This window comes from Aythya fuligula, chromosome 1 (genome assembly GCF_009819795.1).
Source record: "Aythya fuligula isolate bAytFul2 chromosome 1, bAytFul2.pri, whole genome shotgun sequence".
Taxonomy (NCBI): domain Eukaryota; kingdom Metazoa; phylum Chordata; class Aves; order Anseriformes; family Anatidae; genus Aythya; species Aythya fuligula.
Window position 1 is genome coordinate 78201405 of NC_045559.1, and position 64722 is coordinate 78266126.

Below are 64722 nucleotides of genomic sequence, written 5' to 3' on the forward strand. Positions count from 1 at the left end.
TAAGAGCATTTATATAAAAAAGCAACATTATCTTCTATCACCAGGTAAGAAATCATCAAAAGGGTTTCATGTTTCTCAATAGGACATATCGCTGCAGAAATGAATGAATGCTTTTCCTGTTATATTCGTCATCTTATTTGAGTGCATATTTATTGTGTTATCATCTCATCGGTGGGATGCCAATACTATATATTAGTTCATATCTCCAAAATTAGTATTATACTAGGTCTCAGATTGGATTTCTTATAAGTCTAGTGAATTCTGCCACTCCCGTAGCTCAGAAGGCATTTCCAGAGTAAGGTTATTAATACAGACTCAGATGACACCAGAAAGTGTCCTCCAAGAACACCCTGCTTCTAGGTGCCTCAGTGCACCCTCAGACATGGTTGTTGAGCTCCCTTATGGAGGGTCCATATGCAGCCCTTTGGGAGAGAGCCACATCTAGTTCCTTGCAGCCACTGGTGGTCTGACTTTCTGAGACCCTCAGGTCATGTCCCTGCTAACAGAAGAGCGTTGCTAGTTCGGCTCGCTTGCACAGAGACATTGCTACCTGATGTCCCAGCACAAGGTGGCCCTACCTGGGCTGCTGCCTCATACTGAACAGTGGGTGAGCACAGTTCTGCCAGCCATATGCTAAGGATGCTGCTCCTCTTCCCCACATCCTGTGGAGCAGCAGCATCCCTTTCACCACTATGGGTCATGATTTGAGCTGGCTTTATCTGTGTGGCCATTCAGAGCATAGGCTCAGGGTGAGCCAGGTCCAGCTCTGAAGGAATTCCCTTACTAAGAGAGACAGAAAACCCTGGTCTCTCCTCAGACTAGAACAGGGGCAACATATATTAGCAATATGTATTTTCATAAAGTTTGTACTCAAGTCCTGACCTGACCTGATAAGACCAAGGGAACCTGAAATATTACTCCAGTACTAATAACAAGTTATAGTAATGATAATGATGAAGTGACCTGATAGGCCTGAGAGGTATGTCCTGGGTTTTATGTATCAATTGCTCCAACTTTTCTTTTCAAGCTGCAGGTGCATGGGTGAGAAAATCACTGTAAATGTAACAGGTAGACTTCTATATAGATTTTTAATCTTCATAGCCAGCAGGAGGTATGAATCATACAAGATTACCATAGCCAATTTTAATATTATATGAGTTGGAGAATGGCTTATTGAGATACCTGGCTTGGAAAGAGGAACACGTCAGCACATGAATAAAATTGCAAGTGAAGTGAAGAATTAATTAAATTCTTTAAGAAACTGTGAAGACATATTTGATCAATGCCTAAAAGCATTGATCTGCATATTCAGAAGATGATAATGAATTTAATGAAAGAGTTACATTTTTGGGTTTCTTATTGTAGGTAATGTAACCAATTTTGAGTTTAAAGCTATTAGTGCTCCAATAAATTAAGTACTGGGCACCCTGAACAACATGTTACTTAAAAAATAAAATAAAATCAGGAAATCTCAAAAATGTTTGAACAGTCCCCAGACAGGTTCAACCCCTTTGAAGATAATGAACGTTACCAATTTATTAATGAACAAAATATTCTTTTTGTTTTGTTTTGTTTTTGTTTTTTGGAGCTACATCATTTTAGAATATAAATTGTTTTCTGATGCACTTCCTTTCTTGTACATATAGTGATGGTCATTCAAATGGACTTTTTTAAACACTTGCTTACATGCCTCTCAGTTTAATTTCTGAAAGTGAGTTAGGCTTTTTGGAGCTTGGATCCACTGGATGTTGTAAAGTAATCTGAAAGAGAAAAATATGGGTTTAGAAGTTTTGCTTATAAATTTCATAGAATCATAGAATCATAGAATATCCTGAGTTGGAAGGGACCCTTAAGGATCATCAAGTCCAACTCTTGACACCGCACAGGTCTACCCAAAAGTTCAGACCATGTGCCTAAGTTCACAGTCCAATCTCTTCTTAAATTCAGACAGGCTCGGTGCAGTGACCACTTCCCTGGGGAGCCTGTTCCAGTGTGCAACCACCCTTATTTGATTCATAAGCACTTATAAGTGCTTTGGAAAATGCTCTTTTATCTGTCATTCTTAAGCCTGTATTTCTTGACCCAAGAAATAAATCTATAAGAGAGCGGGCAACTGAGTGCAGATGTCCCAGATCCCAAGGCAGGCTGTTCAGCTTCAATGCATCAAAAACTGTCTACCTTGGTTTCATGTACAAGGATAACAGATCCTCTTTTGAAGTTTGTGAAGATAAAGAACATTCCTTCTCGTATCAGGTCACTCAAATATTGGTGTGTAATATAATAGCTGTTTACACCTCAGTTCTCCTTTCACTACATAGCACTGATGAAAGCTGATCCAAGAGCTGAAGATCTTAATGGAGATAGTAGTGGAAATATATGGATTTTATCTATTTCTGTAGGAGTCACCATCTGAGAGAAAAATTGAAGATCAGGAAAGGAACAAAAGTAACTAGTCATTGAACTCTCAGTGCAGAAGATACTTTAGAGCAACTTGGAAAGAGAATAATTTCTGCAAATGGGAGAGTAACTCCTTTAACACGATTGTCTCCTTCAACTAGAAATTGCACAATGCAGTTTTGCACTTATGCACCAAAACAAATCCTCTGGCTTTGCATAAAGTGCCTACCTAGAGGTCACCATTTAGATCAACTGGGCCAGATGGTTTGTAGATTTTCTTTGTTATTGTTGGATATTGGACCAGACAATTTACTCTGGTTACTATAATCAATCTCGTTTCTTGTATTCCAATCTATTTTATTTTTTACTCCTTAATTCAAATTACAAAATAATACTTACCAGCTGCTGCCTTGCAAAGATTTCCTGCGTCTACTCACTGCAATGTATTACCATAACTGTTTTCAACAAATTTTTTTTAGGAGATAAAGTAATTTAGGTAGTACATTGGTTTGATAAATTCATGTTCTGATCGTTAATGTTTGTCTATCCACCTACCCATAAGTACCTGCCCCTAAGGCAGTTTCGTTTTTCAGTCTTACAATTGATGAAACCTTCAGTTTTAGTGAAGCTTTTAAGGAACAACTGGACTCTACCTGCCCAATGTGTTGGCTGCTGTTGCTTTCCAATGAAATGCAAGTTGGCATTTATTGCAAGTCAAAAATGATTGTAAGCTAGCAGAGTTGATACCTCATTAAGTAGAGTCATCAATATAAAGATAATGACAGCTCATCCAATGGCAGATCTTCTAATCCTGCTAATGTTTGGATTGCGTTAAGAACTAGCTGAAATGTGATAGCGACATCATCATATCACCTGTCCTAAGCCAGGTGCTGAATTTACACAGGAGACAAAGGTTGGAATAAGGTCAGTTATGAGACCTGGAAGGCAAAAGCATTTCTTACTTTCCATAATGCTTCATATCAGCCAGTTCAATGCATTCCTGAAGTCAATGAAAACAACAAACAACTTTAAATCCCATGTATTCAAATGAGGATTAAAAAAAGACTAGTGGGCTGAAATTAATGGTGACTCATAAATGAGTCAGCTATTGAACTCTCTTTCAAAACCTGTTTTCAAGAAGAAGAAAAAAAAATAGTATGAATAATTGGAAACTAAGGAGCTTTTGCAAGTAAATACTTGCAGGTACTTAGTGGGCAAAAGTAAGAAATTCCAGAAAGCATGCAGAAGTTGCACTAAGAAAACTAGTTTGTGCTATTATTCACCACTAACAAGTATCTTTGAAAACTAGTTAGCAACTGTTAAGATATCAGATGATTGTAGCAAAGAATTTGACATTCAGCTTTTAAAAGACTCAGAAATCTGACTTCATATGAGACATTTGTCCTTCAAGTGAGTAGAACATATCAGTGGTCCATCCTTTGTCAGGTCTGTGACTCTAGTCCAACAGGGCACTCACAGCAGGCATACCTAGCCCCATCAAGTGTCCTTTGTGTTTTCACAGTACTCCAGAATATTTTACACTGGTACATTAAATTAATAGAATTTTTTGAAGTCCAAGAATTTTAATGGTAATGACAACTCATACACTTAAATCTAAACTCACCTTCTGATGTTATGCTGCTATGGATAAAATGTATGACAGACATTTTATGAAGAAAGACATTTTATAAATTCTTACATAAAATAAAAGAGCTAGTCTTTAATACTGTTTCAGCTGAAAACTCGAGCCTTCTTGTCAGCTTGGTCAAGTAAGTGAGTTTATAAACTGTGGACGGAGTTGCCTCAATACCTAATCTGTCACCAAGAAAAAAATGATACCTTAAGCTTTGTCTTAGTGTTGTGTCATATGTCTATGTGGTGTATTTTATTTTATGTAGATTCTTACTCAAGATAAAACTAGATTAACATCCATAAGCTACTGTCAACTACATGTTGGCTGAGCCTTTCACATGTTTTGTGCTGATTCAGACATAAAACTCGTGGCACCACACAGTTTTCAAAACCCCACTCCTTTTGCATTTCATCTGTGTCTTGAACTGTAGACACTTACCTAAAAGGATGTTAAGCTAAGCATGATTAGCACCAAAAGCATTTCTGTATTGGTTTTGTACATCGGACATTTTTTATTAAGTGAGAAAGATTCTGTGTAGTTATGTTCCTCTGCGTTAGTAGGAAAGACAAAAATAATTCTCCAGCCTGCTTTGGGCATAGAAGGTAGCAAGATAGGAAAAGGCTTTACTTCTTTTTGTATTTTTTTGTCTCTCACCCTTGGTACATAGCACTGAACACACAGTAAACATTTTGCAGTCCATAGCATGGCAGCTTTGTTGCATTTTTTATAGATGGGGGATCATTTCTTGAAGTTTTCATATTTTTGTTGTTGTTGCTCTCTAACAGACCTCATAATCCAAATGCTTTCAGGTTTTCTCCTTTTTCATGCTCTTACATGAAGCTCAGAGCTTAATGCAAGTTTGCAAGAAACATGTTGCTCATAAGCTCTTGATTCAGGAAATTCAGAGAGGTATCTGTTCAACAGCTACCTCTACTACTGATGAGTCCATCTCTCCAAATCAGCAATGCAAAGAGGGGCCAGCTTTAGGCATGTTAAAGGGTGAAACATAGATGAAACATTTTTTCTTACACTGTACATCAAGAAAACCCCACCCATCAAAAACAAACAACAACAACAACAACAACAACAAAATTACATCAAAAACAAAACCACTGCAACCTCCTCTCCCCCCCTCCCCCGCCCACAACTGCTGTAACAACTTCCACCTTTGTCAGTTGTAAATGTTGCCTCTCTGGGTTTAGAAGTATTGACCCTGGTGTTCAGAACCTTCACTACTTATAGGAAGACACCTGAAGGAAACTGGGCTGCCTTTCTGAAGAGCTAAGCAAATAGAGCTATGGGTATTTTTACAGTGGTGGATAAAAGAATAGATGTGGACATTTCATTTTTCACAGTCAGTGTGTAAAAACTGTGGCTGCAGTGACAGATTATTGCTGAGACACATTCATGCACATCTTTCCACTGAGTAATTGTTCACCTGTTAAAAACACCAGTGCAAAAACGTGTCTAGGCTTTCTTTCTAGAACTGCAAGGTTGCTCAGAATTTTGCCTCTAGTTTTCTTCAAATCTTTCCTGAATAAGCTTAGTAGCAGGCACCATGAAGTCTTGCTGGTTTCCTGCTTGGCAATATATATCTTGCCTTACCTCAAATAGAATCACTTTGCAGCAGAGATTGCCATTTTGTGTTGTGTGCATGTGTGTGTGTACACCTACGTTAACACCTACGTACACATGCATTGCTTCTCATGCACCGAGGGCCCTCAGGACACAACAGTAGCAGAAAAATTACAAAGTTGTACTATGAGATAAAATAAAGTGTCTGACTTGCTCTGCTTCCACCACAGATCCATTGTCTGCTATTGCATTATTTTTAATGGTGAAGGGAAGAACAACATTTTTTTCAAGTACGACAACTAAACAAAGTGCTGTCTCTGTGTCTCTCTTTGATTTGCAGGTGCTAAGCTACCATGGCATACTGGGGCAGCTTGGTTTGCCAACCTCTCTCTAGCTGGAAGCATTTTTTTCCCCAAGAAAAACCTCCAAAAGCAGGTTATGATCTTCTTGTGCCAGCCTTTGTTTCTGACATGAGAGACCAGTTTACTGACACATTCTTGACCTCACCAGCCTTGAGTAATACCTTCCTAAATCTGGTGCAGGCCGTAACTCTTTCTTCTGGCATTGATGATTCCTTATGCATAATTCTCATAATCTGTCATCTATAATTAGCTCTTGTTTTAGGTTCAAGCTGGTATACTCGTTCATATAAAATATGTTTTCAAAGGTTACAGATTTAGGATTAAAAATATCTCACCCAAAACTCTGTCCAGAGTCACCACTGGAAAATACATATGCCCCAAGATGCATTAATAAAATATCATCTGAACTAAGCAACTGAAAGACAGGGAGAACCAGACAGTTGCATTTACTTTCCCTGTCAAAAATCACTCCCAATTTCAACAGCTAGATAAGGTGGTTTGTTCATTTAGGTCCCACAAGTCATTCCTATGGCTTTATCTGGATATATTAAACAGATGCAAATACAATTTGACCAAGCAGAGTCATGCCAGTTTTTCTAGATGGCGAATGACTCCCTCAAGTAAGTATCACTTCATTTAGAAAAAAGTCCCATTCTTTTAATTTAGCTGCTACAATCACTGCTAAGTGACTGTCATGACAAACACTTAGAAAGACTCAGCATTTTGCTCAATGTACTTTTTTTTTTTTTTTTTTTTTTTAATCTAACATGTCTGTTAACCATGTCACACTAAACATTGAGCACCTATTTTAAAGTCTCAACCAGATAATTCATTCACTGTCGTTAAATGGTACACAAGTACACATCTTTTTATTTAAAGTAACAACAGTTGTCAAGCTTAGTGATGCAAATAGAATGAACTCAAATCAAGAAATACACAAAAGCAACTTTGAAAATATGAGCTAAAGGCTTGGGCTGAAAAAGTGCATGAAAACACAGATGAGTGTTTTGCCTGCCCATTGATGAATTTCTCCCAAAACAATAAAGATGGAACATCACAAATACATTATTTGCAATAGCCATAGGTGTAAAATTATTGTTTGAGTGTCCTCTGCTGGACACTACGTGGCATAGCAATGAAACTACTAGCATACATTGGATGAATTTTGCTAAGAAATCACTATAAAATTCAGAATAATTATTACATTTCATGCTGAATTAACTTAAAAAAAAAAAAAAAACGACACGTTTTTAATAAATTGCTACAACTTTGAGATTTGTAAGCATAATTATTTACTCTAAGGCATAAAACGTTCATCTGAATTAAGACAAAAATATTTCCTGGAAAAATACTGCTTTTGTTAATTTTGCAGTAGCAGTTTGTTGCAATGACTCACTTAAGGTGTAAGCATTTTGCTGGAAGGCTTTGTTTTTGTTTTGAATTCTGATTGATGAAATCACAATGCAACTGTAAGACTTGAGTTTGTCATTCTGACGTCACTCCACTGCACAGATCTGCGTATGGGATCCACGTCACATTTTGTGAGGCTTTTGTGACTGTTCTGCCACCATTCATCTTTGAACCCATTAAAAATTGTAGACTAGCTCTGTCGAGAATGCTAAGGGAGACTTTTCTGTATCTTTTCATCACTCTGTTCAGCTCCTATAATTTGTTCTGTCTGTTATTTATAGACAGGTATACGTAAGTCGATTTCATACTTATATGTACGTTTTTCTTATTGTTGTTCACAGATTTACTACCGGTTTGCCTTTCTGAACTTTCTAAACTATTATTTAATTATTCATGACAAAGTGAAAGCTGTTTTTAAAGGAAGCTGTCCTGATTCATGCCACACAGGTCTAGACGGCTTTCTAAATACATGATTCGTTCTCTGCATCAGGAGAACCCGCCAAATTTTCTTTGCTCTTGCAATTATCATCTTTATTCATGGGAACATCTTCTTTTCCTCCATTCTCTGTAGGTCTGGAGTTCTTATTTTGAAAGTGTTTCTTTATAAATGTAAAGAAAAGGATCGCAAGCAAGTAAGAAAGACCTCTCAACAATGCTGATAAACCAAGGTAGACATACCTGTGGGATAGAGCATAAAAGGTAGTGACAGATGTTATTTGTTTCTAAAGAAACTGAAGAAAATCACTTTTGAAGACTTTTAAGAATCACATATATACCAAATCCACATAATAGTTCAGGGGAAGACAATTTGAAAGCTAATGGCACAACAAAGTGGACATTTTGGCTAGTAAAAGCATCTGTTAAATATATAAAATTCTATTTGCTTATGAAAATAGTTGCAGAGGTAAATTTGTGTGTCTTTCCTCTTACTGGTAAATCATAAAGCCCTAGGTCTTTTAAATTGATTCAAATGATATTAGAATAGATATTTTCTAGATATTCCAAAAGTCCCTGTCATTGACACTAAAGGATTTTTGCACAATTTAAAAACTGGCTAAAAAGCCAAGAGTTTAAGATTTAATCCCAAAATTCCTCAATTTCAGGAATTCTGTGATGACCAAATCTGAGTCCAGAGCTAGTATCTGACCATGATGTTTGATCAGTGGCCTCATACATTATTACAGTATGACAGACCGAGGAGTTTCTACCTGTATAAAGGAAATGCATAAGGCTTTTGGTGCTCTACTTTGCCTTACCTGTATGCATTGGAGTCGTATAACCTGCAAGCCCCCCGCTGCCCACAGCTTCTGCTTCCCCATTTCAAGCATGTTTTGTCAATCAGTGCACCAAAATAAACTGGAGCAGGAATCCCAGCTGCAATAGAAAAAGCAAAAATGTCTCAAGATATCACAGGAAAAGATGTCTTTTTCAAAAGCAGCATTACGTTTTCTTAGTAGCAAGACATCTGCTGCAAAAGTGGTAATAGGTGGACTGTGGGGAACTTTTATCAGAATAACTTCAAGCTGGGACACCCTCTCAGTGCCCCAGGGAGCATCAGTTCCCAGGGAGTGTGGTCTAATGGTGGCCAGGCTTGTAGTTGAGCACACTGATTCTTCCATCATGCTGGTTTCTTGAGTGTGGCATCCAGTGCATGCCAAGCTGATGTGCGGGAGAGGTAGACCAGTTGTGTGTTTGCAGCACTGAACTGATACAGTTCCCACTTCTACACACAGCCTGAATTAACCAGGCTGGCTCTTCCCTTCGTCTGTCTGATAGTGTCTGGTAGTCAATTTGTCTGAAGGGATGCCACCAAGTATATGGGACTAGATGTACTGAATATGCTTTTCAAAAATGTCTATGGGAGTAGAGCAAATGAAATCCTTAGTGTGATTTGGCCAGATATAAGCTTATGCTTTACTGCAAAAGATGGCAGGCATGGGACAAAATCCTATCCTTGCTGAAGCAAGGGTGGGAACTGACTTCAGAGAAATATGTGCTTCAACATGCACAGGACCATGTTTCATGTTGTCTTTGCTTGTACATGGGCATCCTGTATTCTTAAATAGGAAATAATGTATTTTGTTGTAATAGGTATATTCTCAGCCTGTTGTATTTTAGGGCTCTTGTGAGAGTGTGAACTCAATAAGATATCTATAAAGGCCTGTAAGTTATGATCATTAGGGTTGTAGCCAAGATGATGGGAGAAATGCTGTTTTGGGATATTTGGAATATTGCTTACAGAAGGAAGAGCGGAGCAGATTTGATCTCCAAGTCAATGTAGATTAAAGCCAGCTTTCATAAATCAGTAACTGTGACTCTACACATTCTTACAATAGAACGAGCATACTCTCTGGAGGTGCTGAAGCAAAAGCTTATAAGAAAGGAGAAATTCTTTTTTTTTTTTAATGTTTTTGTTTTTATTTTTATTTTTATTTGTCCCACTGCCAGAAAAGTTCCAAGCTTGGCATTGTTTGTCCCGAGTGATGGGGGAGAAATTCTGCCCCTCCATTGTTTGAATAAGAAAGTACAAGAGGACAAAATGAGTGCGCTTTCCTGTCTCCAAATGTCTCATCATAATCCCGAGCAGAGACTACAGCCCAAATTTGGAAGCCGCTGTCATTTTTTTAGGCTCCATAGCAAATCCAGCTTGATTCTTAACACATATTTCTCAACATTTCTGAAAAGCTGGTATTCTTATTCCATCAACAAAGAGAACAGAAGAGAACAAAAGAAAACAGAGAAGTGTTTTCTTGCCAGCCTAGGCATGTTAATCAACCATCTCATTAGCTACTCTCAAATAAAATAAAAAAAAAAAAGAAAAAAAAAAAAAAAAAGGAGCATTGCTGCATGCTTAAAGGGAAATGAAATTTAACTTGTTACATTGTTCCAGGAAAGGAAGTTTTAGTGTAGAGAAAGCACTTTGCTATGGACACAGTTGTATTGGTGTTGAATGAAGTCCTGCTAGAGCACTTCTTTTGTGTTTTACTTGCAGCACTGCATCTCGATTAGCCACTGGTTTAATGGCAAGTTTGGAACCTTACAGAATTATTTCAAATTTCAAGATAAAATATAAACTTTTTCAGAAACTCTGCCCATTTTGGAACACCAGGCTCCTAGAGCGCAACACCATTTAATCAGCAGGTCAAATCTTTTCAAAGTTGTCAGCTGACTTACCAATGAACTCTGCAGAGTATGTTGGACCTTTAGGAACAACACAGAATGTTCAGCTATTTCACATATACATGTTTCACAAATGGTGATTGTATTGGTGCTATTCAAAGCCATGCAAAAAAGCATCTTAGAATGATTTCACTTACCTAGTGTTCTCATAATGAGTGTGTATAGACCAACTGCAAGAGCTTTCAACTCTGGCTGAACGCATCTGAAAGATGGATAAGAAGGATTTGCCTATCAAGTGTTTAGACATGCCTATTAAATTGCTGTTAATTTCCTCAGATTGAACACTCTTAATGACAGAAAGTCAAGCTTTGCAAGGAGAATGCTTCCTACGATTGCTGAAAATATGCTAAGTGCTATGAAAAAGGTGAATGAATCTATTGTTTTCTATCACATATCTATCTCCTGGGAAGTCCATTCACTAAGTATAATTAGAGAATTGAAATTTTAAAATCATTATCACAGTCTATACTAGTGTTAATGAAATGGGCTCCTCAACTGCTTTGATTCCATAGCATACATTTTCCTCACCTGATAGAAACACCATATTGTCCTAGAACAAAAATGTAGTGAGTAGCAATATTTGTGCAGCATCTTTCTTATACCTGAATGACACTCCTCAGTACAACACTACATCTAGAACTACACAAAGCCATCTGGCAACATGACCATCTGTTTCATGAGGAACCACACTTCAAGCGTCCAATATGTGCACTGATGTTGAATCCATTATATATCCAGTCTCTGACATCTCCTTACAAATATTAACATAGTCAACACTCAGAAAAATGTCTCAAAGCAATGAGGAAGGGAGATGAGCTTGTATTGTCTTTTCTGTGCTCATTTAGGGTGAGATAATGCCCTCAGGACTCCCATGAAATTTATCACTAGTACATTTTTCTACTAATTGAAATTTTTCCTTGGATTACTGAAACATATATGTAAAATTGCATATGTGGTTCTGAATCATTTTGATCCCTGCATTGGAAAAGTTCAATCATCAGCACAGTTTTACTTACCTAAACATAATCATGTATGCTGGTGTGCCTCCCAACGCATAACAAAAGCCACTTATGACTTGTATTACTGTATAATAAATAAACTTCTTTGAACAATCATCACTTTTGGGACATTGCCCCAAGGTGACAGAGTTATTTCCTGACCATGAACTGCTGGCTTTAAGACAGCTGCAGTTATGGAAGACCTGGAAGACACAAAACGGATTTTGTGGGACATTGCTCACACAATGGGGAATCCTGCCTTCAGACATAGGCAGAGTCTGAAGCCCTTCTAAGCATCCTGTTTTTTTCTTGCTTGCCTTTCTTGAGGCAATGGGCAGCAGCTTCTTTTCTTTTCTACAAATGCTCAGATTAGGAAGGGATGTTACAGCATCTTTTTATCAGTGGACACAGTATCACTTTTTGGAAGATGTTGAAGACCTTCAAGACCTCTGAACCTGTCCTCAGCCTTTGTGTGCCTGAAGACCAGTTGAAGGGGAACAGCAAGGTTCAAGGGAACGTGCTAGTTGTCTCCACCTGTTAATTGACTTTGTGAAAATGCCAGGATCACTTGTCCCTCTTTTCTGAGGCTGATCCACCAGAGGTACCTCACAGCTGTAAGAAGCAGCTACCTGTCAAGACACAACTCATATAGACCCCTGCCCAAGATCAGCAGTAGGTGTACAGATAGCTTAAGAGCAATAGCTTTTAATTAGGCCTTGTGGGGCATGGGGATCTGCTTATGTAAGGGGAACTGTGGTCCATGAACCTTAACCTCTACAGAGGCAGGCTTGTGTTGTAGGCAAAAGTTCCACTCTCATAGACATTTAGACTTGCCTTTTAAACTGCTGTTACAATACTGATGTGTATCATGGGAGATATTATGGCATGTTAGTGTAATTTAACTACTGGTTAAAAAACTTCAGGGTGGCCAAAATGAGATTTATGAGAAGCAAATCACAGGCAACCTTCAGACAACATATAAACACTCTGAATCACTAGTTTCTCACATTCAGTCCACAAAAGATGAAAGTTAGTATCTACAACAAAGAGCTAGGGCTTTTTTCTTAATCTGCAATAATTCAGAGAAATGTCTATGTCTTCTATGCTGTTCGTAGCCACAAATCATAAATACTTTACTGACCTGACTGTTCCCCAGTAAATTTGGTTTCCCTTAAAAGCATTATACTGCTGAAATCCTGATTTTAAATGGAAAATAAGCTAGTAAAAAAACAGAAGCTGGAGCAGGCTCTTACCATGCTTTTTCCATGTCCCACTGAAGTTGTACATCCAGCTAGACATGCTGAAATGTATGTCAGTCCATTGTCCCCACATACAGGATCCCACACATTGGTGGCACATTTGCAGTCAGAATTGCAGTCAGAAAACATGGCATTTTCATGGTATGGAATTGGTTTGCTTGTTAAGTTAAGTTGAGACAGAGTAAGAACAACTCGACAGAGTAAGAATAACTTTTAATGCAACAATGATGTCAGCATAGCCCTTTACACACAATGGTGTCATTGTTACGAAACCCATCTCACAAGCCCAGGATATGTATTTTGAGTCTCTGCAATATTGATCTCTTTGCTTCAGATTCCATGCTACTCACACTCATATTAAAGTGATCACTAATTTACATAGAATGTTATAGCAAATAAAGTAGCTGCTACTGATTCTAGATTCTAGATCAGCTGATACTGATTCTACTTTCAGACATCCTGAACTGAGTTCTGTAACAGGGGGGATGTCTTCCCACATCTTCTTTCTTGTTTAACTAAGCTTATGTGCTTGGCATCTCTTTCATCTCAGAGCTTACTAAACACATTTCCTAGGCCACTATTTGGGTTTTTAATGAACGTGTTGCAGGGAACAGGGCAAGAGGCAGACAATTAGTTCTCAGCTTCCATAAAATGTTAAAATCCTTGGCATCCTGCCTGTCGTGTTCTATATTTTCAGCTTTGAACCAGTATGCCTTGATTAATGAACTGCATTGTCAAATTGATGAACTGTGGGTAAGCCTCCATGGAGATGCAGAAAGGGCCCCACCAGCCATGAAATACTCTTAGTAAGATGGACATGAGATAGTGCCAACCCATATGCTAGTGTTTTGTTGGGCCCTTTGGATCGATGTTCTTGCACAAACCCACTATTCTGGTATCTTTATTCACTCCAGGAAAAAATAATAGCTTGTAACTTTTAAACCCTGGTTCTATCTTGAGAGGAGAGAACAACTTCAGTAGGCATAAAATCTTCATTTTAGTTTACAGCAGTCTGAAAGTCTAGGATGCAGCAGTCTTTCTATCTCTGTGCAGAATGTGCTACCAATGCTCCGGTACATACACTTCACCTTTTTACTGGGTCTGAATGCACTCTGCAAGAAGATTACTTCTGGTGTAGAGATAGCACTAAGTGAAACAGCAGTGCCACTTCCACAGAAGCCAAAACCTTCATTGGTAGTGATGCAATTTTGCTAATGTGTTTCTAAGTAAATTTCAACAAGTGTTGCACTTTGGCAGGCTGACACTCTGCTGACCAACAAAACTATGACAATGACACTTGTTAGTGTTTTCTTCCTCTAAGCATGTTCCCATTTTATCCTTGGTATCTTAGTATATTATTTGAACTATTGCTGCCATGAAGAAAAACATAGTCTTCATTTTATACTCACCCATCATAGGACACTGTTATTCCTGCTACCACATGGTTCTCACAGCCAACAAAAAAGTGCAAGAGAGTGAGGACATAAGACACAAATGACATGCTAAATGCAAACTTGGTTGCTCCAATGATGCCCATTTTATACTTTTTCATTATGAGCCCTCCTAGGAAAATCCCAATACCAACAGGGGGTAAGGATGTCAGTCCTGAAAGAGATTGTTGAAGGGGAATGTTCAAATAAAAGAGTAACACTGAGCTTATGAGCCAAACTCTGTCCTCAGGCTGACGTCCCTGGCAGCTGAAAGTTGTATTATAATGAGTCTAAGAGGCTTTCTGCTCAGCCTAATCCTTGGGTTGTGTATGTTATTTTGAAGTGTCTAACTCTCAACCCCCCCTGTATGCCCAGCTAGTTGACACAGCGTTTTGCTCCCACTTGGCAAGGTACCCAGCAGTCAGATGTTGAAGCATTTTAAACTCCCACACACGATTCATTGAATATTTTCGGTGCTTTTGCTATAATAATAGAATATAGTATAAATAATTGAATGGAATATTACATACATATATACAAATATAAAGAATATAATCCAATTATTTATTATGGTTCCATAGACACCAAAACTGTAGCTTATATGTTGACTTCATCTAATTCAAGTTTGGAGAGACTGCCATTTACATCAGTCTGTTCTACATGGAATTCAGTCCCAGAAACAGAATGACACAACTTTTCCCCATGCACCTTTTACAAGATAAACAGTTACAGTGTAACTCACCTATTAGAAAGTTAGATTTAGATGTAGATTGTCCATATTGCTGTTCCATGTACTTTGGCTTGTAAGTCAAGAAACCAATAAAGCTACTGAACTGTAACAGTGAGCAACATAAAAATGTAAAGTACATTCGATTACTCAATATTTTTTTCAGGGAGGTATAGAAATCTGAAAGAAAGGGATATATGAGTTGGCTTTGAAATATACATGTACATGAAATAATTACTGGTGAGTAATCTGTGACATTTAGGGCAAAATGCTTCTCTTAGATGTCCAAGGGCAAGTCCTACTGATCTTCATTTGCTTGTGAGTATCTGAAAACAAACCATGCTCTTGAAAACTCCAGAGGTTGAGATAAGGAGAAAGAGCCTTAAAAGAACACAGAACTGCAGATTAAGGCCTGAATCCTATAATGAGAAGAAAAAAGGGCTCCTTTCTGAAGCAGAGACTTGTTTTAGCTTACTTGAATATCATCACAGTTTCAAGGCTAAGTGCCAACTGCTTTGTGGAGATGGTCCAATGGCATATCTTCCACTGTGATCTGAACTAAGACAGTAGAATATTTCTGATGATGGAAAGCCATCTCTTCCCTTCACCTTTTCCCCCTTATTGTAAGGACTGCACAATTAGAAGTGGCATTTTAGCCTGCCATATTTTCCTCTGGCAGCAACGCATTTCAGAGTCTCTATGAGCTCCATGAGTTCTACAACAATCAGAAAGATAATTTGGTTTCCTATATTGCAAAGGAGCCCTCTAGTGTTTTCTTTAGCTCCTGATACTGAAATTTTGTTTCCACTATTCAAATTTGTATTGCAAACTTTCAGAGATAGGTTCCACTCAGGCAGTGATACATACAGAACCTCATAGAATTACAGAATCATTTAAGTTGGAAAAGATCTCTAAGATCAAGTCCAACCATTAACCTAGCACTGCCAAGTCTACCACTAAACCATGTCCCTGAGCACTACATCCACACATCTTTTAAATACCCCAAGGGATGGAGACTCAGCCACTTCCCTGGGAAGCCTGTTCCAATGCTTCACAACCCTTTCAGTGAAGATTTTTTTCCTAAAATCCAAACCTAAACCTCCCCTGGCACAACTGGAGGCCATTTCCTCTTGTCCTGTGGTTGTTGCTTGGGAGAAAAAATGGAATTTTTCCTCATTTTTGGGAACACAAAGAACTAACTGTCATCCAGGCCATTTTTTTTCTTATACTGATAGCTTGAATAAATTAATTTTATTTAGCACTAGACCATTGACCTCAAAAAAAAAAAAAAAAAGGAATAACTACTTTTACTATGCATTTTGCCTCTTCTCTCTCTCTCCCCTTTCCTTAAAAACAGGTAAAAGAGTGCTTGGAGACATCACACATTATTTATATGCAGTATTATTTTATGGAAATTTTCAAGGTTTTAATTGAAAGTTTTAATGAATGTTAATCGTCTATCATTTTCATTGGCAATCTCTGCTCTGTCATATGCTGTTCTTGAAGAAGCTCCTTAACTTCTCGTAATACTTATTGGACACTTCCTTTCCTGGGGATAGCTAACTCATTTAGAATGAAGTGTATGGGAGACAAAATATTCTGAAGAACTATCACATTTCTGCAGTACTTTGTGCCAATTACTTTCCATATTTATACAACATACAAAACACTTGCCTTTCATCATTGTTGACCACTTCATTGGCTTAGGTTCTGCAGGAGTAAGTGTCTTCCTGATGGCTCCCGTATTTTCCAGGAGACTAGATGAAGTTTTGTCATGATTAGCTTCCCCTGGCTTTTTCAGACTCTTTGGCAGGAAGCAAAATGGAATAGCAGCTAGGAAACTGATTACTCCACCTATTAAAAAACCAAGCCACCATGCACCCACCCAGCGGGAATCTTGTGGAGTGATAGTGATGCTTCCTAGAAATAAAAGAAACAGAACCAAGTTACTTAAATGAGACAAAACTTCCCACTTTTTGTCTGCTAAAATGGCTACATTTTTGCAATGGCTGAATTTCAGTGGTAATGATAATTATCTAATGAGAGGTCTTTCACCCATTGAAGGCATCAGGAATGATACCCTCAATGGCGTTGTTTAATCTGTCTGTCTGCATCTTATCTTGAGTGCCATTCTGTGTCACACCGGATAACCTAGAGGTCCTTATCCAACACCTAGGAAACTGAGTGGCCAGGAAACACCATCTCAGAGGTGATTCCTGCCTCTTAAGGGAATATGATGTAGGGCCATAGCCACCACTTATGGGGATTACCCTGCTCCCTTTAGCATTCTGTGGATGTGATTACATACATGTGTTTTCTTTTCATTCAAATAAGCAAGAACTGGCAAAAAGAATATAGGCTACTGCAAACATTAAATGAATTGTAAGTAACATTAAATGCCCAGCTGAAAGAGCTGGTAATCCAATAAAACAAGATAATTGGTGTGCTAACAGAACCCTCTTATTAAGATCCCAATTTAGAAAAACTTTGGTCTGTAAGAGTTCTTGGTACTAATGTTTAAAATTAAATGTATATTTTAATCCTTCAAACCTAAAGGAGGATTCTAAAATATTTTCCTTGTATAATTCTGCCTTTGTCCTAAAAGCTTTCAGAAATTTATAACAAAGTCTATAATAAAATTATCATAATTTAGGTAATTGAAATATAGTTTAATTAATACAGTTAATATAAAAAATCTGGTGTAGAGGAACCTGTTGGCAACAGGCATTAGGTTACTTTCACTTTACCTCTGCTTCACTTACCTAAATCCACAAATCCAACATCCACATATAGTTTGGCACATAAAGATCCCAGCAGGAAACCAAACATTGGGCCGAACATGCCTATTGTGTGCAAACATGCTGGAAATATAATGAAGCAAATGCTAGTAAATTTCAATGGCTTAATGTTTTCTTCTGCAGAGGATGATCAACCTCTCACACTAAGAATCTCTCAGTTTACTTTATGTTGAGATTACCTACGTATACAGGAACATCCTCTTCCTTTGCAAAATCATCAAGATAAGAAATGCCCAGTGGTGTTATTGGAGTCTCACCAATTCCACGTAACATATTTCCCAGTAAGATATATATCCACATGTATGATGATGGTTCCTTCTCACAATCTGTAGATAATGAGAGGTTACGTTTTCATAATAGAATAGTTGAATGGGGAATAGTGACAAATCAGAGGAAATTCAGCACATGATCTTAACTTAGTATTTAAGGCATTAACAGCATTCGCCTTATGGAAGTTTAATGGCAGGCTGTATTATAACTTTTAATAATCTTTTAGTACCACTTTCCTCCACCCCCATTTTATTTGGTTTCTAAAGATACAGATAAATATCACCCATCAGAAAAAATGTCCATATGAAAAAAAATACAGACTGATATTATCATAAATATGTTATCTGTCATATAAAACTAGAAGTTTTTAGAAGATTGGTGGGACACAGCTTGACTTTTTCTCTATCTGTGACAACATGTATAACAGCTGTATTCCATATTTTAAGTAAGATCATAGAGATCTCCATTTATTTCCAGTTAACTCTGTGCGACTTCACCCCCCTCCATATCTCTTCCAACCCCCAAGCCCCTGGTTCTGAGTAACTGAATCCCTGCAGAAATCTCTTTGCATCTCCTTCAGTGTTAGGGTCATTTTATTACAATTCGGAAGTGAGAACATAGGAAAACTGGGATCTGGATCCTAGTAATTTGTGTTTGCTGAATATTTCTTCAACAGATTTAATGAACAAAATGCACTGAAGTGTTGGTAACGTTCTCAGGTAAGTAGAGACTGAGGTTAGAAACCTAATTGGGAATCTTGTATTGGGTAATAAGTTACTCCACTTGCAACCAAAGGTAAAACTAACTCCTGTATTTGTGCTTACAGTTCCTTACCTGATTTGGAAGTCTCCAACAAGGTTTTGTTCACATCTTGACGAAGGGAACATGGATTTATGCTTGAAGTTAAGTTGGCTGAAGGTGCTGTATGTGATGCTGTCTCATACTTATAACTGAAAACACACAATATTACATTTAGAAGCAATGATCAGTAGGTAAATACCAGTGCAGTAGGGCAGGAACAATGCAACTGCTGTTTCCCTAAAGAGAAAGTTATTTTTGTTTAAATATCAATCCAGACTGCTACTGAAGGAACAAGAAGGAAAATTACTGAGCATATTTTAAAAATATGGAATAGCAAAAATAAAGAGCAAATAAAAGTTAGAATCGTGCATTTGGAAGACAAAACCTTTTAAGCTGGAAAGATCAAAAGGGCTTTTGAAAGCAATTCAGATAGGGCTGAATTTCTGCTATCAACATTTAGGGTCTATTCCAAGTGAGATCCCTATGTTGACCAAACTGTGGAGGAGAAAAAGGAAAATCTCTGGATTGTGAGTCTCCCTTTTTATCTTAGATACATATTTGTGGGAGGATGGGGAAGATGTAAGGAATGGAGAAGTCATCCTCAGGAGGTATCTATTTGCCAGTTATTTGGCATTGGATTTAGAAATAGTTGTTGTATAGTAGCAGGTAGATAAATATAGTGTTTAAATGACACTCTATCTGTGTATATGGGAAGCAAACTGAGCATCTCAGGTGCTGGAAGTTTTTTGACTGCTTTAGCATCATGCTTTTCCCAGATATGAGCCCCATCGAGTGCAAAGTACACTGAGTTTAGAAAGAACAACGTGGTAAAACACACACTGCTTCTAGGAATTAGGCTGGCTCTATTAGACAAGGCAGGCTTATTTTTGAGGTTGAAACAAAGAGTGTTCATCACAGGAGATAGTGCATAATTTCCTCATGAAAATTGAGGTCCAAATTCATGAGAGACTTTATGAGTTTCCCAGTGTAGATGAGACAGATACATAGCTTGGCTTAAGCACTGGAAAATACAAGTCTTAATACTAGTGCAAGATCCACTATCGTGACAAAAAATATATATGTGTGTATATATATATATGCATTCTGTAGGTTTCTTTTTGCATTAGTATAGCTTAAATTATTCTAATACACTTAAGAGAGCAACAGAAATGTGTTTCATTATGTTATCACTGTATCAAAGCTATAGCTAGAAACATTATTGCATATAAGCAAAATACAGTAATTCTCTGAATCAGGAGAAGATGCATAGAAATTATTTTAACCAGCCACGGTAAGTCAATTTAACCAGACATGAGCATTTGGAACAGAAAATGCCCTTGGACCAGTTCTATGAGCACTGATGCATCTGCTGGCTCTGAAGCTGAAAGGCTGCTTTGTGTGAGCAGTTGCTACAGAACAGCACAGAATTTGTTTCACAAATACACCATCTTACACAAGAAGGTTTTGGTTTCCTCTTTCAAGGAGATGGATTTCTTCCAGTGAGGACTTCTGTAGGTTGATTTCTTCAATGAGTAATCTCTGGAGCCCTGATTTTACATGAGAGTTACTCATTACTATAAATAAAGTCATATTTCAGGTAGAGATATTCACCAGTATAAGGTTATCAGCTCAGAGCTGGTTGAGGTTCTGCTCAAAACAGCACAAATTTCAACTTTTTTTTTTTTTCAAATCATATAGGTGACTTCTATATTATGTGAATTCTGATAGCTATATGAAATTTGGTTCATAATAATTTGACTTTCCATACTACGTTATCCTGACATCTGTTAGCAAACAGCCATACCACATTATTATATTACCACCGATTTTCTCAATAAGGTGTTCTTACAGTTAGCCATTCAGAAAGAGTATATAATTTGTTAAATAAATAGTATCAGGGTAGTAGCATAGTTGAAGACTTTCAAAGAACGTGATTTTTTAAATAAAACATGTATTTCTATTGATTTTGTAAAATGACTTACTTCTCTGTCTCTTCCCTGCACAAGTCTGACTGAAAATGAAAGCATATGGATTTTCATGTTGTTTTTGTTGTGTTTTTTTGTTGTTGTTGTTGTTGTTGTTTGTTTTGTTTTGTTTTCCAGAAGTTGATCTTTTACTTCAGAAGAGTCATATTTTTTCAACCAGATATAATGAATAGTGGTGTGCAATTCATTGCACATTAAAGTGAGGTGCTATAGGTTTTTGGAAATCTAAGTCTTAAAATATAGCAGCTTTCATTCAAAAATCAGAAAGCAATATCTAATTTCACTGAAATTAGTCTTGATAAGTACTTACTATCCCATGAAGAAATGAGGCATTGCTGTTAAAAGACTCCCTAAAGCCATAGTAAAGCATCCAACAGCAATGACTTTGGGCCTGTGAAGTTTAGCTCCAAAGTAGCTTACAAATGCAATCACCAGCAAATTACCTAGAAAGTAATGAACCAAAATTAATGTCAGATGCTACATCTCGTAGTTCTCTAAACAGTCTGCTGCATGTTACAGAATATTATTACCCATCTCAAAGCTCCCATCAATGAAACCAACGGTAGAAGTTGGAAGGTCAAACCTTCGTTCAATTTGTGTGATGGAGCTTTTCATAATTACACCAGACAATGCTTTACTGAAGTAGCTGAATGACAAAGCAGCAAGAAACATCTGAGGGAAGATTAAGGCAAAAAAATAATTAGAAGTATGGACAGGAAAACTGGTAACATAGAGATCAAAATATTCGTAAAACTGTGCAGAACAAGCATCATGTTTATTTGTTACTGAAATTGCAGTGACAACATTGTGTGTGAATTTTCTTGTACCCTAGTTATGAGAGAGTGGTGCCAGGGTGGACTCACTGATGTTTGCTCCCTGCTTAGGTTTTCCCCACAGCAAAGGACTGGTAGTGGGCGCTGCACTGAAAGCAGGCACTTGCTTTATTCATGTTCAGGGTTGCAATGGCTGACAATGGTCAGACAGCCTGATCTTTCCTGCCTTGGTGGTCAGAGGTATTGCAGAGGAGGAATCCTTTGGACTGTAAAACTTAAATTTGGCAGACAACTCACTGGGGACTGTTTACCTTACTGGCATCCTGTGGTTAAATTTATCAAAAAGCTGAGGCCCATATTGGGCAATCAAAATGGTGAGATTTCTAGATATCACAGAAATGTAAAAATTTGCCACAGGTGAAATACCTCATCAAGATAGATTTAATGAAACTAGTCCAACCTAAAATTAATCTTAGCTCCAATTATTTTCTGCTTCGGCCACTTACTTTATCTCAGTTCATAACCATATAGCTAGCCATGGCACCAAAATGGCTTTATGGCTTTATGCAAGTTTTCATGGTATTCTAGTATATGGAAGGCAGTACAGGCTGATTTGAGTTCCTCTCTGTCTAAAATATATTTTGAAATATGTGAATCATGTCTGTGTTGCTTCTATATCATGTATTTCCTAAAGGAAAGCTTGGCATTCTTTGTAATTTTATAGTTACTTCCACTAACACACATTGTGGCTTTTGCAAATAAAGGTGTATTTGATAACAAGTTAAACTAAGTTTGTTTAAATATTATCTAACTATTTCAACATAATCTAAAAACAAATAGACTTATTGCTCACTGGGTAAAAGTTCCAATACAGCACAACTTTGGGTAAGTAAACAAAAGTCAATATATGTTCAAACTTTGCAATTCTATCTACTGTAAGAAATGAAGTCAAGCACATGCTTGAAAATAGGTGCATTTATTTTGTTTTAGTCAAGGAATAAAGAAAAAATCACATAAGTGAAGGCTTTTGTCCTGACCAGTTTTGGATTTCCTGAGTTCAACTGACAAAAAATCTGTGAGAACCATCTTTCCTGCCTTATGCCAGCAGTGGTCTCAGAGGTTTTGGCTGAAATTGCAAACTGCTGATAAGCATGAAAACACAAACAAAAATGACATAGATGTTTTGGGTTTGAAAATGCAGTCCCCATGTAAACCCTAAAATATTTGACAGGAATGTGAGGTAGAAGAACAGTTTGTCTTTTGTTACGTGCAAGGTATTATGTCTACTAAACTCTAATTGCCATAAAGTCAGTCACAGGATGTTGCAGATACAGATCCACAGTCTTGAAGCATTGCCCATGTATATGATGGCAAAGTTTGTCCTGTGAGTCTCCTGTGAGCTTAGATTCTATTTTTACAGATGTATATGGGTGGCAGATGTGAGTCAGATAAAAGAAGAAATGTAACAAAGTTTGCCTGATCCTCGAGCCAAACCACTCCGGGTGTCTGAGAGGTTTACAGTTGCCTATATTTTACAAATAATCTTTTATTTGTACCTCAGCCACAAGTAGTAAATACTGAAGTCTTTAACAAGAAAGCAAAAACCTCACTAGTTTACTACCTTTGTTCAGTCTGTTGTTCCTGTGTTCTCCTGAAAACGTAAGTGCTTGCATGAATCAATGGATTACACGAAGTCCTGGAATATGATTCAGCTCACCTCGTTTTAGCTCTAAAAATGGGTATTGATAACAACCTCTAGACTTCAATGTTACCTGTTTTAGGATGTTTCAAGTCTTCCACTGGAGACTACCTGCCTTCAGTGACCAAAATGGGGACTTAACTATAAGTAATTAAAGAGTAAATATGTTAGATTAGAATTTTTATTTTATTTTATTTTTAGGGCAAAGTTAGATGAGATCCAACCCTTCCCTGCACCTACAGTATGTATTTAGTTCCAGAAAAGACAGGGGGAACAAGAAGTAAGTAAACTGTAATGCCAAATCTTGAATGAGATTTCTTAACATATTACATCAGTAATTTGTGGTGATATTGATAAGAACCAAACCTTTAGTCCTGTGCAACAGGTAGTCTTCTTTTTGACTGGTAGATTTTTGTTTGCTTCATCATCCAAAAGCTGGACAGGCTCTGCTTCCTGATTTGAGTCATCAACATTGCTGGATTCAGTTTCCACTGTCATGGTTGATTTGTCTACTGAGTGATCTGAACCTAAGAGAAAACAATAATAGATATAAAAATACATATGTCAAAATAGAGTTGTTTGATAATTTTTCTAATGAAACAGTAGTTATGAGAAAACACTGAGATGGTGAAACTGAATCTTTCCACTGGAAAGGTTTGGCTCAATGACTTAGATCTTTAAAAGCATATACCTGTTTAAATTTGGAAGTATCTTGTTTTGACATCTTTCTTTTAAAGTGAAATGCCCCTTCACTCTCTCTACTGCCCCTACCTCTCACCCCATTTTTTTTCTTTTTTTCTGTCTATAGTGATTTTAATGCTAAAAAGACTATTTCCACAAAAGAGTAAGAGGAAAAGTCTCTGTCCAAAAGTGAATTAGAGGGGTCAATATAGCATCAGTAGTGAAGCGCAGGGAGTACTAGGAAAGCTCTGACTTTGTGGGTCAAGTGGCTTAGGACCCAATCAGCATTTTGGAAAGACATGTAATAACACTGTGCCATCCAACTTGTCCTTTTGCACTGACCTGTTGGAAACAACTCTTAATGACAAGATGATAAATTATTTTATCTACCTGACCTCTTTTAAGGAGCTTATATGTTTTTGCTTTTTTTTTCTTACAGTGTTATATGGGGTTTTCTTAGTCCCATTCTGTCCACAGAGTGCTATCTATATACCCTGACACATGGAGTCCTCTGCAAGTCAGGATTTCAGCAGAACTGCTCCAGTTCCCCTGGGAAGAGAACACCTAGTATCCGAAGAGGACAGATCATTTCCTCCTTTGAAATAATATATTTTTTCTTGAAAGACTAGTTGCATGATTAAGTTGGATTTGGTTTTAGTGCAATGAATGTTACATACTTTAGCTTTTTTTTTTTTTTTTTTTTTCCAGTTTCTTAATCTTTATATTTGAGAGATGGCTAAGCAATTATACAGAAAAAATATTTCAGTGAAATGCTTTAAGGGAAGCCTACGTATATACTTGCAAAGTTTATTCAAAGAAGTAAAACACTTGCCCGTTTGTGCAACTCCAACTACAAACAGAACAGATTTCTGAAGGAAGATCCAGATGACACTGCAGAGCCCCTCGGAAAAAAATGGATCAGTTGAAACAAAGCTTTCTTCAGATCCTGTAGATCTTGACACACAGGGGAGATAGGAGTATTGGCACTAATGACCCCAAATCATAGCTCACAGGAACTGATTTATTTCACCTTTCACAGTACTCTCCTCATTTCAGAAAAGAGTGAGAATGATAGAAAGAGAGGCGAGGAAACTCATACAAAGAGAGGCTTTCCATGCTTGAATGGAGTTGAAAAAAGTTGGATGAACTTTTCTAGTGCTGGAATAAGTCCATCTGCATTTGCAAATTGCTTTGCCACAGGCCATATGGCAGAGTAACACTTTTCAGAGCATTTAAAGGGTAGGCATTCGGGTATGAATTGTGTATGAAGAAAAATGTTTTTCTTCACTCAGATGGAACAGGGTTAACACATAAGGATGTTTAAAACAAGTACACAAAAAAAAATAGATTGAAATAATTTTCTTGTCATTAAGTTAATGAGCATGTTGTTTAGGTACTAATGCTGGCAGAAACAACACCTTTCCTTTCCCATTGCTTCCCACACTCTTCACTCATGAAAGTAACACTACTTCTGTGGCTGTGCTGTAAATCTGGGTCAGAAAACAGATCCACAAAAGAAAAAAAAAATCCTTCCTCAGACAGATAGGAACAAGAAGAAGAGGAAATAATATTTTCTCATGTCTGCATAACTACTAACAGAAATGCTTGTGAAATGAGATTTTTAGCATTCAGGGAGTCAGTACTTATAAGCACATTGTCCTCTGAAATTTAACTGTCCCGATATAATGTGAAGGTATTAGCTTCTCTGTTATAAGATACACAAAGGACTACAGTAAGATGCTGGGAAAACATGTCATTGCAGGTAACAGACCTACAGAAGTTGCAGTTTTTAGAGAGTTTGAAGGTAGAACCTGAATATAAGGAGAGAATGAGTTAAGACAGAGAAACGTGGATAAAAATAAGAGGTAAAGTAGAGAAAAGACAAAGGCAGTTACGTATCCAGAACTGTAACTGAAGAAGTTCAGCAGGACATCCTGGTAAATGTTTCAAAGACAGATTGTGAAGGCACAAAAAGGGAGGACAGTCAGATTTAAAGTTGGAGCAGTAAGTATCAAAGGAAAGGTTAAGAAGTTAGAGGTAAATAGTGAAAAAGGCAGCCAGAGGCAGAGGTTAAGGTATCAAGCAAGATCCAGGATGATAAAGAGAAGAAAAATAAAGTAAAAGTCATCTTCTGGGGGCAAAAGCTACCTGATGCACACAGAAAAATGTGAAGCCAGATAGAAGATGGTAATTAGCTTCTCCAGAGATCTAGGGAAGGACTCTCAGCCAAGAACAAGTGTGACCAGTTCCTGTCATTGTTGAATAATGTCTTATCACTGCTTTGCAAAGATACTACTGTAGAAGGTGCTGCTTTTGCTGTGGAAGAGTGGGAGAGGGGGAAGTGAAAAGATGATGCAGCCTGTGATGGAGAAATGTCAGAGTGAGCTATGTGCAAGGATCAAGAGTTGGAGCTGCTGGCAACATCTGCTGTCCTCAGTTGACCTTGACCTATATGGAAATCTGTTGAAGATCAGGGCTGGGAAAATGCCATGTCACAAGAAGATAACGGAAAAAAAAAAAAAAATATATATATATATATATATATAAAACATTTATTTGTTACTGATATCAACATAAACTAGCTGTTGAGCATGACAATTTTAAGTATTGATGAAGTTGCTATTTTAGCTTTATTTCACTAGGGTGTTTTTTTTCCCCATCTTTAATAAATCAAGGAGTTGGTACAAGCTGAGGAAAAATATGAAATGTATAAGGAATGTGTGAAATGAAAGTAGGAAATGAGAAGTATCAAATGTGTTCAATCAGTTATATGACTTCCCCAAAACTATTACACTTCATCTGCACAAGCCATTCTGCTGCAGTAATTCCTTGAGGTATCTGTATTTGCAGAAGGGCAAGATCAGTCAAATAACATTTTTAGGTTAGTCAGGTAGTCTCTCAGCCTAAACAAAATCCACACTGACTTCCTTCCTCACGGAAGAAAACAATACTATTTCCAAAAGCAAGCATAAGGAAAGCAAACAAAGAAGCCCCAAGCCATATTGCGAGAATGAAAATTAATGCTCTTCTAGTTTAATTTTCCATCATACTAGGGGAACATTTGATGAACAGCTGGTTACAGCACGAGACAGCTTTGGTCTTGTGCTCAGTACGGACTCTGCTGAGAAACAGAAGAGGAAAGACCAAGTGTCTTAACCAGTAATCATCATGGATCATTTGTGCTGGAGAAAGCTGAGAGATTTCACAGAATTGTGTGAAGTGTGTGGCACCTTGCAAGCCCATTCCAGAGGGTAGCAGCCACTCTTGCAAATGACAGCCACAGGATTCTTCAGTGTTTCATGGTATATGATCTTATAGGGCCCATGGCCTATCTCTGTTCCTGCAAGGTAGATCTACCCCTTATTGAACATTAAAAATAAAAGAATAAGAATAAGAATTTAATAAATAAATAAACAAATAACAATAACAATAACAATAACAATAAATAAAGCTTGGTTTTCCACTCCTTAATTATATGCAAATTAATGTGAATAAGAACACCAAGGTAAACAACTTAGCACAAATAACAGATAATTCGTTTACAAATGTCAAGACAACAGTTTGGATTTTATGGATTTTTCTGTGGATTTTATAGAAGTTATAAAAGAAAAATACAGTAATTCAGAGGAATTTTCAAAATCCAGCAAAGACACTAAGTCCTTGGGCTGTTTTTCACTGTGGTGGCATTCTCAGCAGCTGTATCACTACCCAATAGATTACAGTATCACAAATCAAGAGACAGATTTCTTCCAGTAGTTTATGGAACTGTATTGATTTACACTAACTGAAATGTTAATATAGTTGTCTTACTGATTTTTAAATACATTAACGATTCATAATAAGATCTGTCAAGTTAATGTACTATGACAAATGAATATCACAGTACCATGCAGGCCTAAATGCTACTTTCATTGTTCATGGCATATGATGCTTACAGTTTAGACAGACACATAAAAATCCATGATGCCATCATTAAAATGTTGATGTTTACGACAGGAACGTTAGCGGTGTAATTGGTCACAGGATACGCAGCAAGTACTACATGGGTAATGTTTGATAGCTGCAAACGCTAAATGGCAACATTTAGCGGTTAAGACAAACAAAAAGAATATTAAAGAGGTTCCTACCTAGATTCTGTATCCACAACAACAGCAGTTATATTACCACACAAATGCTCAAAAGCCAGAAGATTCTCTCCTTAAGCAAGGCTGTGTTGGTACTTGGTAGAAGAATCATTAACTTCTAACACAAACTATGGTTTAGGCAGTTTTAATCTTGTCTCCTCCCAGTTCTGCCCTCTGTTAAAGGTCCCAAAATACATGTTTATCTACAGTGGTCAAAAATTAATTAGGTAGAAAATGTGCAAGTGTGTACTATTTGTATACCCTTTTGTGAAACATCTGATTTCCTCAGCTTACTGAATTTATAAATTCAAATAGTTCACACCTTCCTGGCATTTAAAAATTGGACATCCCAACTTCAGAAGTGTTCCTGCTTTAGCTATCCTACTGATAGCTAAAATGTATTTGGATGAGAAGTTTTATTTTTCTAGTGTATGGCTAATTTCTGTTTCATCTAAGCCATGCTAGAGCCAGCCAAGGACTTGCAGGAAGAGAAAATACCACATATTTGGTGTATTGAACAAACTGGGTGTTCAAAAAACACTTGTGCTTTGAAGAATGTTCCGGTTTATACCTCAGTGTTACTAACAACACAGGCAAACCCATCCCAAAAGTGTACTGGGGCTGTGTGTACTTTGGATCAGCCCTTTACCTGCTTACAGCTCTAATTCAAGGAAACCTGAGCCGGGTTCCTGAGAAGTATTTTATTTGATTACACTCTTGTTGCTCTTGTTGTGGATTATGCCTGATTCCTAAGAGTACCTGTAGTTTTTTTGTTTGTTTGTTTGTTTTGTTTTTGTTTTTTAAAAAGTCAGTTTTATAATATGTGAACAATAACTGCTCTCCACCTAGATGTTACATCAAAATGTGCCATTCCTTGCATTTTGTGCACCTTCACTGCCACCACAGTCACCTAGGCCATTCTTTAACCTGCTATGAACAATTACAGACTACTTAATACCCTGACCTTTGGATAATCTTAATTAAGTTTGGTCTTCAGTACTGTTATCAGAGATATCTTGCACTGTTCATGGCTTTTATTTCTGACATTTAACCAGGCAGTACCATAGAAAAAGCTACATAATTATCAAGAAAATGATAGTCACACCAAAGTTATACGGCATGGCAATTCACATGCAGGCATTAATAAAATTATAAAATAAGAATGCAGTTGGAATCCTAGATCACAAATCCAGCCTGCAATCTCCTTTGGTGAAAAGGCCACACTCTGCCTTGAACACAAGAATTGTATTCCTCCCAACTCATCCTCTTCTAAGGCTACTGCAAAACATTGCTTCCCTGGTACACAGGAAACTTCTGGTTTTCATGTACTGGGTCTGGCTGGGAGGGAGTTAACTTTCCCTGCAGCAGCCCATACAGTGCTGTGTTCTGCACTTGTAGCTAGAACAGCAGTGGTATCCACACCAGTTTTGTCTAGCACTGAGCACTGCTGGCACAACACCAAGACTCTCTCCAAACCCCCCCAAAGCCAGTAAGCTGGGGGGTAGGCAAGGGGTGGGGAGGGGACATCGCCAGGGGAGCTGACTTAAACTGACCAAAGGGTTATCCCATGCCATATGGTGTAACACTCAGCAATAAAAGGTGGGGAATGGGAAAGAGAAGGGAGGCTCTCCTTATGAAGATGTCTTCTCCTCACAACCACTATGTGCATTGAGGCCCTGCTTCCCAGGACATGGCCAAACACGTAGAAACACAGCCAAACATGTAGAGAACTTTTTTTTTCCTTCCCTCTGTGCTTCCCCATGGCCTTTGCTTGCTGTCCCACCCCTACCACACATGGCCCTTTCTGTTTCCTTTAATTAAATTATCCTTATCTCAACCAGTGAGCCTTTTTTTTTTTCTTTCCATCATACTTTCTTCTCTGTCACCTCTTCTTTTGAGGAGGGGATGTGAGAGAGCAGTTGTGGTGGAGTTTGTATGGGGCAAACCCAGCATATCCATTCTATGAGTATTCACAATCAAATTATATCCTGGTTTTGCACTGGCAGAGTCCATTAGGATTAAAAGCTCTTCTGCTCAATCTAATACTTAGCACTCAACATTTATTATAAATGAAGACAACACAATTTTTCAACCTGTTTTACTAGGTAAACAAGATAATCAAGTTCAATCACTTCCTGAAAAATAGACTTTATTGCTTCTGTAAGCACATCTTTGGAGCCCTTAGTTACAGTGCTTTCCAACTGGATCCATATTTCATCAATGACCATGACTAAAAATGTAAAAATATTCCAGGTGTAATCTCACCAGTGCCACATTTTGAAATATTAACCATGCCTTATCTCTAGCCTTGTCTGATATATTCTAAGATTACATATAACATTTTCAGAAAAGTACATTTGTCAGGGTTGCTGATAGTTATCTATGATTAATGGATGCACTCAGGGTCTTCTAAAAAATTTCCAGCTAGGGAGTTTCTACCTTGGAGCAGAAACTCCTGTCACTGGCCACTAACTGTGACACTTTCTATTTGACACTGTATTCCACTCGTATTTTGCCATTCTCAGGTTCATCCTTTTTTTTCCCTTTATGATATCCAAATTCTCCTCTGTATAACTTTGCCATTTAACTCTGTGCCTTTACTGTCATTTTAAAAAGTGAAACTGGAACGTCACACATAATATATTTAGAAATCTAGTAACTGTAATGAAAACTGAAGAGACAGACTGGTGCCTAGCTGAGAAACCTAAAAGGCTCATATTCAGCTGGCTTTCAAATAGCACCTTCAGGTCCTTTTCTGCCAGGCAACTTTCCAGCCACTCTTTCCTGAACCTGTGTTGCTGCGTTGGATTGTTGTGACCCTAGTGTAAAACTCAGCATTTAGCCTTGTTGAAGGCTATGCAATTGGATGCGGCCAATAGGATCTAGACTATCTAGATTCTTCTGCAGAGCCTTCCTACTCTCAAGAAGATCAACATACATTTCCAGCTTGGTGTCATCTGCAAAATTTCTCAGTGCGCATTTGATCCCCTCATCAAAATAGTTGATAAAAATATATATTTTTAAAAATGGCCCCAATACTGAGCCCTTGTGAAAAACACTTGTGAGCAGCAGCCAACCACATTTAACTCCATTCCCGATTACATTTATAACAAGATAGTATTCGCTACTGTTTTATGATATTTTTCAGTGAAGCCTTCCATTTGAAAGGTTTCTTTTTCAAGTTACCTTCAGACCTACCCAAGATATGTTAACAGACCTATCCAAGATTTGTTTTGCCTTTTGGTCCTAAAAATACAAAAAGGCACTGAACTAAATGCATTTTGTAATTTTGAAGTAGAAGACGCTATAGAAAAAGTGTCACTTACTTTTTTGTATAGCAAAAATTGAAACAATATTACTTTATTAGTTTCTTCATTCTAACATACACAGAAATTTCTCCTTTTTTTTTTTTTTTATTTCTTTTTTTTTCCTTCTCCTCTGTATGACACTAGTTTATAGGTTTTCAGGAATTAAAATATAAAATTAAATTAAAACCATATATTGAATAATTAAAACTAAATAATTAACCAATTTAACAATTTAATTAATCAAATAATTAATATATTAATTAATTGAAATCATATATTATCCCGAGTTGGAAGGGACCCACAAGGATCATTGAGTCCAATTCCTGGGTCTGCACAGGACCACCCCAAAAACAAACCCCATGTCTGATAGCATTGTCCAAATGCTTCTTGAACTCCAGCAGGCTCAGTGCCATGACCACTTCCCTGGGGAGCCTGTCCCAGTGTCCAACCACCCTCTGGGTGCAGAACCTTTCCCTAACCCCCAGCCTGACCCGCCCCTGTCCCAGCTCCATGCCATTCCCTCTGGTCCTGTCGCTGTCCCCAGAGAGCAGAGCTCAGCGCCTGCCCCTCCGCTCCCCTCGTGAGGGAGCTGCAGGCCGCCATGAGGCCTCCCCTCAGCCTGCTCTGCTCCGGGCTGAGCAAACCAAGGGGCCTCAGCCACTCCTCATACTTCCTGCCCTCTAGACCCTTTACCATCTTAGGTGAAGATAGAACTCTCTAATAAATCTCTCTAATAAAATTCTAATAGTTCTACATGTATGTCCTTCTTACACTGTGGTGTCCCAGTACTCAAGGTGAGGCTGCACTATCCCTGAGCGGAGTAGGACAATCACTCCCCTCAGCCAGCTAGCAATGCTGTGCTTGATGCACTCCAGGATATTGTTGGCCCTTTTGGCTGCCAGGGCACACTGTTGATTCATATACAACTTGTTGTTGACCAAAACCCCCAGATCCCTTTCTGTGGGGCTGCTCTCCACCCTCCCAACCCCCAGTCGGTATGTGCAGTTGGGGTTGCCCCTTCCAAGGTGCAGAATCTGGCACTTGCTCCTGCTAAACTTCATATTGTGGGTGATTGCCTAGCTCTCTAACTTGTCAAGATCTCACAAATTCACCAGATTTTAACCACCTATTCCTTCTTTTTATTTATTCAATAAAAAGGGAGAGTAGGATTCAGTTCATAATGTCTCACAGGTTCTCCAACAAAGCCAGAAGACACTATGGTTAAGGATAACAAAAAATGCTATGCTATCCTTAACTTTTTTGTTTTGTATTTCTATCCTTTTGTTTTGGACCTGGACAGGATGTGTTGATGAGCAGAGACCAGCGGGATAAGGTTCACCACAGCTAAGTGCCGCGTCCTGCACTTTGGCCACAACAACCCCATGCAGCGCTACAGGCTTGGGGCAGAGTGGCTCGAAAGCTGTTCAGAGGAAAACCTGGGGATGCTGATTGATTCCCTCTTCAACATGAACTAGCAGTGTGCCCATGTGGCCAAGAAGGCCAACAGTATCCTGGCTTCTATCAGGAATAGTGTAGCTAGCAGGACCACGGAGGTGATCGTCCCCTTGTATTCTGCTCTGGTGAGGCCCCACCTTGAGTACTGTGTTAAATTTTGGGCCCCTCAGTATAAAAAAGACATCAAGACATCAAGAATGTGTCCAGAGAAGGGCTACAAAGCTGGTGAAGGGCCTGGAACACAAGTCCTGTGAGAAGCGGCTGAGCAAAATGCGGTTGTAGTCTGGAGAAGAGGAGGCTCAGGGGAGACCTTATTGCTCTCTCCAATGACCTGAAAGGAAGGTGTGGGAAGCTGGGGGTCAGCCACTTATCACAGGTTAACTAGCAAAAGGACTAGAGGGAATGGCATCATGTTGTGCCAGGGGAGGTTTAGGTTAGAAATGAGGAGACATTTCTTCTCAGAAAGAGCAGTCAGGCATTGGAACGGGTTGCCCAGGGGAGTGGTGGAGTCACTGTCCCTGGGGGTGTTCAAGGAAAGGTTGGATCTGGTGCTTAGGGACATGGTTTAGTGGGTTATACTGGTAGTAGGGGGATGGTTGGACCAGATGATCTTGAAGGTCTTTTCCAACCTTAATGATCCTACGAAATCCAAGTGACAACACACAGTAGTCACATTCAAATACATTTGAACCCACAGACCTGACTGCAGATGTATCAGCAACACCACCCATCAGTTCTGAGATAGCTACATTAGCACCCACTCACAGTTTAGATAAGGAATCTACAGAGGGACTTGGCATTCCCCTTTAATGGGTAAATGTCAGTGTTGCTGCTCTGGGACTGGCTTTCCAGAACTACAGCTCTATTGATATATGCTACAAGTCTCACACACAGAAAAGGCACAGATTGGTACACTAAAAGAACATTCACTCTAAAAAGTGTTGCTCCTTCCTCCAGGCTCTGGAGTGTGAGGTTCAGTTTCCTGCTTTGACAATGATACCTGGCATATGCTAGATAGTGCCAGAGCCACTGGTATATAAATGCCTGATACTTGTTGACCGATGCAGCTAGACTGTTTCCCAGCCAAGCATATGAAAAGTCACATTTCCTTACCTCCCACGGAAGGTGTGAATGTCACTCATCTAACACTGTGTAGTATTTTACCTTCCACACGGTAAATATTCCACTGGCCCATATTCCAGGACCAGACTGGAATGGAGCAAGAACAAGGACTGAAAAACAAAACAAAACAAAACAAAACAACAACAACAACAAAAAACAAACAGCAACAACAACAAAAAACAACCCTCATGCATTCAGTGCAAAGGGTTCATTGTCTGCAAAATCAAAAATTAACTCTGTCATCCTCAGCTAGTTAAGACATCTACAACATCATTTAGATAATATTACTAACCATGTCTGTCTGTAACAGTGTCAGCTAAACTATGGATGTGAAAGCTGAACCCAGGCATAAGACAGACTCGATCAAGATTGTAGGTAGCGACATTATCACTGTGTGGGACACTCTACATTTCAAACAGCATGGGATGATACTGACTGTTATAAATGAGGTCTCAACTCAATCTGAATTTTGTAATATTTATAAAACAAATATTTCTAAAAGGTATAAAAGGCAAGTAAACAGCGCTGGGTGTGCGGGGAGTCTACGCTCCACCAACACGCACACACGAACATCAAATATTCCAAATATACAGAACATTGCTTTACATACTAAACGCAAGTACACCTATACATACGTACAATCAGGAAAGGTAACAAACAATCCTCGAAGTTCCATGACTTACTAAACTCAAGTACACTTATGCATATGTACGACCAGAAAAGGTAACAAACAATCCTCCAAGTTCCACAACTCAACAGTCTCCATTTTCCACTCCTTTTCTTGATTACATACAAGTCTCCATTTTCCATTCCCTTTGAAAAATATATCTTGCTTTAAGTTGTCAAGCAACTCGGTCTTCAGGCCTTATGTATCCCGTTCTTCCCGGGTCGAAGAAAAGCATATCCATCTCCTTTTCAAGGCCAATAGGCCTGGGTCAAAAGGCACGTTCAGGTCAACAGGGGGCGTAACAGCAAAAGCCTTTGATAGCTGTAGCAGCAGAGGGGCCGATGGCGTAGCAGTCGGATCAGTAAAGGAGCCCGCAGCTCCCTCACTATCTGGCAAACCACATGTTTTTGACTGTGGTCCCACATGGCTCTTTAAGGCCTCAGAGATTGCTCGCCAGGTGCCGAGTGTGGGAATAGAAATGTTGTTTTTGCAGAATTACATTATTTAGAAGGAGGGAATGTGGTACTGAGATATGCTTACAGTGATAAGAAAGCTTAGCAGGCGACCTTGTAAAATGCAGACAACCAGACTCCTTAGGACATTTAGGTGAAAATCACGGTGTCAAGTCAAGTCAGATAAGTGAAGAAACATTACCACTTCAAGCAGTAAAAATGTCAAAAGAAATTTGAAATTTAACAGGCCAGCAACTGAAAGCCATGCATTGTTTGTGAAGCATCAGATAGATTGTGAACCTGGATTACCCACTCAGTGGGGAAACAGGGGAGGGTCCTGCCATCAAAAGGTATATAAACTGTGTTTTGGAACTAGTAGATGCGCTCTCTCCTGCTTGTGGGGCGCCCGCCATTGCAATCGCAAATAAATTACTACTTCACTGAGATCCTCGCCTGAGCCTAAGTTATTGGCTATGGAGTGTTTCTCACGATTTGGGGGCTCGTCCTGGATCCTACTACTACTGGGGATCCCCACCTACTGGGGAGCCCCACCGCCACAGCAGCAGGAAGGCATGCCCCACTGATTTCAGTGGTCCTGTGCATCGACGGTGGTGGTTCGGCAGAAAGCTGACAGAGGGCCCGAGACTGGTTAAAGAGGCAGGATCCGTGAAGTAGTGGGGAAAGGAAGAAGGTAGGCACTCTGGGTTTTTAATAATTGATCCGGTAACTCTGTGTACAGACCAAGGTAAGAAATATTAAGTATTGCCTTGGGGGTCGGGTGAGACTCTGTGAAGAGTCTTGGGAAAAAAAAAAAAAAAGAGTGCCGGGTCCTGCACCTGGGGCGCAATAACCCCAAGCAGAACTACAGGCTGGGACATGAGTGGTTGGAGAGCTGCCAGGCAGAGAAGGACCTGGGAGTGATGGTGGATAGTCGGCTGAATATGAGCCAGCAGTGTGCTCAGGTGGCCAAGAAGGCCAACGGCATCCTGGCTTGTATCAGAAACAGTGTGACCAGCAGGGCTAGGGAGGTGATCGTCCCCCTGTACTCGGCTCTGGTGAGGCCGCACCTCGAGTACTGTGTTCAGTTTTGGGCCCCTCGCTACAAGACGGACATGGAGGTGCTTGAGCGGGTCCAGAGAAGGGCGACGAAGCTGGTGAGGGGCCTGGAGAACAAGTCCTACGAGGAGCGGCTGAGGGAGCTGGGGTTGTTCAGCCTGGAGAAGAGGAGGCTCAGGGGTGACCTTATTGCTCTTTACAGATACCTTAAAGGAGGCTGTAGAGAGGTGGGGGTTGGCCTGTTCTCCCACATGCCTGGTGACAGGACGAGGGGGAATGGGCTTAAGTTGAGCCAGGGGAGTTTTAGGATGGATGTTAGGAAGAACTTCTTTACCGAAAGGGTTGTTAGACATTGGAACGGGCTGCCCAGGGAAGTGGTGGAGTCACCACCCCTGGAAGTCTTTAAAAGACGTTTAGATGTAGAGCTTAGGGATATGGTTTAGTGGGGACTGTTAGCATTAGGTCAGAGGTTGGACTCGATGATCTTGAGGTCTCTTCCAACCTAGAAATTCTGTGATTCTGTGAAATCTGGTGTATGGTAAGCCCTTACACGGGGAAGTGCTGGCACTACACCAGGGGAATCTGGTGTACGGTAACCCTTGCACGGGAAAGTGCTGGGTAGTACACCAGGAAAATTTGGTGTATGGTAATCCTTGCACGGGGAAGTGCTTTGAAGAACAGCAGGGAATCTGGTAAACTCATAGGTGTGCGGTAGCACTTGCACGGGGAAGTGCTTGGCGGTACACCCCCATTTTTCAGAACGTTAGTGTGTGGTACACTGCAGAAGGGAAATTTCTGTAGCAACATACTGGCGAGGGCTAGGAAAAATGGGAAATATGAGTTCCAGGGGACAGGGAGATATCCCTGGGGGAGTGCCTACTAATAGTTCGTCCTGAAGAATGATAAGAAATTGGAAACATAATCCCAAAATTCGAGGGATTGTAAAAGAAAAATAATTAAAAAAAGGTTAAATATTGTGTATCAGTCTGGACAAAAGAACCAATTAAGGAAACAGCAGTATTTTGGCCAAAATATGGGTCTGATGAAAATTCAGGCTTTAAATTTATGTGTAAACAATAAGATTCCTTTTTCGGAGAAGGAGCCAAGTTATGCTCCCTATAATATTGTACCCGTGGCAGCAGCAGTCACTCCAGGAAGGGAGACAGGGATGTAATTAACACTGTCCCTAAAGAAGGATCGTACTCTAGGCTCTGGCAAGAATTAGAGCAAGGTAGAAGATATATTGAGAATTTTGCCTTCCCTGATACTAACAGTACTAACACTAACTGTGTATCCTCTTAGGTGAACTACCCCCCCTCCCCCCCTCCTTACCAGCAGAGAGGTTAGGACTTTTAAGAAGGAGAGGAAGTCTTTATTCGAGGACCCCAACAGCCTAGCTGAGCAATTAGACCAGTTCCTACGACGTGACTTACACTCTTGGGGGAGGGAATTATGTCTATAAGTATGTTGTTTACAGGGAAAGAAATGGGAATGATCAGGAGGAGAGCTGCTATACAAGAATGGGAAAGAGCTCATCCTCCAGGACCAGGGGTAATAGCGGCAGGGCAGAAATACTCACTTGCCAATCCTGGCTGGAATAATAATAGTGTGCAACACAGAAATCATATGAGAGACTTGGGGTCAGAATGAGAAAGTACTTGGGGATGAGTCCCAAGGACCCAGTATCCCAAGGGCTCTTGAAAGTTCATTGTGTGATTAAAGCCTGGCAAGATATGCAGAAAATGCTTCAGAAGGTGGGGGGATGTAGTGAACAGTCACTGGGGGAGCCTAAGTTATTGGCTACGGAGTGTTTCTCACAGGAACAATCCCACTGCAACCTTGTCATTTTTAGTTGCAGAGTCCCACACCTTGACCTCAGTTTGGTCCCATATTTCAGGCTCATAAACTGTCCTATTGTTAATAAGGAGAATAAGCTGTAAGGTTACCAGGACAGTCTTTGTTCCTAAGGACATATGATTCCCCATAATGCGCAACTGCTTACCAGCGAGGGGCAGTTGTGTGCACAGGTCCGCTTCTCTCAGCTCGAGCTTCTCTCCAGTTCCAGTGAGCCTGTTTCCAGTGACTTTCAGTACGAGCTTCTCTGAGCAGTTTGCTGAGTTTGGCTGAACTTATCTTCATGAGGCAATCAAAGTGCCTGTTCCCATCCTGGTCTCCATTCTGCCAGCCTGTTCCTCTTCACTTCTTTTTCCTCCTTCTTTATTGATGATGTAACTTCATCGTGTTGCCTTTTTTTTTTTTTTTTTTTATCTTGAGGGCAGGCTCCCTTCTCTCCACAGCAGTTCTTTTCAAAACAACTTCATTGGTCAAACAACTTTGAATGTAACAACAACAGCAAACATCCAGAAACATCCATGCCTTAACGGCTGGAGAACAGGAAACCATCTGGAGAACAAGAAACTGGAGACTGCATGGAGTCTCCTGAATCACAGAATCACAGAATTTTCTAGGTTGGAAGAGACCTCAAGATCATCGAGTCCAACCTCTGACCTAACGCTAACAGTCCCCACTAAACCATTTCCCTAAGCTCTACATCTAAACGTCCCTTCTTTGTTCCCTCTAAACTCTTTTATATTCCTGATGGCCTCGTCATTAAGAGTCTAATGTTATCTCAACCATGGGGCTTTCCAACCCGCATGGCCACATTCCCAAATCTCCCCCTTCTTTATTAATATCAACCATTTTTCTCGACACGAATTACCACTCCATATATAACACTGACCATAAAATTACACATTTTTCATTCCACCTTATAGGTAAGGATCAAGTGTTCCTATTCCTCTGTGTGAGGTACAAATTCTGTGTCCAACACCTGAGTTTGTTTAACAGATTTAACGGACTAATATCACAAGGTGGATAGAGGTTTCTCAGCTAGTGTGTCTTTTGTAGCAACAGATCCAAAATTTGCCTTCCCATACAGACAAGTGCACATCAGTGGGCAGAAGGAAACCTGCCATCAACATCACTAATGCAAATTGTTATAGAATAAGTGAAGTTTGTTCATTGTAAAAGGGATTGTAAGGGGAACTTCTGCCCTTCGGCCTTGATTCAGGGCAGAGACTGGGGGAAGGTTGCATACATGTTGTAACCTATTGTGATAAAACAATGGACCATGGTAGCTCCCTGATTAAGTTAGAGATTGCAATCTGCCTCTTGCTTAAGTCGCCAAGCAGGTTTTACAACGTCCTCAGGGCATGACCTGAGAGATGGACTTAATACCATATAAGAAGAAAAGGGAGACCAATTCGTGGAGGAAGACTACGGCCTTCATCTTCACGACCCCCTAGCAACAGCGTGCGCAGCCGAAGAATATACCAGGATGTGGCAACGTAGCAGACAAACAACTGGAACTGCTAGACTATAAGAAGAAGGGACTGAGGGGGGTTAGTTGCGTGCTGTTGTGGAGCGGAGACTCCCCAGCCGCCCAGCGCTGTTTTGCTTGTGTCTGCTTACTTGATTAATAAAATAATTTCAATAGACCAGTAAATTGTGTGGTCTAATTTATAACACAAATGAAAAAAGGGAAACTGGCTTGAAGACCAGTATCCTTCCAACTGTGAGACCTAGACAGCCACAGCTGATGGCCAAATCCCTGTGATGAATCGTATACTGAGAACCATGGCAAATCACCATAGCCTGGTACACTTGACACTACAAATTATTTTTACAAAGGCAGAGTAATCTGCACAGAAATTCCAATTCCACAGACATCTTATCAAGTCTGGAATAAGCAAAGGTATTAATGAATAAATAGAAAGTTTGATTCAATATTTGACAGAATAATGACACTGAAAACTCGTGTATTAAATTAATAAATGCATGTTAACTTATACAATCATTTGCAATATGTAGTGTAGTCTCATTAACAAAAAAAAAAAAGTATTTGGTGAAAATATTGGTGAAATAAAATTAATCTTATATCTTAATCTTACTGGCAATTGGATCAAATTCTATTTTCCCTGTTTATGATTATTTTCCAGGGAGGCATCTCAAGAACCAGATTTCCAATGTGTGGAGGACAGACTGAACACAATTGCTACCACATTTTACTACTTCCCTCTTAAACTATATTTTTTCAGAATTTTAAGCTGTGTTCCCTCGCAGCCACTGTGAAAAGTCTTTAGCAATATCTTTCCCCTCCTACAGATGACTTTACCTGGCACTGTGCAGGTACATACCTCACTGATCCTTCTTCCATCTCGTGCAAACACATTTTCATATTTACACACCTTAATTTCCCCCTTCCAGCCGCTAATCAGAAGATGAGACAAAATTTGAGTATTGGGTCTGCATAACAACTACTAAAAAGAGGTGTTTAAAAGTGACTGGGAATAAATCAGAAAACAATTCAGCAAGCATGGTAGGGACAACAGAATTGTATTCCCACTGTATCACAACAGAAGGAAAAACTCTGATAAGCTTGTTTAAGGGCACGAAATCACAGAAAAATCGTTGGTTTCTTCTGCTTTGAGTAGCTGTGGAATATGGCAGCATTTAAGGCAAATAATTTATCAGTCATAGTAATTTTTTCGTGAGTATTCATGTAGGTATTTGAGCATACAGAGGCAAGCATCAGTTCGGGTTCCGCAAACTCTCGCATCCAGAGCCAAAACCAGGCATGCCTTGTCATTTTGGTTCACTCAATCCTTACAGATGATGTGCCTCAACTGCAGGAAAGATTCATGAAAATCCATGAAATCAACTATTGTGATTACTTTGTATTTCTGCTAACTTCCCATGTGCTCCGAGTTTCCTTTAATCAAAACAGTCCCCATTCCTCATCTATGAACAGTATAGGAACACGTCAGGAATATCTGGGAATAGAGAAACGTGCAGGAGGAAACAGATACAAAGACATGCTGGGAAACATTATGTGAAAGCAAAACGAAAAACGCGGAAAGCCCCGCTGCGGACGGAGGAAGGGAGCGAAGGAGGGGCTGTCGCCGCCGTGCCGGCCGGGCCGGGCCGGGCAGCGGCCCCCGGGGCCCTCCCGCAGCCGAAACCGCGGTGAGGAGCGCGGCGGGGCCGCTGCGGGTGCGGCCGGGCTCGGGGCGGCGAGGCCGGGCGGCCGCCTGCCGGGAGCCGCAGGAAGTGGCGGCGGGGCGGGCGGGGATGCGGGCGGGCCCCGGGCGGGGGGAGGAGGGGACGGCGGGCGGCCGGGGACCGGGCGCGGCTTCCCCGCGGCGGCTGGGCCCCTGCTGTGCGCTCCCCTCCTCGCCCCGCACGGCCCCGAGCACGCTGCTGCCCGGCACTGGGAGAAGCCCCCGGCTCTGGGGGACGGATGGAGCCGGGAAGGTGGATGGGGAAGGGGGGGCGCGGGAGGGCGTTAAAGGTGTGGGCTGGGCAGCGGAGGGGGTCAGCTGCGTGTCTGATGTCTGCTTCTGGCCCCGCAGGTGATGGGAGCATGAGTGAGAATGAGGAGAACCTCCACCAGGATGGTCCGGAGGCAGCCGAACCCTGTGGGGCCGTTTCGGACTTTTTCATGAGGGAAGCTTCCCCTGCGGGCTGCCACCAGGAGATAGCCTGTCCGAGGCCAGACCTCCTCTCTGCAGAGACGAGGCCGGAGAAGAGTCCTCGCTGTGGCTTCCGAAAGCGTAAGGAGACTGTGGTGCACCAGAGAGCATTCATGGGAGAGAAACCGTACATCTGCATCGAGTGCGGGCAGAGCTTCAACCGCAGCTCAGACCTGATCCGCCACCAGAGGATCCACACTGGGGAGAAGCCGTATGTGTGTGCTGACTGCGGGAAGAGCTTCAGCCGCCGCTCACACCTCATCCAGCACCAGCGCATCCACACAGGCGAGCGGCCGTACCAATGCAAGGACTGTGGGAAGAGCTTCAGCCAGAGCACCCACCTGGTGCAGCACCAGCGCAACCACACTGGTGAGCGGCCTTATGTGTGTGCCAAGTGTGGGAGGAACTTCTACCAGAACTCAGGCCTGCTCCGCCATGCCAACTTTCACACAGGAGAAAAACCCTACAAGTGCTCCCAGTGTGGGAAGCGCTTCAGCGACAGCTCCAACCTCATTGCCCACCAGCGGCTCCACACGGGCGAGAAGCCCTACAAGTGTACTGACTGCAACAAGTGCTTCAGTGAGAGCTCTAAGCTGGTCATCCACCGTCGTGTCCACACAGGTGAGAAGCCTTATTTGTGTCCTGACTGTGGGAAGAGTTTCAGCCAGCGTTCGCACCTTGTCCAGCACCGTCGCACCCACACTGGGGAGAAGCCCTACAAGTGTGCCGAGTGTGGGACCTGCTTCAGTGACAACTCTACCCTCATCCGGCACCGTCGTACCCACACTGGGGAAAAACCTTTTAAGTGCTCCCACTGCGGGAAGAGCTTTAGTCGCAACTCCTACTTAGTCTCCCACCAGCGGGTGCATGTGTGGTAGGCAGCATCACTTGGTGTGGTCTGGGGATGATCCCAGATGCAACTCCTAATCCAGGCCTGTCCCAAATGTGCCTAAGGGACAAAGGGGAAGACAAGGGCCTCATGTGACTACAAGAAGGCCTCTGAATTGTAGGCAGCTGGCCAGAATAATGCTTTTGGACTGGGTTGCCCTTTTCAGTCACCTCCTTCTCCCAAAGCACCTCAGGCATGGACAGAGATTGAGCAGTGGTTGTGGTGGGTGGTTCTGCATCCCAAAGCCCTGTCATCCTCCTTCCTCGGTGCTAGAGTTGGATTCCACCCATCAGGCAGCCAAAGCGCAAATGTGTTCTTCCACCTCCCAGTCAAAACTATCTGGGAACCTGAAGGGAGGATGTGCAATGTCAGGTCATGTGAGGAAAAGCTGCTTGATCACACAGCGTATGCATACGTGGTCATGTCAGGGGAAATAAGGTGGGAGGTAAGGTCCTTGAGTGTCTGCTTAAGGAGCTTTGTTCCACACACAGCTGAAATGTTGTGACCTTTATAGAATGTGTAGACATACCTGGATAAGGAAGGCATGCCTGTGAATGTTTACTGCAAATGCTGCTGGGATGGTAGGGACACGGCTTATTCAAAACTGGTAGGTAACTGATGTAGAAAACTATCAGACCCAGAAGCTTTAAAAAAAGTCAGAATTGTACTTGCTGCTGCTAAGACTTTGGTACACAACTTGACAGGTGTATGGAGGTCACCTGTGAGTTTGTACCGGTACCCTTTTTGTTCTGCAGAATTCGGATTCACATGTTTGGTTCAAGTGGGCTGGTGTAAGCTGTGCTGTAAAATGGGACAGAACAACCTGAGAATGACCTGATTCCCTTCAAGTATTTCTCATGTCCCATTTTGACCAGTGTGTGTGCATATAAATAACATCTATATGTATATATTCATATATGTATGAACTAGCTTTTATATCAAGTATCTTCACATGTGAGCATTCACACGTACACACGTTGGCAGTGGTCAAAATGGCCAACTCTGTGACACTATACCATATCAGTACTTCTCAAAACATTGAGCATACTGTATTTACTAGCATTTCTCAATAAGAAGTGGTGAGAAATAGGTTTTGTACCAAAACATCTGAATTTTCATATCAGGACATTCAGTTTTACACTGATTACTTTGTGTGTTTGTGTAAAAGATATGCAATAGTGTTCTTTTATTTATATAAAAACGTGTGGCCCTTATGGTTGCAAAGAATGGCTTATACATGTCATTCAGATTAGTGCTCACCCCCTCACTTTACACAGGTACATATCAGTGGCAGTTGTAGGATGTTCCCCCATCATGGTTCTAACTACAAGGAATTGCAGTGCAACACTTTACATGGTTTATTTTTAGACTGTCTTACTGATACTGCTAGAGCTTAGGAAAGATTTCTGGTTTTGTCATATATCTTACTAGTCCTGCAGCTGGCTCTGTGGCTTTGGTATATCTCTGGAAAAAGGAATGCAGACTGAAGCCAGTGAGAAGACTGGGGCTGTGGTGCGGAAGAAACGAAGGAAATTAAGGAGATCCATAGATCTGAGCAACTGTTGGTTAGGGATGCTTGTGAATGGCTTTCTCTCCAGAACTTGCTACTCTGCAAAGTAGCCCAGGGTTCATAGGGATCCTTTGCAAACCCCAGGACACTTCTTGACACTCAGCTGCTGATAAAATGATGTTTCAATACATTTTAAAAGAAAGAAACTGTAGGAAGAGCATGAAATTGTTTGCAGCTCATAGAGTAACAAGGCACCTTTATGTCTTTTGTGTGCAGCCGCTCAGGGAAGTAGGAGGAGCTTTCTGAAATGGAGTGGGCTTTGTTTACACAGGAACCCAAAGCCTTCATTTGCAAATGCACTTTTTTTTTTTTTTTTTTTTTTTTAATGAAGTGCTTCAAACCAATGACTTCCTGATTTTTGTTCTGCTTTTGGAAAGTGACTTCTGGAAAGTGAAAAGTGACTAATGGTCATTTAGTTGGTTCCAGAAGTTTCAAGATTTTTATTTGCTAGCAGATTTTCAGAAAGGATACTACAGTTCTCAGTTGGTAGGCTCATTTTAAAATTCAAAGGTCATTCTGCGGTCTAGCTGTAGAACTGATCAATTTGTATGAACTTGTCTCATTCCAGTTTAATTTTTGTAAAAGAAATCTACAGCCCTACAAATATCTGTCTGGCTGAGAAGTCCCCTTTGCCAGGGAATGGCATCCGGTGGATGCGACTTTTCTGTTAGAAATCTGAATGGAATCACTGTAGCAGATCTATGAAATCAAACCTGAGTCTGCACATAGCTGAGCTCAACTCAGAAGGAAACCCTTGCATCAAGATAGTGGTTTGAGAAGCCAATTGCCCCTCAACTATGCCTTTGCAGCAGTCCTTACAGCATTTCTTCTCCCTCTACACACTTTGTGAAGTGCTGTGTGTACCTAACAGTGTTCTATAAATTAAAAGGGTTGATAAACATTTATTTATGAGATCTTTATTAACTTACTTAAAACTGCCTGTCAAATCAAAGTGACCTTAGGGTTCACAGCACATAGCTGGTGCAGTAATCTTAGTGGCTAGGATTGGATTGCTCACCAGTGTAAGCACATTTCTGGAGTTCCACTCCATAGCCACTGCTAGTTTTCCCTGTTCAGTGTCACTTGGCAGAAATAATTCACTCTCTCCCGCTGGTCTGCCCTTTACTGTTTGTGAACCTCTAGTTTGAGAGGAGAATCTGGGCAGCACCCTTTCTTCGCTATTGCAAAAGTTAGAGAGTATCTTCCTTTTCCAGGAATTTAATTGCTTTGTGGGCAGCACAAACTCACAGGCCAAATTCAGAGGACAGAGGTATGGCATCTGCATAAGGTCAAGAACCGATAGGTTTACTTTCACAGCAGCTAGCTCACTGGCTTCTCTAACAGCCGTCTCCTCCCTCAGGATCATAATGGGAGTCTACTGGAAAAAAAAAAAAAAAGGTAATTAGCTACTATAATTGCAGCAGACCAGCAGACCATCCCTAGCACACTCCATCCCAGATCCACGGTCACCAACTGGTGTCCAGATCCTGCTGCCAGTTGAGGGAGCTCTGTAGAATACTGTAAATTCCTGTTGTGCTGTTGGTGCTTAGATACTATGGTGATACTATGGCACTTTAGAAATACCTAAGATAAACAAATGGATGAATGATGTCTCTGAAATAAATTTTTTCACCCTGGTTTTCCTTGTTATTCTGTTTGTTTTCTTTCTTTCTCCCCAGAGTGGCCTCCCAACCATCACAGTTTCTTGGCCCCTGGCAGGACCAGCTGTGGAAATAAATGTGTCATTCTTTACAGAGGGATGGCTATTACATAGCAGAGCTTCTGTGTAATGCAAATAAGAATCTAGAGGTGAGGGATATTCTTGGAATTGGTCTTCATTTTCATCAGACCTGCATGGATCTGAAAAGCCAGAGTGTGGCACATACTGTTCACTATTCCTATACAAGAGAAAGTGGCAGAACCTCATTCTGGAGTAACATACCAACCTGCTGTTAGATGAACCTGGTTCTGTCAGAGCTGTCTGCAGCTCTAAGGAGATTTTTTCCCTAGTTCTGTCACCTGGGTTGTATGGGATCCAGTTTTCCAATTCCTTGCAAACAATGGATATATAATGGTAATTGAAATACAACTTACATCTTCCGCTTTTTTTTTTTTTTTTTATGGCAGGGAAAAAACACATATCTTTTGATTTTGAACAGGATGTGTGTTCTGTGTGTTTAATAAACTTTTAAAAGTATTTAATGTGTAATCTCTAAAACAATTTTTAGATATATCAAACAAACAAAACTGCATGCACACCAAGCCCTGTTCTTTGTAGTCCTGTTTCCCCTTTGTCTCAATAACACTGGTCTGAATACTACCAGAGACAGTAGCAGGAGTTCCCATCTCTGAAAAAAAATGTAAATAGAAGATATTTTAGGACATAGAGCAGAACAGAGGCCAAAAGAGGTTTTTCTGCTTATGGCTCCCTAAGTTCCGAAGGGCCTTTAGCCTTTCTATGCCAAACCTAAACTTCATATATCTCATAAGTCAGCTAGGCCACCTCTCAACCATCCCCTCCCTTCTCTCATTCAAGTGCTTGCTGGCTTTGTTCACAGAAAATGCATAAACACTCTTGGTAACACTGCCCTGCAGTCTCAATAGACCTTGGCAGCTGGTTGCTCTTCTCACAGACCTGATCTGTTTGAGATGCTTATTCACATAACAGATAGGAGAGCCTAGGAACAAAGCAGACTTTTTAGGGAAAGCAAAATTTTCCCCTTTCTTCCTGAGGCTAGCTATGGAGGAATCAGAAATACGGGGATAGTTCAAAAGGAATGGTTTGTGTGAAATATTTTCTATTAGATTAAACAATATAGAAAAATTCATGCTGAAGGTGCTTTTACTGCTGTACTTTAATTCTCAAAAAGGTTTGTTACAAAAAGGTATTTCAAATGAAGTTGTGCTGTTTCATGTCTTACATTTAACTACAATTTCAGGGTAACACAGGCTGACCTAACTGGCTACTCTTTCTATTGTACTATGTTAACCATGTTATAATTACTATGCCTAGCTTGTATGTGTCTTAAAACTTTTTTTTTTTTTTTTCTGTATTCATCATGTAATCAAATACTGTTTCTGCCCTCTAGAGGCAGAATCTTACCCAATAGTACCAACAGTTGTTATTTTAGGCATACTAGTAAAGCCAAACAAACAACCCCCCCAGATTTGTTTGTTAGTACCTTAGGCTGAGGTCTGGTAAGTACTCTTAAGCAGACCTTATTTGCAGCTGCTCCTTGAAAGTGCATTCCTGTTCTCTCCTGCCATGACAGCCATGTGTTTCTGGCCACTCTGTGCTGGCGCCGTTGATGCTCTAGCAGCATAATAAGCAGTGGGGGATCTGATTGCCCAGATGTTTTTCTGCTAAATCAGTTCTTCAATTGGATGTCAAGGTTAGTGCTGCTTAGAAGAAACTTGCCTGAGCAGCCCCATGGACAGGCAATTCAAAATATTTCTAGCACTTTACCGTCCTGTTCGCAAACCTGCCTGGCTTGGTTGCACAGCCTAGAGGAACTGACTACAGTGACTTTCTTGTGAAGGAACAAAGCTGCTCACAGAACTCTCAATAGACTATGGGAGGAGTAACCAAAAATGGCTTTACTGCTTGGAAATGCAGCTGCTTTGAGCAATGACAAAGCTTCCTCAGGAAGCGTTTCTCTGGTAATAGTGCAAGCATATCTGCCTATGCCTCTTTCCTGAGCATGAATAAGTGTTATAATGGCATGGCATTACTAGGAAGGGTAATAAAGTCAAAGTAAAGGCGTCTCTAAGCATTTTGTTTTCTCAGGGGTGAAGGGTGAACCACATCACCACATGAGGGAAAGGATTAGAAGAAGTTGAAATGCAATGAACAGCTAGGAAGAAAGATGAAAGATTGAGGAGCTGGATTCTCTACACCTGAGACTGCTGGGAAAACTAGATACTTTGGAGAGGATAACAGCTGTATGTGAGAAGAGTCATCATCCTCCAGTTCCCCAGACAATTGCTCCCTCATATATGGACTTTTTTTTTTTTTTTTCAATTCTCCTGCTACTGGTCATATACTGCTTTGGGCAACAACTACTTGCTCTGTCTCTACTTCAAGCTGACCTTCACGAAAATACTGCTAAATTCTACCAAGCTGTAGTTCAGGAGGGTGCACTTTCCTGTCTTTCAGCAGAGAACCACAGAGGAGGATCCTGTGTCATTGTTCCTCACAAAAGAGCAGCCTCTCTGTGCTTACCCCATATGACCCCAAAGTACACATAACATGTACCTCACCTGCTTTTATGAAAGGCAGAGATTTTGACAGACCAATGCCATTTGATCTGCCTCTTCCCAGCCATTGCAGAAGATCTTTGGTACTAGGACAGGAACTGATAAATTGCTTCCCACAGCTCTGCACCTGGCTGTTGCATTTAAAAAGATGTCTCTGCTGGGCCACCAATTTCATTTATTGTCTGATTTCTTTAACAGCTGAACTTCCATTTTTCTCTATGCCTTCAGGCAGGCAGAAATACCATGTAAAACACAGTTTATGTATACTATGCATTAGGGAGATTGTAGGCATCTGCTGAATTCACTGGATGTATGATCAAACCATATGTGACCCTAGGGTCAAACTGGAAAACACAAGCTGCCTTGTTCAAAAGAGATCTTTTAATAATTGTCACAAGAAGGGAAATAGTAACACAATGGAAATGTGGTGGGGTTGAACAGAATATTTTTTTCTTGTGTCTAAAGAAATAAGAGTTAAAATCATGGAACACTGGTCCTCACATTCTTAGATATGTGAAAAAAAAAAAGTCAGAATATGATGGTATTTGTCCTGTACCCTTGAAATCTAAGCAGTTACTTAGCACAATGGACATTGATGTTGCATCTCAGGCTTACTCTAAGCACAGAGGTTGCTGTGAGCTCATTCAGTGCAACTCAGTCACTTGCTTTCATTGGGGGTAATATGTGATGTAGCTGCACGTCTAGGTACAATCTAGTATCCTGTGGAGGAGTGTGTGCTATGTGATCTTGCTGCTAACATTAATATAACTGTGGGTTTCAACTGGACCTTCCATCTGAGTGTGCACAGAGCAAGTAACACATGTGAAGAAAGGGTGAATTCCTGTCTCTGGAAATGTAACCCAAGAAGATCCGAAAATTCCTCAGGCTCCGAAGCTCTCAAGGTTTCACCTTCATTGCTATCAGTGCTTGAGCCAGCCAGCTCCCAGCAGGGGCATTCCTGGGAAGAGATGCTGTGAAGTGCCAAGTCCCAAGTAGGAGGGGAGAAAAAGGAAATGCCTGATATTTATAAATATTCATCCCAGGAGGCAAGAACTATGAACTGCAGAGAAAGGCCAGAAGAAACCCAGATATGGCCTGGAATAAAAGACAATTAATAATTACAGATGTTCCTCTCTAAGCATGTAAGTAGGTGAAGATCACCTCACTTCTAGTGTGACCACATAGGCTGGTGCTGGCACTTGCCAGCAGCTGTTTTGTTTTTCTAGAGCTGAGAAGAAGAGGTATTCTTCTGGAATACATCAACAGATTGATACTTCACTCTGTGACACTAAACTATTAGACTTGTATCTGCGAAGAATACTCTTATTTGGTGCTAGCATAGCCCCCATACCTGCAGTGTCCTTCCAGCACTTAAAAAACATGGTAACCCTTTCCCTAATCCATAGAATAAACAACATGCACCCACCAAGCAATTTAGAGTATGCTATCATTAGCTTTTGCTGAAAACCCATCGTGTCAAGGACTGCTGAAGTAAAGCTCGTGTGAAAAGATTTTGTGATAGTGTCTGTGCATGGTGAAGTTTGCTCTCTTGTCACATATGACCATGGTCAAAGGATTCCTCTCTCCTCATTCACAAGGCTCCTTCAACTGGCTGAAAAGCTGACATTTCTTGTAGAAAATAAGTATCTCTGAGGCTGCACTTTCTCGCCTTCCTGCAACTGCTCAGTTCTCGCTGACTTGTGAGCAGACTACATTGGACGATGGAAGCTTTTGCCATCCCCAGCCACTCACTGGGTTATTTTTAACTTGGACAGCTTCCCTGATCCAGGGCTCAGTACAGCTCCACAAACAGCAGTGCTGGCACAAGTGAGGGAATAATGCAGTCTGGGGATGGTGGTCACAAACATCCAGAGAGCTCAGTGGTTCCTGAAGTTGGTACCACCACCATGCAATCCACATCATGAAACAACTGCCTTGGTGGAGCAGCAACAATCAAAGGAAAAGCAGAGAAAAGGCATTAAAAGAGCTGCTGTCCTGTGTCATGCTTTTTTGTTGTTTAATGCACACAATAAATATTTCCAAGGAAGGAGGACCAGTTTATGAATTCTATTTTCCACAAGTACATTACACAGCTGGAATTAGCGCTCCTCTCTTGCTAAGGATCTTCGAGCAGCAGAGCTGTACTGTAGGTGTTTTACCCTGCTCCTCTCACTGAGGCAGTGGCTCCACCTGCATGTTCTTCAAAAGTGGTATCAGTTTGAGGGTCCCTCCTCTCCTCTCCCATTGCCCCCTGTGGTCAGGCATTCCCATGCTCCGCTGACTCTGCTAGGGCAGCTGTATGTGCAACCACATCATGACGCAGATCGGAAAATGTCAGCGACTGAAGAGTAATAGTCCCCCACAATACGCTTGGTTATTTTTAGCCACATCAGCCCCTGATCCAACTCACTGTGCAGACACACAAACAGCTGTGTCAGTAGGACAGAGGGAAAATATTTGAGGGGAGAAGAAGCTTAGACTAGTTTAATCATCATTGGTACCAAACAGGAAACCACAGCCAGGAACAATTACTTTAAATGCCCAGCAGCAGTTATTAAAACATCTCTACAGCCACCTGTCTTACTCCTTGTGTAAGAAACAAGGCCTAGGGAAATTCACAGGTCTATGCTGCAGAAGGAAACTAGCATTGTGCCTGGTTTTAGCTGCAGCTTTCCTGATAAATCAAGGGAATCTAAAGGAAAAGAGCCTATAAAGTCTGCTGTTAGGGCTAGCAGCTAGGTTTCCTTATGGCTAGCCTGCCTGCTTACAGTTTTTTTAGCCTGTGTGCTTAAATGTCAAGCCTTGCAGAGATCACAGCTTGCCCTCTTAGTACTTTATCTGGACTCCAACCATGAACAGTAATATAGAATTGTGCAAAATGTGTTTAGAAAACGCTGTACAGACGACCTGCCATCCTTTCATATTAACTCAAGGCTTGCTTTCCAATGTTGGGAGTGTTGCAGCAGAAAAAAACCAACAAAACAAACAAACAAAAAACAAGCAAACAACAACAAAAAAAAAAAACAAAAAAAAAACAAAACACAACAACAAACAAACAACAACAAAAAACGTTGCATCTTCTCTGCTCCCTGCTTCTGCAAAAGAATGTTGTTTCCTTGCAGGTACCTAGGGGCCTAGGGTAGCCCTGACTGCTTCTTCCTCCACCTGGTACACACTTTGAAATTGGATAGATGAAGAAATATCCTCCCTGAGCTGTGGCAGGGTGGCTTTTTCTCACATGCTGCTGCCTTGACCTGAAAGTTTGTTTTCTTGTCAGAGGCAGCTGGATGTTACATATACGTTACATGCCACAGCAGAGAAGGGTAATCCCAGGGGCATGGAGCTGGGGCATGGAGCAGGCAGGGAAGGGAGCAGAGGATGGGGTAGCTGCCTGGTGCAGCGTTCCACCAGCCAGAGCCAGAGCAAGGCTGGGAGAAAAGAGGAGAAGCACTGGTCAGTTGTTGCCTGGCTCACCAACACCTCCTGCGGGGTTTGGCTGCGAGAGGGTCTGGTCTGGTGCTGATGCAGCAGCATTAGATAACAATCTGTCTAATCCACAAAATCCACAGTACACCAAAAAGGCTTAAATTATAGTTGGCCAGATCCTGCTGACACATTAGAAAGTGGTCAAACGACATGTCTGGTCACACATGCTAAATACCGAGCCCTGTCCACAGATAATAATTGAGAAACAAATCCAAAGATGACATGGAAAATATAATTAACAATCTAGAGACTTACTAAGAAACAAAAAAGTCCACTTAGTTAAAATCACTTACTAGGGTACATGAGAGAGTGCCTCAGCAGCTACTGCTGCTGCCGGCAAGGAGTGATTGGGGTTATTGACAGATGCAGGCTTTGCTCCACCCAAAGGCACAAATACAGAAAGGACATCATGGAACAGTGACTTCTGCCTAGACTCCACTCAAAATAGCATATAGTGTTGTCAGACGGAGAAGAAATGCCACAGCAAGGACGGTTCAGCAAAACACCTGACTGCCTGCAACACTTGTTTGAAGACAGCAGTAAAAAGGGGCCAGCAGGGCCTGAGCGGGCGGCTCCGGTCAGCGGCGCTCCCCGAGCTCGGTGGCGGCTCGGCTGCGGGACGGCGGCGAGCGGGCTGCTGGGGCCCGGCCTGAGGCGCGGCGTCGCTCCGCCCGCGTCCCCTGGGCCAGGCAGGGCCAGGCGCGGGCTCATCCCCACCGCCCCGCTGCCAACGGCGCCGGCAACGGCCACCGCAAGCCCGCTCCGGACCCGCTCCACGGCCCGGCTGCGCCTGTGCGGAGGCGGCGGAGAGCGGAGCAGGCGCGCTGGGGAAAGTGAGGTCTCCAGGAAGCGGCTGCCAGCACGGCCCTGCCCCTCCGGCGGGAGGGGCGGGCCAGGGGCGCGGCCACAGGCAGCGTACCTGGATTACCGCCTGCAAGCGCTGAAATGTGATTGCTGTCCCCCAAAATGGTGTGCCTGACGGCCTGCACACGTGCACAAGCCCGAGTCCTTTGCAAAGGGTTTCATATAAAACAAAAAGGAAGTGTAAACTGAAGGATTGGAGAAGCGGACAGCAGGAGCCAGATTACAATCACAGAATAGTTACTGTTGGAACGGACCTCCAAGATCACAGTCCAACCATCCCGCTATTCCCAACGTCACACACTAAACTATGTCCCTAAGCGCCAGGTCCAACCCCTCCTTAAACACCTGCAGGGTTGGCGACTCCACCAGATTGCCGGGCAACTCAATCCAGTGCCTCACTACTTGTTCTGAGAAGAAACGTATTCTAATTTCCAACCAACTCCTTCCCTGGTGCAAGACGAGGCCATCGCTACAGTCCTATCGCTACATTCCTGGTAGACTTGCAAGTCTCTGCTGAGCCTCATCTTCTCCAGGCTAAATAACACCAGTTCTCTCAGACACTCCTCATAGGACTCGTGTTTCAGGCCCTCCACCAGCTTCATAGCCCTTCTCTGGACACACTCAAGGGCCACAGTGTCCTTCTTGCACTAAGTAGGAGGAGGTTGTGAAGGAGGAGGAGGAGGAGGAGGAGGACGTTTCCTACCCTGATTTTGTGATTTCTGTGATTCTGTGATTCTGATCCTGTGATTCTGTGATTCTGTGATTTGAGCACTGGCTTCTGAAAAACATAAACAGGTCCTTGCAATCTCCCTGACTCTGTGGTTGTTTTTCTTCCTGGCCACGTTGCTCTCTGTGCCCCTGAGAAGGGCATGGTGATATCAATGACCTTGAGGCCAGAGATGTCAGGAGCAATCGCCAGGAACCAGGTGTGTAAAGGTGGCTTCTATGGGAGGGTCAGGTCACGAGCGCTGCCCACCACTCATACATGTAGTTCTAGTTCCGTTTGTGACTCAGTAGGACCATACACCGTGGCTCTGTAAGGCAGCAGCTGGCTAGTCCTAGCATCATCATGACTCCCTGGGATACGTTGCCTGTCCCCTGATTGGCTGGCTTGCGATTGTTAGCTGGTTTGCAACAACTATGACATAAAGAGAGGGTGTGCCTAATCCCTATATAAGGGCCGAAGGGTGGCAGTGGGAGGCAGAGTGTTTGGGATGGCACATGGTGCAGCAGCTGGAAGAGGGAGAGGAAGAAGGAGAGGCAGAGGGAGAGAGAGAGGGAGAGGGAAAGGCGCAGGAGGCAGAGAAGGAGGCAGAGGAGGTGGAGGAGGCAGAAGATGAGGCAGAGGAGACAGAGGAGGAGGGAGAGGATGAGGGAGAGGGAGAGGATGAGGGAGAGGGAGAGAAAGAAAAAAGGGATAGAAGGAGGAGCGAAAGGAGGAGAAGGAGGAGAAGGATGACGATAATGACAAGAACAAGGAGGCAGAGGGGGAAAAGGTCATGGAGGAGGTGAAGAAGGTGGAGGTGGGGGCGGCAGCAGACAATGAGGAGAAAAAGAGGTGGTGGTGGAGGCTGCAGCAGTGTCGGCTGCAGTGGTGGTGAAGGAGACTGCAGCAGTAGTGGCGACGGTAGAGGAATAGGTGACAGAACAGCAGGTGGTGAAGCAGCAGGTGGTGGAGCAGCAGGTGGTGGAGGAGCAGGGGGAAGGGAAGAGGAAGAGAAGAAGAAGGATTAGGAGGCGATGGTACTGGAGGAGGATATTTATGGGTCCCTTCCAACTGGAAATATTCCATGATTCTATGCGGTGGAGGACGATACATAGAACCATTATTATTGGAAGAGTCTTTAAAGACCATTGTTCTAGCAGTGGTGGAGGAGGTGGTGGTGGTGGTAGTGGAGGAGAAATTTTTTTTAGACCTCTGGTAGCATGATTTGGACTTCATGATATGTGTCCCTTCCAACTGGGGATATTCCATGATTCTTTGAGGTGGTGGAGGATACATAGAAGCATTAGGGTTGGAAGAGACTTTAAAGATCATTGTTCTAGCAGTGGTGGATGAGGCGGTGGTGCTAGTGGTGGTGGAAGAGAAATTTTTTTAAAGGTGTGGTAGCATGATTTGGACTTGATGATCCTTATGTGTCTCTTCCAACTGGGGATATTCCATGATACTATCTGGTGGAGGAGGATACAAAGAATCATTATTGTTGGGGGAGACCTTCATGGTCAGCCTTCCAGTATTTGGTGGTGGAGTAGGCAGTAGTGGAGGAGGCGGTGGTTTTGGTGTTGGAGGAATAACTTTTTTTATACCTGTGGTAGCATGATTTGGACTTGATGATCCTTAAGTGTCACTTCCAACTGGGTTTATTCCATGATGCTATGCGACAGAGTAGGATACATAGAATCATAATTGTTGGAAGAGACTCTAAAGATCCTTCTTATAGCAGTGGTGGAGGAGTTCGTGTTGGAGGTGATTGAGGACGAATTATTTTTACACCTGTGGTAGTGTGATTTGGACTTGATGATCCTTATGTGTCCCTTCCAACTGGGGATATTCCATGATTCTATGTGGTGGAGGAGGATACATAGAAGCATTATTGTTGGAAGAGACTTTAAAGATCATCATTCTAGCAGTGGTGGAAGAGGCAGTGGTGGTGTTGGTGGAGGAGAAATATTTTTTAGACAAGTGGTAGCATGATTTGGACTTGATGATCCTTATGTGTCCCTTCCAACTCAGGATATTCCATGATTCTATGTGGTGGAGGAGGATACATAGAAGCATTATTCCTGGAAGAGACTTTATAAATCATTTTTCTAGCAGCGGTGGAGGAGGCGGTGGTGGTGGTGATTGAGGACGAATTATTTTTTCAACTCTGATAGCATAATTTGTAGTTGATGATCCTAATTTGTCCCTTACATTTGGGATTATTCCAATATTCTATATGCTGGAGGAGGATACATAGAAGCATTATGGTTGGAAGAGACTTTAATGATCATTGTTCAAGCAGTGGTGGAGGAGGCGGTGGTGGTGGTGGAGAAGAAATTTTTTTTAGACCTGTGGTAGAATGATTTGGACTTGTTGATCCTTACGTGTTCCTTCCAACTGGGGATATTCCATGATTCTATGCGGTGGAGGAGGATACATGGAATCATTATTGTTGGGAGAGACTTTCAAGGTCATTGTTCTAGTTTTTGGTGGTGGATGAGGCGGTGGTGGAGGAGGCGGTGGCGGTGGTGGAGGAGAAATTTTTTTTAGACCTGTGGTAGCATTATTTGGACTTGATGATACTTATATGTCCCTTCCAACTGGGGTTATTCCATGATTCTTTGTGGTGGAGGAGGATACATAGAAGCATTATTGTTGGAAGAGACTTTAAAGATCATTGTTCTAGCATTGGTGGATGAGGCGGTGGTGCTGGTGGTGGTGGAAGAGAAAGTGTTTTAAAGGTGTGGTAGCATGATTTGGACTTGATGATCCTTATGTGTCTCTTCCAACTGGGGATATTCCTTGATACTATCTGGTGGAGGAGGATACAAAAATCATTATTGTTGGGGGAGACCTCCATGATCAGCATTCCAGTTTTTGGTGGTGGAGTAGGCAGTAGTGGAGGAGGCGGTGGTGGTGGTGTTGGAAGAATAACTTTTTTTATACCTGTGGTAGCATGATTTAGAATTGATGATCCTTATGTGTCACTTCCATCTGGGGATATTCCATGATGCTATGCGGTAGAGTAGGGTACATAGAATCATTATTGTTGAGAGAGACTTTAAAGATCATCCTTCTAGCAGTGGTGGAAGAGGCAGTGGTGGTGGTGATTGAGGACGAATTATTTTTACACCTGTGGTAGTGTGATTTGGACTTGATGATCCTTATGTGTCCCTTCCAACTGGGGATATTCCATGATTCTATGTGGTGGAGGAGGATACATAGAAGCATTATTCCTGGAAGAGACTTTAAATATCATTGTTCTAGCAGTGGTGGAGGAGGCTGTGGTGGTGGTGGAAGAGAAATTTTTTTAAAGGTGTGGTAGCATGATTTGGACTTGATGATCCTTATGTGTATCTTCCAACTAGGGATATTCCATGATAATATCTGGTGGAGGAGGATACAAAGAACCATTATTGTTGGGGGAAAACTTCATGGTCATCCTTCCAGTTTTTGGTGCTTTAGTAGGCAGTGGTGGAGGAGGCGATGGTGGTGGTGGTGGAGGAATAACTTTTTTTATACCTGTCGTAGAATGATTTGGACTTGATGATCCTTATGTGTCTCTTCCAACTCGGGATATTCCATGATTCTATGTGGTGGAGGAGGATACATAGAATCATTATTGTTAGTAGAGACTTTAAAGATCATTCTTCTAGCAGTGGTGGAAAAGGCGTTGGTGGTGGTGATTGAGGACGAATTATTTTTACACCTCTGTTAGCATAATTTGAACTTGATGATCCTAATTTGCCCCTTCCAACTGGGGATATTCCATGATTCTATGTGTTTTATGAGGATACATAGAAGCATAATTCTTGGAAGAGACTTTTGATATCATTATTCTAGCAGTGGTGGAGGAGGCAGTAGTGGTGGTGGAGGAGAAATTTGTTTTAGACCTGTGGTAGCATGATTTGGACTTGATGATCCTTACGTGTCCATTCCAACAGGGGATGTTCCATGGTTCTGTGTGGTGGAGGAGGATACATAGGATCATTACTGTTGGGAGAGACATTCAAGGTCATCGTTCTAGTTTTTGGTGGTGGATGAGGTGGTGGTGGATGAGGCGGTGGTGGTGGTGGTGGTGGAAGAGAAATTTTTTTAAATGTGTGGTAGCATGATTTGGACTTGATGATCCTTATGTGTCTCTTCAAACTGGGGATATTCCGTGATACTATCAAGTGGAGGAAGATAAAAAGAATCATTATTGTTGGGGGAGACCTTCATGGTCATCCTTCCAGTTTTTGGTGGTGAAGTGGACAGTGGTGGAGGAGGCAGTGGTAGTGGTGTTGGAGGAATAACTTTTTTTATACCTGAGGTAGCATGATTTGGACTTCATGATCCTTATGTGTCCTTTCCAACTGGGGATATTCCATGATTCTGTGTGGTGGAGGAGGATATATAGAATCTTTATTGTTGGAAGAGACTTTAAATATCATTGTTCTAGCAGTGGTGGAGGAGGCGGTGGTGGTGTTTTTTGTGGAAGAGAAATTTTTTTAAATGTGTGGTAGCATGATTTGGACTTGATGATCCTCATGTATCCGTTCCAAATAGGGATATTCCATGATTCTATGTGGTTGATGAGGATACATAGAAGCATAATTCTTGATATATCCAAATCTTATATAAAGATATAAAGTATCATATATAAAATCTTATATCCAAATCTTAAAAAGAGATTTTATATATCATTTTTCTAGCAGTGGTGGGGAGGCGGTGTTGGTGGTGGAGGAGAAATTTTTTTTAGACCTGTAGTACTGTCATTTGGACTTGATGATCCTTATGTGTCCCTTCCAACTCAGGATATTCCATGATTTTATGTTGTGGAGGAGGATACATAGAATCATTATTGTTGGGGGAGACCTTCAAGGACATCGTTCTCGTTTTTGGTGGTGGAGTAGGCGGTGGTGGATGAGGCGGTGGTGGTAGTGCTGGAGGAGAAATTATTTTTAGACATTTGGTACCATGATTTGGACTTCATGATCCTTATGAGTCCCTTCCAACTGGGGATATTCCATGATTCTATGTGGTGGAGGAGGATACATAGAATCATTATTGTTGAGAGAGACTTTAAATATCATTCTTCTAGCAGTGGTGGACGAGGCGTTGTTGGTGGTGATTGAGGACGAATTATTTTTACAACTCTGTTAGCATAATTTGTACTTGATGATCCTAAATTTTCCCTTCCAATGGTATTATTCCATGATTCTATATGGTGGAGGAGGATACATAGAAGCATTATTGTTGGAAGAGACCATAAATTTCATTTTTCTAGCAGTGGTGGAGGAGGCGGTGTTGTTGGTGGAGGAGAAATTATTTTTAGACCTGTAGTAGCATGATTTGGACAGGATGATCCTTATTTGTCCCTTCCAACTGGGGATATACCATGATTCTATGTGGTGGAGGAGGATACATAGAATCATTATTGTTGGGAGAGGCTTTGAATATCATTGTTCTAGCAGTTGTGGAGAAGGCGGTGGTGGTGGTGGTGGAGGAGAAATTTTTTTAGACCTGTGGTACCATGATTTGGACTTGATGATTCTTATGTGTCCCTTCCAACTGGGGATATTCCATGATTCTATGTCGTGGTGGAGGATACATAGAATCATTATTGTTGGGAGAGGCTTTGAATATCATTGTTCTAGCAGTTGTGGAGAAGGCGGTGGTGGTGGAGGAGTAATTTTTTTAGACCTGTGGTACCATGATTTGGACTTGATGATCCTTATGTGTCCCTTCCAACTGGGGATATTCCATGATTCTATGTGGTGGAGGAGGATACATAGATTCGTTATTGTTGGAAGAGACTTTAAAGATCATTGTTCTAGCAGTGGTTGAGGAGGCAGTGGTGGTGGTTGCGGAGGAGAAATTTTTTTTAGACCAGTGGTGCCATGATTTGGACTATAAGATCCTTATGTGTCTCTTCCAACTCGGGATATTCCATGATTCTATGTGGTGGAGGTGGATACATAGAATCATTATGGTTGGAAGAGTCTTTAAAGATCATCGTTCTAGTAGTGGTGGAAGAGGTGGTGGTGGTGATGGTGGAGGAGAAATTTCTTTTAGACTTCTGGTAGCATGATTTGGGCTATATGTTCCATACGTGTCCCTTCCAACTGGAGATATTCCATGATTCTATGTGGTGGAGGAGGATACATAGAATCATTTTTGTTGGAAGAGACTTTAAAGACCATTGTTCTAGCAGTGGTGGAGGAGGTGGTGGTGGTGGTAGTGGAGGAGAAATTTTTTTTAGACCTCTTGTAGCATAATTTGGACTTGATGATCCTTATGTGTCCCTTCCAACTGGGGATATTCCATGATTCTATGTGGTGGAGGAGGATACATTGAATCATTATTGTTGGTAGAGACTTTAAAGATCATTGTTCTAGCAGTGGTGGAGGAGGGGGTGGTTGTGGTGGTGCAGGATAAATTATTTTTAGTCATGAGTTAGCCTGATTTGGACTATATGATCCTTATGTGTCTTTTCCAACTGGGTATATAACATGATTCTATGTGGTGGAGGAGGATACATAGAATCATTATTTTTGGGAGAGACCTTCATGGTCATCCTTCCAGATTTTAATGGTGGAGTAGGCGGTGGTGGAGGAGCCGGTGGTGGTGGTGATGGAGGAGAAATTATTTTTAGACCTGTGGTACCATGATTTGGACTTGATGATCCTTATATGTCCCTTCCATTTAGGGATATTCCATGATTCTATACGGTGGAATAGGATACATAGAATCATTATTGTTGGAAGAGACTTTAAAGATCATCCGTCTAGCAGTGGTGGATGAGGCGGTGGTGGTGGTGATTGAAGACAAATTATTTTTAGACCTCTGGTAGTATGATTTGTACTTGATGATCCTTATGTGTCCCTTCCAACTGGGGATATAACATGATTCTATGTGGTGGAGGAGGATACATAGAAGCATTATTGTTGGGAGAGACTTTAAAGATCATCATTCTAGCAGTGCTGGAAGAGGCGGTGGTTGTGGTGGTGGAGGAGAAATTATTTTTAGACCTGTGGTAGTGTGATTTGGACTTGATGATCCCTATGTGTCCCTTTCAACTGGGGATATTACATGATTTTATGTGGTGTAGGAGGATACATAGAATCATTATGGTTGGAAGACACTTTAAAGATCATTTTTCTAGCAGTGGTGGAAGAGGCGGTGGTGGTGGTGGTGGTGTAAGAGAATTTTTTTTAAATGTGTAATAGCATGATTTGGACTTGATGATCCTTATGTGTCTCTTCCAACTGGGGATAATCCATGATTCTATGTGGTAGAGGACGATACATAGAATCACTATTTTTGGAAGACAGTTTAAAGATCTTTTCTCTAGCAGTGGTCGAGGAGTCGGTGGTTGTGATGGTGGAGGAGTAACTTATTTTTAGACCTGTGGTACCATGATTTGGACTTGATGATCCTTATATGTCCCTTCCATTTAGGGATATTCCATGATTCTATGTGGTGGAGGAGGATACATAGAATCATTATTGTTGGAAGAGACTTTAAAGATCATCGCTCTAACAGTGTTGGAGGAGTTGGTCGTGTTGTTGGTGGAGGAGAAATTTTGTTTAGACCTGTAGTAGCATGATTTGGACTTGATGATCCTTATGTGTCCCTTCCAACTGGGGATATTCCATGATTCTATGTGCTGGAGGAGGATACATAGAATCATTATTGTTGGAAGAGACTTTAAAGATCATTGCTCTAACAGTGTTGGAGGAGCTGGTGGTGGAGGAGACGGCTCTCGTGGTGGTGGAGAAAGTATTTTTAGACCGGTGGTACCATGATTTGGACTTGATGATCCTTATTTGTCACTTCCAACTGGGAATATTCCATGATTCTATGTGGCGGAGGACGATACATAGAACCATTATTATTAGAAGAGTCTTTAAAGATCATTGTTCTAGCAGTGGGGGTGGAGGCGGTGGTGGTGGTGGAGGCGAAATGTATTATAAAACTGTGGTAGCACGATATGGACTTGATGATCCTTATTTGTCACTTCCAACTGAGGATATTCCATTTTTCTGTTCGGTGGAGTAGGATACATAGAATCATTATTGTTGGAAGAGACTTTAAAGATTATCATTCTAGCAGTGGTGGAGGAGGCGGTGGTGGTGGTGATTGAGGACAAATTATTTTTACACCTCTGCTTGCGTGATTTAGACTTGATGATCCTTATGTGTCCCTTCCAACTGGGGATATTCCATGATTCTATGTGGCGGAGGATGATACTTACAATCATTATTGTTGGAAGAGACTTTAAAGATCATTGTTCTAGCAGTGGTGGAGGAGGCAGTGGTGGTGGTGGTGGAGAAGAAATTTCTTTTAGACCTGTGGTAGCATGATTTGGACATGATGATCCTTATGTGTGCTTTCCAAGTGGGAATATTCCATGATTCTATGTGGCAGAGGATGATACTTACAATCATTATTGTTGGAAGAGACTTTAAAGATCATCTTTCTACCAGTGGTGGAGGAGGCGGTGGTGGTGGTGGTGGAGGAGAAATTTCTTTCAGAGCTGTGGTAGCATGATTTGGGCTTGATGATCCTTATGTGTCCCTTCCAACTGGGGATAATCCATGATTCTATGTGGTGGAGGACGATACATAGAACCATTATTGTTGGAAATGACTTTAAAGATCATCTTTCTGGGAGTGGTGGAAGAGGCGGTGGTGGTGGTGGTGGAGGAGAAATTTTGTTTAGACCTGTGGTAGCATGATTTCCACTTGATGATCCTTATGTGTCCCTTCCAACTGGGGATATAACATGATTCTATGTGGTGGAGGAGGATACGTAGAATCATTATTGATGTAAGATTCTTTAAAGATAATTGTTCTAGCAGTTGTGGAGGAGGTGGTGTGGTGGTTTTACCGTGCTGGGCAGCTAAACCCCACAACCGCTCTCTCACTCCCCCTCCTTTAGATGAGGAGGGGGAGAAGTAAAGCAAAGAACAACTCACGGTTTGATATAAGGTAATTTAATTAAAGGGAAATAATTATAATAATTAAATAAATACTACCATGAACTAAAATATTTAACTAAGTGGAAATAAAAGTGAAAGGGGAAAAAGGGAGGAAAACAAACAAACAAAATAAATTAAAGCTATATGGAAGTGCAGAGGAAAGAAATTACTCTCTACTTCCCACAAATGAGCGATGATTGACCACGTCCTTGAAGCAAGGCCTCAACGCACGCAGCCGGTGTTCGAGAGGAGGACCGACATCTTCTCAACGAGAGCCCACCCCTCCCCTCTTCTTCCTGTTTCCACCTTTTATTGCTGAGTGTGACTCCACATGGTATGGAATATCCCTTTGATTGGTTTAGGTCAGCTGCCGTAGTGATGTTTCTCTCCTCACTTTTTTGCCCACCCCCTAGGAGGGTTAGAGAAAGGCCCAATGCTGTGCCACTGCTGCTCAGCAGTAGACACAACACTGGTGTGATAACACTGCTGTTCCAGCTACAAGTACAGAGTACGGCACTGTATGGGCAGCTGCCGGGAAAGTTAACATTCCGACCAGACCCAGTACAGGTGGTGGTGGTGATTGAGGACGAATTATTTTTACACCTGTTGTAGCATGAGTTGGACTTGGTGATCCTTAGGTGTCCCTCCCAAATGGGGATATTCCATGATACTATGTTGTGGAGGAGGATACGTAGAACCATTATTATTGGAAGAGACTTTAAAGATCATTATTCTAACACTGGTGGAGTAGGCGGTGGTGGTGTTGTTGGAGGAGTAATTATTTTTAGACATGTGGTAGCATGATTTGGACTTGATAATCCTTATGTGTCCCTTCCAACTGGGGATATTCCATGATTCTATGTGGTGGAGGATGATACATACAATCATTATTGTTGGAAGAGACGTTAAAGATCATTGTTCTACCAGTGGTGGAGGAGGCGGTGGTGGTGGTTTTGGAGGAGAAATTATTTTTAGACCGGTGGTAGCATGATTTCGACTTGATGATCATTATACGTCCGTTCCAACTGGGGATATAACATGATTCTATGTGGTGGAGGAGGATACATAGAATAATTATTGATGGAAGATTCTTTAAAGATAATTGTTTTAGGAGTAGTGGAGGAGTCGGTGGTGGTGGTGATTGAGGATGAATTATTTTTACACCTGTTGTAGCATGAGTTGGACTTGGTGATCCTTAGGTGTCCCTCCCAAAAGGGGATATTCCATGATACTATGTTGTGGAGGAGGATACATAGAACCATTATTATTGGAAGAGAGTTTAAAGATCATTATACTATCAGTGGTGGAGTACGCGGTGGTGGTGGTGGTGGAGGAGAAATTTTTTTTAGACTTGTGGTAGCATGATTTGGACTTGATGATCCTTATGTGTCCCTTCCAACTGGGGATACTCCATGCTTCTATGTGGTGGCAGAGGATGCATTGAATCATTATTGTTGGAAGAGACTTTAAAGATCATTGTTCTAGCAGTGGTGGAGGAGGCGGTGGTGTTGTTGGTGGAGGAGAAATTTTGTTTAGACCTGTGGTAGCATGATTTAGACTTGATGATCCTTATGTGTCCCTTCCAACTGGGGATATTGCATGATTCTATGCGGTGGAGGAGGATACGTAGAATCATTACTGTTCGAAGGGTCTTTAAAGATCATTGTTCTATCAGTGGTGGAGGAGCCGGTGGTGTTGTTGGTGGAGGAGAAATTTTGTTTAGACCTGTGGTACCATGAATTGGACTTGATGATCCTTATGAGTCCCTTCCAACTGGAGATATTCCATGATTCTATGTGGTGCAGGAGGATACATAGATTCATTATTCTTGGAAGAGACTTTAAAGATCATTTATCTAGCGGTGTTGGAGGAGCAGGCAGTGGTGGTGGTGTTTGAGGACAAACTATTTTTAGACCTGTGGGACCATTACATGGACATAATAATCCTTATGGGTCCCTTCCAGCTTGGAATATTCGATGATTCTATGCGGTGGTGGAGGATACATAGAATCATTATTGTCTGAAGAGATTTTAAAGGTCATTGATCTAGCAATGGTGGAGGAGGAGGTGGTGCTGGTGGTGGAGGAATTATTTTTAGACCTGTGGTACCATGAGTTGTACTTAATGATCCTTATGCGTCCCTTCCAACTGGGGATATTCCATGATTCTGTGTTGTGGAGGAGTATACATAGAATCAATATTGTTGGAAGAGACCATCAAGGTCATTTTTCTATGCAGTGACGGAGTAGGAGGTGGTGGTGGAGGAATTATTTTAATACCTGTGGTACCATGAGTT

The 64722-nt window shown here is 41.3% G+C and overlaps 2 protein-coding genes across 2 annotated transcripts; one reads left to right on the forward strand and one right to left on the reverse strand.

Moving 5' to 3' along the window:
- Positions 1 to 7838: 7838 nt before the first annotated feature.
- Positions 7839 to 23723, reverse strand: LOC116489009 (solute carrier organic anion transporter family member 1C1-like). The gene is made up of 14 exons (XM_032187081.1): positions 23664 to 23723; positions 21356 to 21497; positions 21136 to 21268; positions 18874 to 18989; positions 17949 to 18095; positions 17734 to 17832; positions 16646 to 16891; positions 14987 to 15151; positions 14224 to 14419; positions 12809 to 12971; positions 11574 to 11758; positions 10695 to 10759; positions 8634 to 8751; positions 7839 to 8055 (listed from the first exon to the last, which is right to left on the reverse strand). The coding sequence occupies exons 2-14, from the start codon at positions 21495 to 21497 to the stop codon at positions 7839 to 7841; spliced, it is 1992 nt and encodes a 663-aa protein (XP_032042972.1). The 5' UTR covers positions 23664 to 23723.
- Positions 23724 to 41396: 17673 nt separating this feature from the next.
- Positions 41397 to 44446, forward strand: LOC116501085 (zinc finger protein 239-like). Its single transcript, XM_032206479.1, has 2 exons — positions 41397 to 41475; positions 41574 to 44446. Exon 2 carries the CDS (start codon positions 41585 to 41587, stop codon positions 42569 to 42571), a length of 987 nt encoding a protein of 328 aa, XP_032062370.1. The 5' UTR covers positions 41397 to 41475; positions 41574 to 41584; the 3' UTR covers positions 42572 to 44446.
- The last annotated feature ends 20276 nt before the right edge of the window (positions 44447 to 64722 follow it).

Coding starts and splice junctions, on each gene's coding strand:
- LOC116489009 (XM_032187081.1), bottom strand. CDS start 21,497: ATGTTTCTTGCTGCTTTGTCATTCAGCTACTTCAGTAAAGCATTGTCT. Junction 21,269..21,355: donor TGATGGGAGCTTTGAGATGG/GTAATAATATTC, acceptor ATTACTTTCTAG/GTAATTTGCTGGTGATTGCA. Junction 12,972..14,223: donor ATAACAGTGTCCTATGATGG/GTGAGTATAAAA, acceptor TAACTTAACAAG/CAAACCAATTCCATACCATG.
- LOC116501085 (XM_032206479.1), top strand. CDS start 41,585: ATGAGTGAGAATGAGGAGAACCTCCACCAGGATGGTCCGGAGGCAGCC.